Here is a 72089-nt window from a genome sequence, read left to right as displayed (position 1 = left end):
TGCCATGCATGAAGAGCTACACAACTTTGAGATAAATCAAGTGTGGACATTGGTTGAGAAGCCCGACAACAACCACAACATCATCGGTACCAAATGGGTGTTTCGCAACAAGCAATATGAATATGGACAAGTTGTTTGCAACAAAGCACATCAAGTCGCCCAAGGCTACACTCAAGTCGAAGGTATGGACTATGGTGAGACATATGCCCCTGTTGCTAGACTTGAGTCCATTCGCATCTTACTTGCTTATGCTAATCATCATGATATCACCTTGTACCAAATGGGCATCAAAAAGTGCTTTTCTAAATGGTGAAATTGTGGAGGAAGTTTATGTTAAGCAACCTCCCGGCTTTGTCAATCCTAAGAAACCTAATCATGTTTACAAACTTCACAAAGCTCTTTATGGTCTTAAACAAGCTCCTAGAGCATGGTATAAATGCTTGACCAAGTTCCTTATTGAAAAAGGATTTGAAATTAGAATATTATATTCTACTCTTTTTACTAAAAGGGTTAATGGAGAACTATTTATGTGCCAAATTTATGTTGATGATATAATATTTGGTTCAACTAACCCTCATTTTAGTGAGAAGTTTGGAAAGCTAATGTCGGAGAAGTTTGAGATGTCTATGATGAGTGAGCTCAAATTCTTTCTTGGTTTGCAAATCAAGAAAACTAAGGAAGGTACCTTTGTTTCTCAAATAAAGTACACCAAGGACTTATTCAAGAAGTTCAACATGCAAGAATGCAAAGGTATGACTACACCTATGCCTACTAGTGGACATCTTGATTTGACTAAAGATGGTGAAGCGGTTGATCAAAAGGTTTACTGCTCCATTATTGGCTCATTGTTATATCTATGTGCCTCTCGTCCCGATATTATGCTAAGTGTGTGCATGTGTGCACGATATCAAGCGGCTCCTAAAGAATGTCATCTTAAGGCTGTGAAAAAGATAGTGAGATACTTAATACACACACACACCAAATTTTGGCATTTGGTATCCTAAGAGGTCTTCTTTCGATCTTGTTGGTTACTCCAATTCGGACTATGCCGGAGACAAGGTTGATAGAATGTCCACTTCAGGTACTTGTCAATTTATTGGTAGATCTCTTGTGTCTTGGTCTTCCAACAAACAAAACTCGGTATCCTTATGCACCGCCAAAGCGGAATACATTGCCGCTGGTTCATGACGTCCTCAATTACTTTGGATGCCCCAAACTCTCAAGGACTATGGGATATATGTGAAACATGTTCCATTGCTTTGTGACAATGAAAGTGCTATCAAGATTTCTCACAATCCCGTGCAACATTCTCGAACTAAGCATATTGAAGTTTGTCATCATTTCATTCGAGATCACGTTGCCAAAGGGGACATTGATCTTAAGCATGTTCGCACCGATAAGCAATTGGCGGATATATTCACCAAACCGCTTGATGAGAAAGTCTTTTGCCGTTTGAGAGGTGAATTGAACATCATTGATGCTTCAAACTTGGAGTAGAAACTCCATTTGGATACATGCAAAGGCATGAGCCCTTGACTAATCCTTCATATTTCTTTCATGTTGCTATTTATATGTCTTGGATATATTTGCACCCTTGCATGCTATCTAACCCTTGTAGGTACTTGGATGAATCTAAATCCATGAGATTGCAACTCACTCATTTCTTGAGCAATTTCTACATCAGCAAGTATCTACACAACGGTGGTTGAAGTCAAGGAAGCACGAAACCCTTCAAAGATATCCTTTGACAAATTCTACATTAAGTTTTACGATTGTCATCTTGGATATACAAGTGCTCTTCCTTGGAAAGCTAACCCATGTAGGAAGATGAACTCAAATTACAAGTGGTGCTCCCATCTCTTGATGAGCTACATCAACCTTGAGCAACCCACACAAGTTCAACTACATGATCAAGATCAACACCACCACCCAAGGTATGTTATTCCATCTTAGAGAAGCTTTACTCCAAGACATGGATCAAAGAAACTCAACAAGATGTGAATACATCAAGATGCTTAAACGAAAAATGGTAACCCCATTTTGAGCTTAAACAATGAGTATGACCTATGATCAAGTGTCCTCGCTTGACTCCTAAGTCAGTATACTCTAACATAGGTGACTTTGTCGCCGACCAATTCTAGATGAAGTTCTCTTGTGTTTCTCTGTGCTCTTGCATTTGTCTCGTGCATATTTATTTCCCCTTTCAAAAAAAACTTCACCTAGATTTCCTTTCTGATTATTTGTGTTCTGCATTCCCTGCATCCAATTCATTGCAAATCTTTCAGCAAATTCCTTGCAAATCCTTGTGAGATTTTACCTGCCTAGTGAGCTGAGGTGACAAGTGTTTTCACTATGATGAACTCGGTCACACCGGTTTGTTTCCGTCGGTCCAACCGAATCCTTTCGGAGCCACCAAAGCACACAACTCGGTGCTACCGATTTCACTGCAGGGAAGATAGTGACATTGCTGCTTTGCTGCATTGTTTTTGCTCTAGCTCCACTCAGTGATTCTTGTCCTCTACCAGCATCACATTTGACTTGCTCCTTTGCTTTGTCACTCAAGGACCAACCCATTTGTAACAAAAATTCAGAAGAACCCTTCTTGGAAATTGATGTCAAAGGGGGAGAGAGAGATCATATCAAAGCTTAATCATTTCTATAGGGGGAGAGAATACTCAGGGGAGAGTGTAAGAAACCCCAGATGCTTGGTGTTCAAGAGGAGAGAAGTCACATGTCTTTAAGAGGGGAAAGACACATTCATAGTTGATTGTTTGTTTTAGCTGTGTTTCTTTTCTTTGCTCTGATTTTCTGTTCCCTATCTTCTCCCAGTATCCCATGCTAGATTCAGGAGGAGCAAGACATCTAAGCGAAGCAAATCCTTGAATTCATTGCACATCTTTACCTTTGGGGACATGTCTATATCCAACAGGGTACTCAGTACTCACTCTCTACATGTCATCCCAGTCTTGGTACTCTTGTGGTTTCTTTTGTTCGCTCTGGCTAGTAGGTGTATCTATGTTATCTAACCTTGTTTACTCAAGTTCATTCCTTCCTAAGCCAACTCAAGACCACAAGGTAATTATATGCATCATAGTCATCTGTATGAGGATTTCTTGCTAATGTACATATTGTTTGCAAGAAGAGCTCATGAGCATGAAGGTACATCTCCTATATTCACATCATTTGCTCTGATGCATATAGCCAAGATACATGTAGCACATTGCTTACTTTGTCATGCTTATGCATTCACATGCTCCTATATTCCATATTTACATGATTGCATACATGTAGGGGGAGCCTATGCATGTTACATGTCTTTCCAAAGCTCTGTATATTTATCTAAAGCTTTGATGTATGTTGTCATCAATTACCAAAAAGGGGGAGATTGAAAGCACAAGTGCTCCCTGGGTGATTTTGGTAATTAATGTCAACATATCTCTTGTTGGACTAATGCTTCTACCTAGTATGTTTCAGATAAGTTCAACAATGGAGTGGCATGGACTAGAGGATGTGGAACCCCTTCAAGATGCTGAGGACAAAGGATTGGCTCAAGATCAAAGCTCAGGACTCTACATTTTATTTTAGAGATCCAAGATCACATTGAGTCCATAGGAAAGCCAATACTATTAAGAGGGGATGAGGATTTGCTCAATGGCTTGCTTGCTCAAAGTGCTTAGTGATATGCTCCAAAGCCCTCAACCACTTTCTCATTTCCACATATCTCCCAAACCAAAAGTCAAACTTGGGCCCACCGGAACTTTCTATCCGACGCCACCGAGTTCTCTTAACATAGCCACTGCCAGAAACCGTAATCAATTCGGTCTCACCAATGGGATCTCGGTCTCACCGAGATGGGCTTGCAAACTCTCTGTTGCCTATTGCAATAATTTCTGTCCCACCGAGGTATGTAATCGGTCCCACTGAGTTTGCTTGGCCAACTCTCTGTTTTGCTTATTACCCAAATCGGTCCCACCAAGTTTGTGTAATTGGTAAAACCGAGTTAAGGCTTTACCCTAACCCTAGCACATCGGTCCCACCGAGTTGATCATGTCGGTCCCACCGAAAATCGTAACGTTCACATTTTGAACTAAATCGGTCTGACCCAGTTTCATGATTCGGTCCGACCGACTTTGGTGATTTGTGTGTAACGGTTAGATTTTCTATGGAGGCTATTTATACCCCTCCACCCACTCTTCATCATGGAGAGAGCCATCAGAACATGCCTACACTTCCAACATACATTTTCTGAGAGAGAACCACCTACACTTGTGTTGAGGTCAAGATATTCCACTCCAACCGCATAGATCTTGATCTCTAGCCTTTCCCAAGTTGCTTTCCACTCAAATCATCTTTCCACCAAAAACAAATCCTGTGAAAGAGAGTTGAGTGTTGGGGGGACTATCATTTGAAGCAGAGCAAGGAGTTCATCATCAACACACCATCTGTTTCCTCTTGGAGAGTGGTGTCTCCTAGACTGGCTAGGTGTCACTTGGGAGCCTCCGTCAAGATTGTGGAGTTGAACCAAGGAGTTTGTAAGGGCAAGGATATCGCCTACTTCGTGAAGATCTACCCGAGTGAGGCAAGTCCTTCGTGGGCGACGGCCATGGTGGGATAGACAAGGTTGCTTCTTCGTGGACCCTTCATGGGTGGAGCCCTCCGTGGACTCGCGCAACCGTTACCCTTCGTGGGTTGAAGTCTCCATCAATGTGGATGTACGATAGCAACACCTATCGGAACCACGCCAAAAATCTTCGTGTCTCCAATTGCGTTTGCACACTCCAATCCGATCCCCTTACATTCTTGCAACTTGCATGCTTTACTTTCCGCTGCTCATATACTCTTGTCATGCTTGCTTGATATGTATTGTGAATGTTTAAATTTGTGCCAAAACTCAACTTCAACTTAAGGAAGTTAAAAACTACAACTTTTCTTACTTAGAGTCTATTCACCCCCCCTCTAGACACCTCTTCTCGATCCTTTTCATGGTGCTATCCTACGGTGCCCTTCGTCTCGTGCAAAAGTGAGCGGTCCCCATTGTAGGGTGTTGCAATATGTTCATGATTCGCTTATGGTGGGTTGCGAGAGTGATAGAAGCTTAAACCTGAGTAGGTGGGTTGTTGCGTATGGGATAAAGAGGACTTGATACTTAATGCTATGGTTGGGTTTCACGACCTTAATGATCTTTAGTAGTTGCAGATGCTTGCTAGGGGTCCAATCATAAGTGCATATGATCCAAGTGGAGAAAGTATGTTAGCTCATGCCTCTCCCTCATATAGAATTACAAGAATGATTACCGGTACTTATTATCGATTACCTAGGGACAAATGACTTTCTTGTTGACAAAAGCTATCCAGTTTTATTACCTTGCAATTTATTCGTAGTTTTATTTTGCAAAATAGTTTCATACTTGTTTTCGATAAAGGAAACGTCAAGCGTAGAGTCGTATCAGTGGTCGATAGAACTTGAGGGAATATTTGTTCTACCTTTAGCTCCTCGTTGGGTTCGACACTCTTATTTATCAAAGAAGGCTACAAACGATCCCCTATACTCGTGAGTTATCAGGCTCCGTGTCGTCCCCTTCCCAGGCGTTGTCGCCGTCCATCGCCTTGGTGCTCTCAGCACGGTGTGGTCAATGTGGTCAAGGAAAGACTTCCATCAGAAGAGTACTATACGTGGAGAGGATGACAGCTGGGTCCACGGCCGCGGCAAGGAAGTGCAACCTTATTATGCGTAAAACAATGATTCCTCCACCTGATAGCAGGGACCCACCGGACGGGAAACTGTATTTCGTGAAAAAAAAGTTTCCCCCTGACTACTGGGACACACCAGCTACATCTTCGCACGCAAGGAAGTGCGTCCATATTACAGGAAAAAAATGATTCTCTCCCTGATAGTTGGGACCCACCAGCAATAACTTCACACGCAACTAAGTGCCTCCTTATTCTCCCTGACGGTCGGGACCCACCTAGTCGAAGCATACGTAGCATTGTCATCCTGGTCACGGACGTGCACATAAATAGTGGTCGATCGGTTTGTCTGTAGGCTGCAGCGATGAACCGTGGCCGAGTTAGGAAGGGCACGTGTCATAGTAGAGGCGCGGACATAGCATGTCACGCAGTCCCATCAATATCGTGTACATGTGCGTACAGCCAGGGTGCAAGAAAGTAAATACGGCCACATACTTACATAATGGCGGGGTCTCGAACGCCTACTCGCGCATATGTACGACCATGGCTCGTGTACATGGAGAGGCAGTGGAGAACAATGACGACGTCCTATTCATTAGCGGCCAACCGTCTGGGTTGGAATGGAGAAACTGCGTTGTTATGTTCATTGGGAGGCAACGGAATGCGTCTTGTTCATCGGGAGCCAACTGGCTTGGACGGAACAGCCGAAACAAGGCCTGGCGTACATCAAAACGGTGGAAACGGACTTCTGTTTGAGCTCCTACGGTCAAAACTGCATCCTGTTCACCGGGAGGGGTCTAGCATACCACAAAACAGAAACAGACTTCTCTTCGATCTCCTATGGTCGAAATGGGGTCCTGTTGATTGGGAGGGGTGTGGCGTACCACAAAACGGAGGAAAAGGACGTCTCTTCAACCTCCTACGGTCGAAATAGGGGTCCAGTTCATCGGGAGGGGTGGGGCATACCGCAAAACAGGACTCCACGGGCTACTGTTCATCCACCGTCTACTGCCTTGCTCCAGCATCCACATGCTACTGTTCATCCACCATCGACCTCCTCCAGCCTCCACCTGCGACTGTTCATCCACGACATCTCCCTCTTGTCTCCACCAGCTACTGTTCATCCACGGGCTCCTGTTCATCCAGCCTCCACCGCTCCTCCACCGGCTACTGTTTAACCACCCCTCCATGGGATAATATTCATCCAGCCCTCCACCGGCTACTGTTCAACCATCCATCCACGGGGTCCTGTTCATCCACCCCAACCGGCTCGATCGGGGTCCTGTTCATCCACCGGCAACAACCTCTACTACCACGGGGTCTTGTTCATCCAACCCCCACGGGGAACTTCTCATCCAACCGCCACCGGGAACTGCTCATCCAACCCCAAGCAATGCTCACTGTTCATCAAGATGCAGCAGGTTCGATCAGCTTCAGTTAGCAGCAGTAGCGAAGGAATCGCTCGATCAGGTTCAGTTAACAGCGAGATCGATCGATCGCTCGGGTTTAGTAATGCGTAGCCTGCAGTGCAATCGCTCGGGTTCAGTAGGCGAACTCCTCGCTTGGGTTCAGTAGGCGAACTCCTTGCTCGGGTTCAATTAGAGCCCAACACCTCACAACCATGCACGTAGGTGTACAAGAGAAACGCGCAATCCCTCCATGCATCCCTCGGCCCCGACCACCCAACATAACCGGGAACTCCCTGATATTTTCCTCGCCCTCGCTTCTACCATGGTTTTTTCTGTCATGGACGGCCCAAAGAATGTCATGCAACCGCGTCTCCGGCCTGCCAGGACGAAAAGCCCATTTTCGGTCATGATTTTCTATCATAGAAGTAGGAGCCTGCCACATCTATGATGATACGGGGTTTTGTCACAATTATCGTCATAGAAGTGTCATAAGCATGACAGAAAAAATTCATTCGGCCCAAAATCTCATGGATGAGTCTTTTTTTGGTAGTGCTCGCCCGAGGCAAACCCTGTTGGGAAAGCGTGCAGTGCTCACCACCATTTTTCCACCATCAATCCACCAAAGTAGGAGTAGGGTTTTACGCCTCACGGCGGCCCGAACCTGGGTAAAACTGCCCGCGTGATCTCTGCCTTGTTGTTCCATGCTTCTCCGCTCTTTGCGCAACGTTCCATCCCCCCGCCGAACCAGCAAGGGACTCCTAGTCCCATAGGTGTCCGTGGTTTCCCGCGACATTTTGGTCTATATACAGAACGTATTTTGGTGAACCCGTGTATTTTGCTGCAAAGTACATAATAAAACCAGGTTCCAAACATATGACCATGTACCATGGCTAATGTATTGTCTATTTCTTCACATTGTTTTGTCAGCTAAGGACAAAGAGACAAAGTTTATAATATGTTAAGCACAGTATGACATCATTCATATCACAAAACAACTGAGAACAGACAAACAGACAATTGTAGCGTTGTGTGGGCAAGTCGAGCATGCAACTAGATTACAGATCAAGGTCAAAGGAGCATCATTCCTCTCTTTTAAACCTTGTAAGGTGCAATGATACGCGAAGACAATTGTGTATAAAATTGAAAAGAATAATAGACATTAGCTACAAACCATGCAGTTCAATGCACAAGTTAGAGTAAGTAGTAGTTAAAAGGCATGAGGATTAAGGACTTACAACATCGGCTTTGACTGGTGTAGTCATGCCCTTCGTCTTGCTGGTGTGGCAGTCCTCGAAGATTTCCACAGCATTTGGTTCAGGTACTTTTTCGTCCTTGCGGGCTTTCGACTGCATTTGGAACAAGTCAATATAGATTTAATAATATGGCACAACGAAAAGAGAGAAACAGCAGCTAATGACAAGAGCCTCGCAGTGTGCAATATAGCTACGAGATCCCGCTGTTTTTTGGAATTTCACTTTCGTACGATTGGCCTTGTCCTTTGAACAGTTCACCTACAAGAAGATAGATTTGTGAGGCACATGCGTAAATAGGAGTTCAACATGTGAACTGATCACATATATATAACGTATTTGATACTTTGGATCAGACCAGTGTTCAACAAGGCCTCTCTAGTCTTCATCTCATATATTTTCCACTAGAGTGTTTGGGCAAGTTCACTATTAGCCTTGCCTTCAAAGTGAGTTTTCCTCAAGTTATACCGATACTGTCACATAGAAGACTTGAAAACAATGCCTGTCTGGTTGCATCATCTTGGCTATACAACTTGAACCTCATTTGTCGAAAATTATGGGAGTCTCATTACTAGCAACCTAGAAAGTATGGGACAGAGCAAGACGATATTAATAATTTCCATACATAACCATACTTACAGATAAATGGTCGAGGAAGGTGTTAAACTGGGTTTTGTATTTGTCATTCCTATACTGAATCCATGTTGGGAGGATACAAGCATGACACCTAATGGCAACGGATGCCTCCGATACTAACTTGGCTGACTATGTAGCATCACGTGGCCTTTTTAAACCTGCCTCAAAACAGATCTCCATTCTTCCTCTCCTAGATTTAGTTAACCTGTTGGCATTATCCCTGATGTCTATTTCCTCTTGCGCCTGGGTGCTAGTCCAACAATGAACATAGGAAGTGTTAGTGTACATCAAACTGTGAGACTACATATAAAAAACCATGCAACTGTAACTTGACTCGAGCAACTACCTTCTTGTTGTTGAATCTCACAAGGTTCATCTGATCTTGCCAACTCCTCTTGTGGCAAGAGTGCTTCGGTAGTAGTGTCAGGTGGCAAGGGAGCTTGGGAACTTACTGCTAGCTAAGTTGACAAACGAGTAACTCGTGCATATGTTCGTACTATGGAAGAAGGTGGTGCAACAACTAGGGCTGTCGTTGCTTGTTTGGTGCCAGCTTTTCGTTTGTGTTTGGATTGTTTTGCAGCTGGTCTAGCACGGGATACCATGTTTGTACAATTATCCGGTGGACTTGGACCTTCGATGGCACTATCAGTACCCGTAGAATCTTCATAATTCTTCCGCTTCCTTATCTGTGTATCCTGAGTACTAACCTCTACCATTCTGTGTTCCTTCCTCTTACTCATTGCCATGTAAAGTCAAGCCGACAAGAAAAAGGAATAAAAAATTAGTTCTTCAAAACAAATTGATGCGTGATACAGATGAACCGAACTTTGATGTTAGACAACCGCATGATGGGAGGATGCGGTATATATGAAGAACATGATGGCATGAGATAATCAGAACTATGCTATGTAAACTAAGTAGAAGGCATTTCAATAATTTAGAATTAATGCAATGGAAAGTAGACACCATATGAAATATGCTACAAATATCGCTTTGCCAAGTTAACAATGTCTCGCCATAACTGGCATTTAAAAAAATGTGAAGCAGTACAAGAAATAAATCATATGCAAGATGCAAACAACATCACACTACCAAGTGAAAGGTCTCTCGTCATTAGTGCCATTGTATATTCATAGCTATGATGTGTAAACTAAGGAGAAGGCAATTCAACAAATTAGAAGCAATGAAATCTAGACACCATATGTAAGATGCAACGAATATCACTCTACCAAGTTAAAACTATCTCGTCAATAGTGCCATTTCAACAAATTAGTAGTACAAGCTATAAAATAATGTGAGATGTAACCCATATCAGACTCCCAAGTTAAACGTGTCTTATGATAAGTGATTATTGCAGGTTAGACAATAGTAGTACTTTGATGTAAGAACATGATGTGATAGACAAATATTGTATGTTCTAGAAATAGGAACACATGTCTTATTCACAAGTATGATGTGTAAAGTAATCAGGTGGTTCAACAAAACTAGAAGCAATACAAGCTAGACGTCATACATAACATGCAACCACATATAAAAGTGCCATGTTAGAGGGAGCACCTATGATGGTGGACTAGGAGAGACATGCTCATCGTCAACACAGCTATGTTGAGTGTCTACGCATGTGTTGTCTTCCAAATCTTGTTGGGGCAATGGCGGAGTAGAATTTGTAGAGGCCCTCCATTTCAGTTGGTAGGAAGGAGCACCTTTATCCACTGCCTTGCTAATTTCCTTCTATTATATTGATTTTGCATTTTGTCAAGTAAAACCGACAAGAAAAAACGATAAAATTCACTCTTAAGAACTCATTCATGCATGATACTAACAATCACTGCCTTGATGTAAGGCAAACACATGATATGAGGGTGGAATATGTATGAAAAACATGACGGCATGGGATATTCACAATTATTTGTGTAAACTAAGCATAAGCCATTTCAACAAATTAGAAGCAATACAAGCTAGACACCACATGAAAGATGCAAGACAGTATCACACTGCCAAGCTAGAGAAAGCACATGAGATGTAGGTTTCGCCGGAAGACCGCCATCAGTCCCTGCCAATAATTTTTTCCTTACTCTTACTTAATTTTATTGACTTGTCAAGTCAAACCCACACGAAAAATGAATAAAAATTTGCATTTCAGAACTCATTGTTGCAGGATGCTGATGAGCACTACTTTAATGTAAGGCGACCGCATGATAGGACAATTGAATGTGTAAGAAAAAAGGACAACATTCAATATTCACAGCTATGATGCGTAAACTAACCAGAAAGTATTTCAACAAATTAGAAGCAACGAAAGCTAGACACCATATGAAAGATGCAATGAATATCACTCTACCAGGTCAAAATTGTCTCGTCATAAGTGTAATGTCAACAAATTAGAAGTAGTACAAGCTAGAAAAGAATTTGAGATGTACCCTATATCACCTACCAAGTTAAACGTGTCTTATGATAAGTGATTGTTGCAAGTTACACAACAGTAGTACTTTGATGTAAGAACATGTTGTGATAGGCAAATATTGTATGTTCTAGAAACAGGGGCACGTGTATTATTCACAAGTATAATGTGTAAAGTAAGTAGATGGAATTCAACAAAACTAGAAGCAATACAAGCTAGACATCATACATAACATGCAACCACATATAATGATGCCAAGTTAGAGGGAGCACCTGTGATGGTGAACTAGGGGAGACGTGCTCATCATCAACACAACTATGTTGAGTGTCTATGCATGTGTTTTCTTACAAATCTTGTCAGGGGGATGGTGGAGTAGAATCTGTAGAGGCCCTCCATTTCAGTTGGTTGGAAGGAGCACCTTTATCCACTGCCTTGCTAATTTCCTTCCCCTTTATTGATTTTTCATTGTCAAGTAAAACTGACAAGAAAAAGTAATAAAATTCACTCTTCATAACGCATTCATGCATGATACTAACAATCACTACATTGATGTAAGGCAAACACATGATACGAGGATGGAATATGTCCGTAAAATAGGACGACATGGTATATTGACAACTATTTGTGTAAACTAGGCAGAAGCCATTCCAACAAATTAGAAGCAATGCAAGCTAGACACCACATGAAAGATGCAACCAATATGACTCTACCAAGTTAAAGTGTACCATCATAAATGGAGTTTCAACAAATTAGAAGAAGTGCATGCTATAAATCATATGAAAGATGCAACCAACATCACACTCCATATACTAAAGGTGTCCCGTCATAATTGATTAATGTGGGATACAAAAAAATAGTAGTTTTATGTAAGAACATGCTTAATAGACAGATGGACTGTGTACCAAAAATAGAAAGGCATGTCACATTAACAGGTATGATGTATAAACTAAGAAGAACAACACATGCAATTTAACCACATTGGAAGAATTACAATCTGGACACCATATGCAACATGCAACCACATATTACGCTGCCAAGTTAGAGCAATCACCTGCGATGGTGGTGTAGGGGAAATGCGGTCGTCAACTACAGAGCTGCGTTGATTATCTTCATCTAGCCTTGTTGTTTCTTGAGAATCTTGTGGGGAGGCTGACACTGCATTCTCTAAAGGAGGATCTTTTCTCACATTAGTCCTTGGGCCTGACTGTCTCATCATAAGTGATTGATGACGGATACACCAGAGCATTAGTTTGTTATAACAACATGGTTAATAGACAGTTGTAGTAGTATATACCAAGAACAGGAAGGCATGTCATATTCAAAGGTATAATGTGTAAGCTAAGCGGATGCAATTTGAGAAATTGGAAGCAATACAAGCTAGACACCCGGCTGGAGTAGTGAGCATGATCATCGAGGACCTGAGAGCCTGGTGGGAGGCGGGCTGCTTTGGGCGGCTGGAGCAAGAGGACCAGAGGTTGAAGAAGCACTACGGCCGTTGGATGGACATCGTACGGTCCTGGAACTAGAATCGTTCATATTGACTAAGTTGACAAAGCCCTCCATCCCCGTCAACTTAGTAGGCCCACATGTCAGCCTCCCACTATTCTGGGTCCCATCTATCATCGGGAGTATTCATTTTTTTGTGCGTAATAAGGAGGCACTTCCTTGCGTGAGAAGATATAGCTGGTGGGTTCGACCTGTCAGCGGGGGAACGTCTTTTTCGCGAAATACAGAGGCCCTTCCGGTGGGTCCCAGATGTCAGGTGGAGGAATCATTATTTTGCGTGTAATAAGGAGGCATTTGCTTGTGTGTGGCCATGGACCCAGCTGTCAGCCTCTCCATGTATAGTCCATGTCCGATCGATGTCGTTCGTTGACCACATTGACTGTAACACCCCAGATGTAAATTACCACATTTGTAACTCCGACTCTTGACATTTTCGGCTTTATGTTATGATATTCCCTTCATGGTTGAGTTTTATCTTTCGTTTTGTATTTTGTTCATGTCATGCGTTTCATATCATGTCATCATGGGGATCGCATTTGCATTCGTGTTTGTGTCATGCATCCGAGCATTTTCCCCGTTGTTCGTTTCGCAATCCGACACTCCCCCATGCACCCGGCGCACCCCTCTTGTCTCTTTTGGTGAGCGGGATAAAAACGTTCTCGGAGTGGGACGAGATTTGTCAAGTGTCCTTGGTAGATCACCGGTAGACCACCTGTCAAATTTCGTTCTATTTGGAGGTCGTTTGATGCCCCAATGGTTAACCGGGTAACCGCAAAAGCCTCTTTGGTGTTGCAGCCCAACACCCCTTCAAAACAGCCCAATAACCCATCTAAACCACCTCCATGTTCTCCGCTGTTGGGTCACGATCGTGTGGGCGAAAACCACACCTCATTTGGACTCTCCTAGCTCCCTCTACCTATAAATGTGTGCACCGCTCCAAAATTCTCGCAGATGAAACCCTAGCCCCGCACCCCTCGTGCAGCCGGACAATTCCCCGCCACCGACGGACGTGTCCGCGCCCCCGCCCAACAAATCCGGGCGCGACACGTGGCGCCCGCCGTTCCCCACCGCCACCGGCCCGCTAGGCCCGTGCGAGGCCCTCCCGGCCCGCGCGCCGCCGCGCAGTCTCCACAACCAGCGCCGCTTTGCGCCCGAGCCCGCTCCCTCCGCCGCCGACGCCTCCTCGCCGGCGTTCCATGGCGCCATCGTCGCCGATCGTCACCGCCACCCAGCGCCGCCGCCTTGCCTCGCCCATGCCACCGGACCCCGCGCCAGCGCCCGTGTCGGCGTCTCCTCCCTCTGGCCACCCCGACCTTTGCCGCCAGCCGTCGTTCCCCCTCGCCTCCGCCCCAACTCCGGCGAGCTCCGGATCCACCTCGGTTCACGTGCCCCACAACGAACCCTAGATCTGGGATTTCGGAGGGTAAAATTCCACTAAGTCTTTGAACTCCCTAATATTTTATGCCTCCTATGATCTGCCGTATCTCCGCGCTAGTGGCTCCCAATCATGCATATGATATGTAAACATGTTCGTCTCGTTAAGCTCTTCATTTTAGTAGCACATTCATGCATGTTACTATCCATTATGATGCCTTTTTCATCATTGCAAGCGTGCTATAAAATGTTAACTGCTGATGTTTAGCAGAACATGGTGATTTGTCATTTTCGTTGCATTTGATGTTTGCATCCTATGAGCATGAGGTCTATATATGTCTTGAGCTCCATCATGTCATCTTTACAGAGGTGCAAGTCTTGTATTTTTGTGAGCTATGTGTTAACTAGCACAAGTATGAAAATTAGGCTTCATAATGTTGCCGTTTTCAGGCACTTAGGATTTTGCTATGTCCTTTTCCTGCTGTTATTGTGATGCCATGTAAACTTGTTCCTACCATGAGATCCATGCTTACTTTGAGATACTTCAGTAAGGATGTTTCGAACATGTGGTTATTATGTATCCATCCTTGCCACTGGTTGAATTTATGGAGTGCTCTAGCTTGTCGTGTTCTTGCTCTACTTTTGCTATATATTGTTCCTAGCAGATTGTTAACATGATAATCAATTTTCCATGTGTTTTGCTAGTTATCCATGCATCCTATGAACATGATCTTTCCATTTTTAGCTTCATGAACATGTCTTCTTACTGTTGGTGTGCTTATATTGTCTTGTAATGCTTTGTGATGAGTGGCATCAGCTTGCAAAGTTGCTATCATGAATCTGTTTTCTGCCATGTCCTGTATTTCACTGTCTGAATCTGTTTATAAAACTTGCTATGTTTACATAGGTGCCATCATATCGTCTATGCCTTTTTGGCTCATGATCAGTAAGGAAGTTTTGGTCTATGCATTTAGTACAAGCATGTCATGCCTTTGTTTGCTATGATATCATCCTGTAGCATATTGTTTGCTTGCTCTAAACTATGCTTCCTGATGATGTTTATGCCATGTTAGTATTTTCACTAAGTCTGTGAAGCTGATATCTTTTGCACTTTTGCCATGCTTGTTTGAACCTATTCTATTGTTATTTAGCCGAAGCTCGGTGTTCTTGTTTTGTCAAGCATCTCTTGTACATCACTTCCATATGCTTTGTTACTATGTTGGAGTGCAGTAGCTTAGTTTCTTATTGCATTCTAAGTGCTATCATGCTGTTAATTGCAGATTTGCGTCATTCTTGTGTTGCTTGTCATTTGCAAACTATGCATCCGTTTCCGATGATGTTTATATCGATTTCAACCGAAATCATCTCATCTTTCCAGCGGCATACCTGTTTTGCAAAGTTGATTATTTGTTCTTTCTTTTCCTTACGGAGCACACATAAGCATTGCATATCATATCTTGCATATCATGCCATGTATTGCATCATGTTGCTTGTGCATTGCACCGTGGTTGATTGTAGTTCCATTGCTTGTGTTCTTGCCTTGGGTAGAGCCGGGAGACGAGTATGTGAATGAGGAATCTATTGAGTACGCCAACGAGGATCAAGCTTTCTACAACTCTGAGAACATTGCAGGCAAGATAACCATACCCTCAAAATCACTTCTATCTTTGCTTACTAGTTGTTTGCTCTATCGCTATGTCGCACTACCTACCACCTATTTATCATGCCTCCCATATTGCCATGTCAAACCTCTAACCCACCTTCCTAGCAAACCGTTCTTTGGCTATGTTACCACTTTCGCTCAGCCCCTCTTATAGCATTGCTAGTTGCAGGTGAAGTTGAAGTTTGTTCCATGTTGGAACAAGGATATGTTGGGATATCATAATATCTCTTATTTTAATTAATGCATATATATATTTGGTAAAGGGTGGAAGGCTCGACCATTTGCCTGGTGTTTTGTTCCACTCTTGCCGCCCTAGTTTCCGTCATACCGGTGTTATGTTCCTTGATTTTGCGTTCCTTACACGGTTGGGTGATAATGGGAACCCCTTGACAGTTTGCCTTGAATAAAACTCCTCCAGCAAGGACCAACCTTGGTTTTAACATTTGCCACCTAAGCCTTTTCCCTTGGGTTACGCGGACTCAAGGGTCATCTTTATTTTAAACCCCCGGGCCAGTGCTCCTCTGAGTGTTGGTCCAAACTAGAGCACCGTGCGGGACCGTCCCTTGGCAACTTGGGTTATGTTGATACCTGCACGCTTAGCTTATCCGGTGTGCCCTGAGAACGAGATTTGTGCAGCTCCTATTGGGATTTGTCGGCACAGTCGGGTGGTCTTGTTGGTCTTGTTTTGCCGTTGTCGAAATGTCTTGTAACCGGGATTCCAAATCTGATCGGGTCTTCCTGGGAGAAGGAATATCCTTCGTTGACCGTGAGAGCTTGTGATGGGCTAAGTTGGGACACCCTGTAGGGTTTTGAACTTTCGAAGGTCGTGCCCGCGGTTATGGGCAGATGGGAATTTGTTAATTTCCGGTTGTAGAAAACCTGACACATAACTTAATTAAAATGAATCAACTGCGTGTGTAGCCGTGATGGTCTCTTTTCAGTGGAGTCCGGGAAGAGAACACAGTCTCGTGTTATGCTTGAACGTAAGTATCTTCAGGATCACTTCTTGATCACTTTTAGCGTCTCGACCATGCTTTGCTTTCTCTTCTCGCTCTCTTTAGCGTAAGTTAGCCACCATATATGCTTAGTGCTTTGCTGCAGCTCCACCTCACTACCCTTTCCTACCCTTAAGCTTAAATAGTATTGTTCGCGAGGGTGTGAGATTGCTGAGTCCCCGTGACTCACAGATACTTCCAAACAGATGCAGGTGCCGATGATGCCAGTGCAGGGGACGCTACCGAACTCAAGTGGGAGTTCGATAAGGATTCGGGCCGTTACTATGTTTCTTTTCCGGATGATCAATAGAGGAGCCCAGTTGGGGCAATCGGGGATCTAGCATTTGGGGTTGTCTTTCTTTATTTTGGTTCTGTAGTCGGACCTTGATTGTATTCTGGATGATGTATGATATATTTATGTATTGTGTGAAGTGGCGATTGTAAGCCGACTCTTTATCCCCAGTACATGGGATGTGTAAAGATTACCCCTCTTGCGACAGACCTACCATGCGGCTATGCCGCTAAGTCGTGCCCCGACACGTGGGAAATATAGCCGCAATGTGGGTGTTACAAGTTGGTTATCAGAGCCTTCCCCGACTTAGGAGCCCCCTGCTTGATCGAATCGCTAACGTTGTTGAGTCTAGAACAAAATGTTTTGAGTCTTTGGAATATATATATCGGAGAGTAGGATTCTTTTTTACTTCTCAGTCCCTTCGTCGCTCTGGTGAGGCCTCCTAACGTACAGTATTGACTCTTCTCTTCTCAAATTTCATGAAAAAAATAGTATCACGCGGGTATCTTGGAATTGTTCCGATGGTTTTGTGACGAGAACATTGTTCTTCATGCCTCCTGACATTTAGGGGTTGTGGCAGTGTCCCGGGGAGTTGAGCTCCGAGGTGTTGTCGTCACAATTTTATCGTTGCAGTTTTGGAATACCTGAGTTCGCCGACATCGAAAATCTCTTTTATGCAGTTGTTGGTGAGGTAACCTCGACGCCACCCAGTACTGGGGAGGGAGTTCGGGAGTATTGCCATAACTCGTATAACGGATGCTTTTCGAAGGTTGAGGTAAATGATTTCCGAAGGTTTCTTGGTGATGTGTTGAAGGATGGATACAGCTGGATGTAGGATTTGCTAGTTTTGGGTGAGATATTATGCTTCCCCTGTATCCCCAACACCTGATTGCATAACCAGAAAGTTTCGGGAGTTTTATAGGTGGGAATTCATGTAGCTCTAGCTTTCTTCCCGCAGATATTTGGTTTGTGATTGGGTAATCCTTACCAATTATTTGTTCATGTCCGTACCTTGTTGATTTATTCCTCTACCTTTATCTAAGTGGCTTCTCAATTTATGGAAGTGTGATGATTTACTTTGGAATTCATTCGTTCATTCTTGTTCGAATGTTAAGGCTATATGTTGCAATTTCGATCCATTGATTCAGCTTGAATATATATCTTTCAAGATGCTAATGGATGTGAACCTCTTTAGGATGTCTCCTCCAACGCGTCAGAATCTGAACCCTGCGCCACCACCTCCACCTCCGGAGGCATGGCAAGATGTCATGGCAGGCACCAACGCCAACACTCAAATGCTTTTGCAACTCTTGCGAGAGCGCAACCAAGGGCAAGGCAACCAAGGAAATCAAGGCCAAGGCAACAATCAACCTCAGTTTGCTACCCTCAATCAGTGCCTCGCAAACCAGCCGAAGTCCTTCAGCAACCGTGTCGAGGCCACAGACGCTGACGACTGGCTAGTGGATATCTGCAAACATTTTGAGTGTAGCAATGTCAGGCCTAAGGATTTTGTCAAGTTTGCTTCGTTTCAACTCAAGGATCAAGCTGCTGAGTGGTATCAACAATACAGAGATTCCAGAGGAGGTCGTGTGATTACCTGGGATGATTTCCGCCGAGACTTCAAAGCTCATCACATTCCACAAAGTGTTGCTGAGAGTAAGCATGAGGAGTTTTGCAATCTCAAGCAAGGCAGCATGTCTGTGTATCAATACAATATCCAGTTTCAGAAACTCGCTCGCTTCACTAAACAAGACGTCCCTGATGAAAAGATTATGATTTATCAATTCAGATGTGGCCTCAGAGAAGATCTGCAATTAGCTCTCGTGCTTCTTGAGCCGACTAAGTATGATGAATTCTACAACATGGAACTAACACAAGAAGCCGCTCAAATTAAGTGTGATGCTTCTAAGAAGAGAGTCAGGGATGCAGTTCAATCTTCTTCTTCTTCTTCTTCTTCTCAAGTTGCAGCTAAGCAACAGAAGTTCTGGTTGCCTCCTCCTCCTCTGTTCCGTCAGCCCTATCAGCAGATGAGTAAAGGTGGCAATGGATCTTCCCCCCCCCCCCACCCCGGCTATCAAAACAAAGCTCAGTCTCCTACTCCAAGGTCAAGTGCTCCTTATCACCGTCCGCTCTCAGAGGTTACTTGCAACAAGTGTCAGTAGAAAGGGCACTATGCAAACAAGTGCTTCAACCAAAGGCGCCTTCCGCCTCCTCCTCCTGTGAGATATGCCAGCAATGCAGTGGTCAAGCATAATCCCAAGCATGCTAAGGTCAATATGATGAATGCAGCTCAGGCTGAGGATTCTTCAGAAGTGATCATGGGTAACCTTCCAGTTAACTCCTTTCCTGCGAAAGTATTGTTTGATACTGGTGCATCGCTTTCTTTCGTTTCAAGACCTTTTGTTGCCAAGCATGAGTTTTTTACCAAAAAGATTCCTTTCCCGTTGAAGATTGTGTCCCCGGGCAAGCAGATGACATCTAATAATTGTGTCCCGGATGTGTCTATCGAGATGGGTGACTATAAATTTCTGTCTTCTCCAATGGTTCTTTGTGACTCGGATATTGATCTAATTCTCAGCATGTACTGGCTTTCTAAGCACAAGGCTCAGCTTGATTGTGCTGCCAGGCAGATTCAATTGACACACTCTTCCGAGGATGTGATCATCTATGTCGCTCGTGATGATACCATTTGACTGTTTTCTCTCAATGAGAAGGGCGAGTTGAATGCCATCTCTCATATTCCAGTCGTTTGTGAATATCAAGACGTCTTTCCAGAAGAGCTTCCGGGAATGCCTCCTCACCGGCCAGTTGGATTCGTTATCGATCTTGAGCCTGGCACGGAACCTGTTTGCAAATGTCTTTACAAGCTTGGACCAGAAGAGTTGAAGGAGTTGAAGAAACAACTCGATGAACAAGAGTGTATGGGTCTGATCAGACCGAGTTCTTCTCCATGGGGTTGTGGTGTTTTTTTTGTCAAGAAGAAGGATGGAATGGAACGACTCTGCGTCGACTATCGTCCATTGAACAAGAAGACAATAAATAACAAGTATCCACTTCCCAACATCAATGAGCTTTTTGAGCAACTTAAGGGTGCCCATGTATTCTCCAAGCTTGACCTCCGTATGGGTTATCATCAGATTCGCATTCGTGAACAAGATATCCCCAAGACAGCATTCAGAACAAGCTATGGTTCTTATGAATATACTGTCATGTCTTTCGGCCTTGTCAATGCTCCTCCAACGTTCTCTCGCATGATGAACTTCATCTTCAACCCTTACACAAATGATTTCTTCTTGGTGTATCTTGATGATATTTTGGTCTTTTCCAAGAATAAGGAGGATCATGCCATGCATTTGAGATTGGTACTCGACAAACTCAGAGAGCATCAATTCTATGCGAAGTTTTCCAAGTGCGAGTTCTTGCTTGATGAGGTTCTATACCTTGGTCATATCATCTCCACAAAAGGCATCACTGTTAATGCTGAGAAGGTATCTTCAATTGTGAATTGGGAACCTCCTCAGAATGTGAAGCAGCTCCGTAGTTTTCTTGGGCTTGCAAGCTATTGTCTAAGATTCGTTGAGAATTTCTCTAAAATTGCAAAGCCTCTTTCCAACCTCCTTTAGAAGCATGTTAAGTATGTCTGGACGCCTGAATGTGACATGGATTTCAACACCCTGAAAGAGAAGTTAGTCAGAGCTCCTGTCTTGACTCCTCCTGATGAATCCAAACCATTCGAAGTTTTCTGTGATGCCTCCTTGCAAGGTCTCGGTGCTGTGTTAATGCAAGAGAAGAAAGTTGTGGCCTATACCTCTCGTCAGTTGAAGCCCAACAAAAAGAAGTACCCCACTCATGACCTCGAGTTGGCGGCAGTTGTCCATGTTCTATTAATGTGGAGACATCTCTTGTTGGGAAGGAAAGTGGACATCTTCACTGATCATAAGAGCCTCAAGTACATCATCACTCAACCCAACCTCAACCTCAGGTAGACTGTTGGGTCAAAATGATTCAAGAATACAATCCGAGTATTGAATATACTCCAGGCAAGGCCAATGTCATTTGTCGTGGAATTGTCATGGCAGATGTCCTAGCAAAAGGACTTAGTCGTAGGGCCATCGCAACTAGGAAGCTTAAAGGGGTTAATCGGGACAAAGGACATGAGAGGTTTATACTAGTTCGGCCCCTTAAGATTAAGGTAAAAGCCTACGTCTAGTTGTGTTGGAATTGCTTGGGTTTTGAAGACCAAGGAGCGAATACGCATTTCCTGGCTTCGAGTTGTTGTTTCTTGTCCTAAGCCGCCGCCGGGTCGTCCCCTTATATACACGGGTTGACGCCTGGCGGCCTACAGAGTCCCGGCCGGCTCATAAAATGTGTCTGGCTCGGTGACTTCTTTTTGTATGCCTTTCTTTACAAGTCTTTCTCTACATATGTTGGTTCACAATATTGGGCCTTAAGCCGCCTCTGGGCTTAGGATTTCTACAAGTCTTAATAAACTATCACCTTGAATATTTACTGGGCTTCTTCTCGTAACCCGCCATTGGGGTTGACCCGGCCCCTCCTGGGCGGATCATACCTGGTAGCTATATCCCCAACATTAGGCCCCAGCTTGACTTGAACTTTGTTCTTTGTCAATCTTCAACACTTAGAGGAAATCCATCTTCCTCTCTCTGAAAAAACTCTATAACCCGCCATGACGTCATCTTCTGAAAACACAAAAGCCTGCTCTGACGTCATCTTCAACGGATCTTTATCTCTTAATGTCTTCCGAGAATCGAGGCATCTGTTTAGCTGGATAATCATTGTTTTGCTCTTCCTCAATTTTCGCGCCTACCTGTTCACATATCCCCTTATAAATAGGCTTGGCCAGTCTTTCACCTTTCTTCTTCTTCCTCCCATCTTCTCGCTACCTCTCTGCCTCTCGAGCTCTACCATCACCGTAGTCCCCGCCGTCGCCTCTCAACGTCGGCCGCTGCATCACCCTGTGCTCATCCCGAGAACCGTGGCAACCCTTCGCAGAAGCTTTGCCTTCGTAAGTTCCTACCTTTCCGCGCCCTTAGATCTGTTTTAGGCTTATGAGTTCATCGACGTTCTTCGCCGTTCATCATAGACCACCTTGCAGTTTCTTCTCCGTACCCTCTTTTGATCCATTAGGAAAGTAGAACTTATGTGGTAGTAGTTTTATGCCCATTTTAGATGTTAGTAGATCCTTTTCCCTTGCATAGATACCTTCTTAGAGCTGATGAACTCCTCCGCGCTCATTCTTTAGGTCTAGATTTATTTTTCTTTTCTGACCCATTTTGATCCAGAATACTAGTGATAGCTTTGGGAAATCTGTTTGTCTCAACACTTAGCCAATTCTATTTCTGGTTTCCTTCAAATGTCTTTAGTCATGGTGGCTTATTACACCGGCTCACTTTTCCCTTATATGCATTAGCCCTTCCTTAAGCCACCATTACTCATTTGCACCATCATCATTTAACTTTTAATTTCACCATTGAATTGAACCAGCATGTTACTTTCTTTTCAGTTTGTCCTTTGATCATCATGCCGTCAAAAGCAACGACTGTCTGCAACTGGGTCCCTTCCACAGTCACTGAAGATACCTTGAAGGAATTCTTCACTATAGGATTTTTGCCAGGGAAAATGTTATGTCTCATCATGCACTTGACCCGGATGAGGAACGGCCTAATCCCAAAGACGGTGAAGTTATTGTCTTCACTGACCACATGAATCGGGGTTTTTCACCACCCGGCTCAAAGTTCTTCAGAGACGTTCTTCATTTTTTCAAACTTCACCCTCAAGATCTTGGACCCAATTCCATATCCAATATCTGCAATTTCCAAGTTCTCTATGAGGTGTATCTTCAAGAAGAGCCGACTCTGGAAGTCTTCAGAGAGTACTTTTATCTGAACCGCTAGAATGAGTGTACCAATGGCCCTAGCTTGGAACTTGGTGGAATCTCAATTCAGCGCTGACAGGGCACCGTATTTCCCTTAATAGTCTTACCGAGTCATCCCAAAGATTGGAATTAGACCTGGTTCTATTGCCAAGATACGTCTCCAGCCAATGAAAAACCACTGCCGGGTTATCGCACGGAGCGTCTGGATTCCAAGTCTGTGCTCCCTGATAAGCTTACTGCTGAACGCAAGAAGCTCATTCCATCTATTAAAAGGATCAATGACTTACTGGGGAATGGCTTAACCGGAGTTGATTTGATCCGTTGCTGGATCTCGTGGCGGGTCATTCCTCTAAGCCGCCGATCCAAATTAATGTATGAATATGGCGGAGGCCCAGATGACTCTCTGCATTACAACTCTATACAACTAACTGAAGACGACATTGTTTCAATGTCAACCATCCTTGTGAACGGCAAGTATGAGGACTGCTACCTCTTGAGCACTTGCGTTGGTTTTCCCTTGAAGAGGAAAGGGTGGTGCAGCAAAGTAGCATAAGTATTTCCCTCAGTTTTTGAGAACCAATGTATCAATCCAGTAGGAGGCTACGCGCGAGTCCCTCACACCTACACAAAACAAATAAATCCTCGCAACCAACGCGATAAGGGGTTGTCAATCCCTACACGGTCACTTACGAGAGTGAGATCTGATAGATATGATAAGATAATATTTTTGGTATTTTTATGATAAAGATGCAAAGTAAAATAAAAGGCAATGAAAATAACTAAGTGTTGGAGGATTAATATGATGAAGATAGACCCGGGGGCCATATGTTTCACTAGTGGCTTCTCTCAAGAGCATAAGTATTATACGGTGGGTGAACAAATTACTATTGAGCAATTGACAAAATTGAGCATAGTTATGAGAATATCTAGGTATGATCATGTATATAGGCATCACGTCCAAGACAAGTAGACCAACTCCTGCCAGCATCTACTAATATTACTCCACACAATGACCGCTATCCAGCATGCATCTAGAGTATTAAGTTCAGGAGAACAGAGTAACTCTTTAAGCGAGATGAAATGATGTAGAGCTATAAACTAATGCAATATGATGAAAACCCCATCTTGTTATCCTCGATGGCAACAATACAATATGTGCCTTGCTGCCCCTACTGTCACTGGGAAAGGACACCGCAAGATTGAACCCAAAGCTAAGCACTTCTCCCATTGCAAGAAAGATCAATCTAGTAGGCCAAACCAAACTGATAATTTGAAGAGACTTTCAAAGTTAACCAATCATACATAAAAGAATTCAGAGAAGATTCAAATATTCTTCATAGATAAACTTGATCATAAACCCACAATTCATTGGTCTCAACAAACACACCGCAAAAGAAGATTACATTGAATAGATCTCCACAAGAGAGGGGGAGAACTTTGTATTGAGATCCAAAAAGAGAGAATAACCTTTCTAGCTAATAACTATGGACCTGTAGGTCTGAGGTAAACTACTCACACTTCATCGGAAGGGCTATGGTGTTGATGTAGAAGCCCTCCGTGATCGATGCCCCCTCCGGCGGAGCTCCGGAACAGGCCCCAAGATGGGATCTCGTGGATACAGAAAGTTACGGCGGTGGAATTAGGGTTTTGGCTCCGTATCTGATCGTTTGGGGGTACGTAGGTATATATAAGAGGAAGGAGTACGTCGGTGGAGCAACAGGGGGCCCACGAGGGTGGAGGGCGCGCCTGGGGGGGTAGGCGCACCCCCCTACCTCGTAGCCTCCCTGTTGGTTGCTTGACGTAGGGTCCAAGTCTCCTGGATCTTGTTCGTTCCAAAAATCACGTTCCCGAAGGTTTCATTCCGTTTGGAGTCCGTTTGATATTCCTTTTCTTCGAAACCCTAAAATAGGCAAAAAAAACAGCAATTCTGGGTTGGGTCTCCGGTTAATAGGTTAGTCCCAAAAATAATATAAAAGTGGATAATAAAGCCCAATAATGTCCAAAACAGTAGATAATATAGCATGGAGCAATCAAAAATTATAGATACGTTGGAGACGCATCAAGCATCCCCAAGCTTAATTCATGCTCGTCCTCGAGTAGGTAAATGATAAAAACAGAATTTTTGATGCGGAATGCTACTAGGCATAATTTCAATGTAATTCTTCTTAATTGTGGCATGAATATTCAGATCCGAAAGATTCAATACAAAAGTTTAATATTGACATAAAAATAATAATACTTCAAGCATACTAACTAAGCAATTATGTCTTCTCAAAATAACATGGCCAAAGAAAGTTATCCCTACAAAATCATATAGTCTGGCTATGCTCTATCTTCACCACACAAAGTATTTAAATCATGCACAACCCCGATGACAAGCCAAGCAATTGTTTCATACTTTTGACATTCTCAAACTTTTTCAATCTTCACGCAATATGCCGTGGATTTGTCACGGCAGATGTCCTTAGTGTCAGGACTTAGTTGCGAGGCCAACGCATCTATGTGGTAGCTTGAGAGGGGTTGAGCGGAATCGAGAAACGCAACGTAAGACAAGGATTTAGACAGCTTCGGGCCCCGGGAAACATCATCCGGTAACGACCCTACATGCTGTTTGAGGCTAGGTCTCATTATCATCATGAGGGAGTCGCCGTAAACTGGCTCTCCTCTTTGTGTCTAGCCCTCAAGATCGTTTCTTCTTCTTATTTAGGGAGCCCTGCCCCTCCTTATATAAGTTGAAGGGTCGGATTACATGTGGAGTCCTATTAGGATTAGGACTAGTCTATCTCTAATACAAACCGGATACAAGTCCAGGTCTTAACTCCTTGGAAGACAAATATTCCTCACGCCTTTCCTCTTAAACTAGGCCACCATAGTATGAACTGGCCTTCATGAACCGCCCGTTGGGCCATCGGGTGTTGTCACTCCTCTGACCTGCCTGCCGGGTTACCAATGAATTGTAAACCGCCAGGTCCAAACGGGTCGCCAGTGAATTGTTAAGTCTCAGTCGGGTCTCAAGTAAGACACCAAGTCCGGTCGGGTTATACTTCCGGCCGGTTTACATCGCGGAGTATATCCCCGACATTAGCCCCCAGTTTAATTTGGATTTATCCATGTTAAACTGATCCTGATCATCCTTAAGTCCTTGTTACTTCCTTCTTCTATAAAATCCGGGTCAATAGGCCAGCTTCATAATCCATTTGCTGACCTTGGTTTGTCACAGAGAAATATTGTGAAGAATAACTCCTTTGACTTCAGCTCTCAATGCTTAAAAAATATTGTCCTTTGAAATACTCAGTTGATCTTCAGTCGGTTTAAGAATGTAAAACTTTACCCGTTTACCATTGCCAAAATCCATTTTAAGAATATTGATCTTCAGTCGGTTGATCTTCAGTCAGTTGATCTTCAGTCGGTTTAAGAATGTAAAACTTTACCGGTTGATCAGAACTGTTTGTTAACATCAGTTTTGAAAATATACCTCTTATATGCCTATCACTTGTAGCCCCCCAGTCTTAAGAAGGTAGCATAGCAACAACCTAAGACTTGCTTCAATATGAATGTCACAAGCTTGAAGAAATCCAGTTTGTTCATCTCAATCACCAGTCAGAACTGAGTATTCCACATATGTAGCCCCCAAGTGCTGGGTTGTCATGCTCGCAGCAACCTAGGACTTGAAATTGCCTTATGCTCATAACAACTTCAACCAGTGTAGCCCCCAAGGGCCGGGTTATTATGCAATAATGAGCAGGGACTTTGTAAATATGATCATGTAAACTTGAGCAGCAATGTGTAGCCCCCAAGGGTCGGCTCAGTAAGATAATATTGAGCTGGGACTTTGATATATTCTTCAATGAAAATAACATCATATGATGTAACCCCCATCATGGGGCTTGAATTCACGTCCACAAGGTTAAGAGCCTTGTGCTTTACCAACTGAGTAGTGGACCTTTCAATGTAATGGATAAAAAGCTTTGTACCTTAAATTGTTGACAGAGGCAATTGGTAGCCCCCAAGGGTCGGCTCATTACGATGTGATGAGTCGGGTCTTCAATAAGGTGAACAAACAATGACTTTGCATTAGCCCCCAAGTGTCATGGTGCATGCTTGCAGCGACATGAGACTTGTGCATTTGATGTAATCCCAACTTGAATAATGTAGCCCCCAAGTGCCGGGTTGTAAGCCTGCAGCAACTCGGGACTATTCCTTCAATTGTAGAATAAATCATATCCATTAATAATATGATAGCCATTGCACTAAAGCGACTTTGAAAACCTTAATCATAACACTGGTTATTGATAACCATAATAAAATCCAGCCATGTTGGCTATTTTAAGATTTGAATAGTATAATCCGGTATGAAAACCTTAATCATTCAATATCATCATGAAAATCCAGCCAAGTTTGGCTATTAGAAATTTGCATACCTTATCGGTTGACAAGTAAATCCAAAGTTTAAATACTCGGCGGCTCTTGGCCGATGGCGACTTAATCCGCACTCATTGTAAGCCAGAATTTTTACAACCCGGCGGCTGATAGTCTTTGTGAAAATCCAGAATGGATATTCATTTTGAAGCATCAATTTTGATGATGATTGAACTTAACTATTTATGTAAGTCATAACTCTGAAAATCCTGCACAGAGTTTAAGCAAAATATACCCTGACGACTTAACGTCAAAAGCCAGGGCGGGTTATCAACCCAAAATACTCATACCTTTATTGAAAGATACATGTAGACTAATACCAGGGTGATGCCTTGATAATTATAATCTGGGGCCAGTATCAACCCGGAGTCATGAAATATCCTTATTTAGATTGCTCAACGCAAAATTTCCTGGTGACTTAAAGTCTGCCATCATGGCGGTTTATCAAACCCCAAATATGCTCAAGGATGAGTCATATAATCATGGCTATATGGCCTGTGATATTGAATTGCCCTGCCAGTTTATGATACCCATGCAGTAAGGGTATTGACCTAGATTGTAGAAGCCAAGACTTCCAACTGTTTGATGTTTTTCATATACTGGCGACTTATCGTCGAAAGCCAGGCCGGGTTAATAAACACCGGTGATTTATAATCATGCTTTATTCAACCTATTTCTGTATATAAAGTGTCCTGGCGGTTTACCGCCGGACGGGTCATAATGCCCAGCATATAACCCGGCTTTATAACCAAGGCTGCACTTAAGAATAATCAAATATGAAATATATCATACCTGTGACATTGAATCACATCGTTGGTTTGCCAACTTTTTGTAGTAAGGGTGATAACCCAAATCTTGAGTACTGATAACTCCTTCCATATTGTACCGGATTATGATAATAAATTGTACCGGGATATAATAAACACCGGATTTTCCTTATAACACTAGCGACTTGTTAGTCAAAACCAGACTGGGTTAATAAGCGCCGGATTATAAGTGATCATGTACAAACAACTTGCCGTTGAAAGTCAAGACGGGTTTAATGAACGCCGGTATATCCATACACATATGATACATGCTATGATGATGTAATGATGATGCAACGTATGATGCAATATATGATGATTTATATGTATGATCAAGAGGGTTTAAGCTATGGTTCGGATACAACCAGAGCCCCCATGTAGTCATAATTGTGGCATTGCGCCGATCAAAAGGTGTAACTATGGTTCGAATACGACCAAGCCCCCAAGTGATTTCCCTAGTGCCCTTATGCCTATCGAGAGGCGTAACTATGGTTCGAACCCATAGCCCCCAAGTGATTTCCCTGATGACCTTACGCCTATCAAGAGGTGTAGCTATGGTTCGGATACGACCAAGCCCCCAAGTGATTTCCCTAGTGCCCTTATGCCTATCAAGAGGTGTAGCTATGGTTCGGATATGACCAGAGCCCCCAAATGATTTCCCTGGTGGCCTTAAGCCTATCAAGAGGTGTGACTATGGTTCGAACATAGCCCCCAACTGATATTGTGAGCTGTGCTCAAGGGATACCCATGTTTGAGTTGTGTTGTGCAACAGACTCTCTTTGGCCCCTTGTGATAATATTGGCTTGATAGTCGGATTACCGAAGTAACCAGAGATGTGCTCTTATGATAATATTGGCTTGATAGCCGGATCAATATGTAATCAGAACTCCGCTTTATAAACAGAATCCCCCATGTGATCAATAATATGATAAGCCAATAAGGCAGGATAACCCATGTTTGAACCGTGCATCATGGCAACAGGTCCTCTTCGGCAACCTTTAACTTTTCTGAGAACTCGAACTTTTGCCAGAGATATTTCTTCTTGAACCGAATGTTAAACCGGATATTAAGAGCTTCAAAGCTTTATGGGAGACATCTTTCCCTTGAGCCGGATTTTGAACCGGAATCTTCATTTTCAGCCGGAATTTTTCTGACGACCATTAAACTCGAACTTGCAAGAAGTTAAATTTTTTTGAATCGGAACTTCTTAAACCGGATTTGAAAGCTTCAGAGCTTTGTGGGAGAACAGATTTCCCTTGAACCGGATTTTAAACCGGCATTCTTCACATTGAACCGGAATTTTTCAGATGGCCCTTGACTTCACTGAAAACTGGCAGCATTTGCTGAGTCATATCATTGTAGCCCCCGAGTCTCAAGGCGACTCAAGGAGCTGGCTTGAGATTCTCCGTATTTGACCACGATATAAAACGGAATAAGTTGTATATCATTGGTGTTTGACAGCATGATGTGAATGCACAGAAGGTTGAGGTGGCTGTGGCGGGTTATAAATGGTCCCGTATGAGCCGTGTCAGCAACTCGGCCAATGGTTCCTTCCGACTGGCTATTTGAAGTTTAACCAAACCGTAGTGGCGGCGACTTGTGCGTTTGCTCATTGAGCCAGCTAGTGCAAACGGTGGTTGATGATAATTTGCCTCCAATTCAAAAAGAAAACTGGGCTACTCGAGCAATGACTGGCTTTATACTCAATAAATAGCTCACGCAGACAAGTGTGACCTGGTGCGTTGATTTAGACCAGGTCGTGAGAGACGGACAACAAAGATGACCGCGGCTTCAGAGGCGGCACAGACACATGAATCGGCCACGGCGTTGTAAACTGGCGTGGACGGGCGAGTTAGCCACATCATATTGATGTAAACCGGTCTGCAGAATACTGGAACCAGAACTTCTCAATAAATAGCTCGCACATATATTCATCGATCTTGATGGCATGGTACGATACTAGCGCATTATAATGGTGGCGCGAGTTATACATCCATGACACAACCATAGCCTTTGGAGTGAATAATTGTCCTGCATAAACAATATTGTATACCAAGACAAAGATAAACTGATCGTTGACAAAAATAATATGTGCTAATAAAATATATTTTAGATGGAAATCACCTGAAATTGATGATCACTAGGTGAAACTGAAATCCCTCACGGGTGAATCGGCCGTGGGAGCAGACAGATGAATCGACCGTGACTTTTATAACCCGGCCGGAACTTTTTCAGCCGGAATTTCTGGAACCAGAACTTATTGATAATCCGATGGGAACTTTTGATAATCCGGAACTTTTGAACCGGAACCTCTTGGTAATTCGTCCGGAACTTTTGATCATCCGGAACTTTTGAACCAGAACCTCTTGATAACCCTCCTAGAACTTTTGATAATCCGGAACTTTTGAACAGGAACCACTTGATAATCCGGCGGGAACCTTTTCATGATCTAGGTCAGAACTCTTTATCGACTCGGACGGAACCTTTCGGCGATTCGGCTGGAACGCTTTGGCGATTCGGACATAACTTTTCGTCGAGGAGATCGGAACCTTTAGGTGACTCAGACGGAACCTTATGTCGACGTGCTCGGAACTTTTCAATAATCCGGCTAGAACCTTCCGACGAACCGGCGGAACCTTTCGATGAGCCTGACGGAACTTTTTCGGCGAACCAGCTGGAATTCTCCGACGAACCGGCCGGAACTTCTTCAATAAGTCGGACGGAGCTTCTTGATCCCTGGGATAGCGCCCTCCAAGAACTCAACACCACCGTGCGCAAGCCCCGCGGTGGGCCCAACTGTCGTGGATTTGTCACGGCAGATGTCCCTAGTGTCAAGACTTAGTCGCGAGGATAACGCATCTATGTGGTAGGTTGAGAGGGGTTGAGCAAAATCGAGAAACACAACGTAAGACAAGGATTTAGACAGCTTCGGGCCCCGGGAAACATCATCCGGTAACAACCCTACATGCTGTTTGAGGCTAGGTCTCATTATCATCATGAGGGAGTCGCCGTAAACCGGCTCTCCTCTTTGTGTCTAGCCCTCGAGATCGTTTCTTCTTCTTCTTTAGGGAGCCCTACCCTTCCTTATATAAGTTGAAGGGGCGGATCACATGTGGAGTCCTATTAGGATTAGGACTAGTCTATCTCTAATACAAACCGGATACAAGTCCAGGTCTTAACTCCTTGTAAGACAAATATTCCTCACGCCTTTCCTCTTAAACCGGCCCACCATAGTATGAACCGGCCTTCATGAACCGCCCGTTGGGCCATCGGGTGTTGTCACTCCTCTGACCCGCCTATCGGATTACCAATGAATCGTAAACCGCCAGGTCCAAACGGGTCGCCAGTGAATCGTTAAGTCTCAGTCGGGTCTCAAGTAAAACACCAAGTCCGGTCGGGTTATACTTCCGGCCGGTTTACATCACGGGGTATATCCCCGACACAATACATGAGCATGAGCCATGGACATATCACTATATGTGGAATAGACTGGTGGTTGTGGAGAAGACAAAAAGGGAGAAGATAGTCTCACATCAACTAGGCGTATCAACGGGCTATGGAGATGCCCATCAATAGATATCAATGTGAGTGAGTAGGGATTGCCATGCAACGGATGCACTAGAGCTATAAGTGTATGAAAGATCAACAAAAGAAACTAAGTGGGTGCGCATCCAACTCTCTTGCTCACGAAGACCTAGGGCATTTTGAGGAAGCCCATCATTGGAATATGCAAGCCAGGTTCTATAATGAAAAATTCCCACTAGTATATGAAAGTGATAACATAGGAGACTCTCTATTATGAAGATCATGGTGCTACTTTGAAGCACAAGTGTGGTAACATAGGAGCACAAGTGTGGTAACAAGTGTGATAACGTAGGAGACTCTCTATTGTGAAGATCATGGTGATAGCATTGTCCCTTCTCTCTTTTTCTCTCATATTTTTTTTATTTGGGCCTTTTCACTTTTTTTGGCCTCTTTTTTTATTTGGGCTTCTTTGGCCTCTCTTTTTTCATCCGGAGTCTCATCCTGACTTGTGGGGGAATCATAATCTCCATCATCCTTTCCTCACTTGGGACAGTGCTCTAATAATGATGATCATCACACTTTTATTTACTTACAACTCAACAATTACAACTCAATACTTAGAACAAGATATGACTCTATATGAATGCCTCCGGCGGTGTACCGGGATATGCAATGACTCATGAGTGACATGTATGAAAGAATTATGAACGGTGGCTTTGCCACAATTACAATTTCAACTACATGATCATGCAAAGCAATATGACAATGATGGAGCGTGTCATAGTAAACGGAATGGTGGAAAGTTGCATGGCAATATATCTTGGAATGGCTATGGAAATGCCATGATAGGTAGGTATGGTGGCTGTTTTGAGGAAGGTATATGGTGGGTGTATGATACCGGCGAAAGGTGCGCGGTATTAGAGAGGCTAGCAATAGTGGAAGGGTGAGAGTGCATATGATCCATGGACTCAACATTAGTCATAAAGAACTCATATACTTACTGCAAAAATCTACAAGTTATCAAAGCAAATTATTACGTGCATGCTCCTAAGGGGATAGATTGGTAGGAAAAGACCATCGCTCGTCCCCAACCGCCACTCATAAGGAAGACAATCAATAAATAAATCATGATCCGACTTCAACACATAACGGTTCACCGTACGTGCATGCTACGGGAATCACAAACTTTAACACAAGTATTTCTCAAATTCACAACTACTCAACTAGCATGACTCTAATATCACCATCTCCATATCTCAAAAAAATTATCAAGCATCAAACTTCTCTTAGTATTCAACACACTCATAAGAGAATTTTATTATTAATCTTTTATACCTAGCATATTTGGATTATTTAAGCAAATTACCATGCTACTTAAGACTCTCAAAATAATCTATGTGAAGCATGAGAGAACAATAGTTTCTATAAAACAAATCCACCACCGTGCTCTAAAAGATATAAGTGAAGCACTACAGCAAAACTATATAACTCAAAAGATATAAATGAAGCACATAGAGTATTCTAATAATTTCCGAATCATGGGTGTCTCTCTCAAAAGGTGTGTACAGCAAAGATGATTGTGGTAAACTGAAAAAGCAAAGACTCAAATCATACAAGATGCTCCAAGCAAAACACATATCATGTGGTGAATAAAAATATAGCTCCAAGTAAAGTTACCGACAGAAGTAGACGAAAGAGGGGATGCCTTCCGGGGCATCCCCAAGCTTTGGATTTTAGTTGTCCTTACATTACCTTGGGGATGCCATGGGCATCCCCATGCTTAGGCTATTTCCACTCCTTGTTCCATAATCCATCAAATCTTTACCCAAAACTTGAAAACTGCACAACACAAAACTTAAAGTACAAAATCTCGTGAGCTCCGTTAGCAAAAGAAAACAAAAGACCACTTCAAGGTACTGTAATGAACTCATTCTTTATTTATATTGGTGTTAAACCTACTGTATTCCAACTTCTCTATGGTTTATAAACTATTTTACTAGCCATAGATTCATCAAAATAAGCAAACAACACATGAAAAACAGAATCTGTCAACAACAGAACAGTCTGTAGTAATCTGTAGCTAGCACAATATATGTAACCCCAAAAATTCTAAAATAAACTTCTTACGTGATTAATTTATCTATTAATCATCTGAAAGAAGAATTAACTAAATATCACTTTCCAAACAAAAATGGCAGCAGTTCTCGTGAGCGCTAAAGTTTCTGTTTTTTACAGCAAGATTAACAAGACTTACCCCAAGTCTTCCCAACGGTTCTACTTGGCACAAACACTAATTAAACACAAAAAACACAACAAAAACAAAGGATAGATGGGAACATAATTACTATTTTCAACAATAAGAACATCATTAATTTTTCCCATAGATTTCTTAATAGTGTAATCCACAAGGTGCAAGTTTAGAGAGCAATCATCAAAATCATGGAAACCTAGCAAATCACATAAAGTCTTTGGAATTGTGGAAACACTAGCACCCAAATCACACAAAGCATAGCATTCATGATCTTTAATTTTAATTTTAATAGTTGGTTCCCACTCATCATAAAGTTTTCTAGGGATAGAAACTTCCAAGTCAAGTTTTTCTTCATAAGATTGCATCAAAGCATCAACGATATGTTTGGTAAAAGCTTTATTTTGGCTATAAGCATGAGGAGAATTTATCACGGATTGTAACAAGGAAATACAATCTATCAAAGATCAGCTATTATAATTAAATTCCTTGAAATCCAAAATAGTAGGTTCATTAACATCTAGAGTTTTGATCTCTTCAATCCCACTTTTATCAAATTTAGCATCAAGATCTAAATGCCTTCTAGGTAAAGGTGGATCATATTCAGTCCCATCATTATCAAGATTCATATTGCAAAACAAAGATTTAATAGGGGACACATCAATAACTTTTAGATCTTCATCTTTATTATCATGGAAACTAGAAGAACACGCTTTTATAAAGCAATCTTTCTTAGCACGCATCCTAGCGGTTCTTTCTTTGCACTCATCAATGGAAATTCTCATGGCTTTGAGAGACTCATTGATATAATGCTTAGGTGGAATAGATCTAAGTTTCAAAGAATCAACATCAAGAGAAATTCTATCAACGGTCCTAGCCAACTCATCAATATTAAGCATTTTTTCTTCAATCAAAGCATTGAAATTCTTTTGCGAAGTAATAAATTCTTTAATATTAGATTAAAAATCAGAGGGCATCTTATTATAATTTCCATATGCATTGTTGTAGGAATTACCAAAATTATTAGAGGATTTACTAGGATAAGGCCTAGGATTAAAGTTTCCACTATACGCATTGTTACCAAAATTATTCCTACCAACAAAATTCACATCCATAGATTCAGCATCGGTAAGAGGAGCAATCGGAGTCCTAATAAAATCATTGTTGTTGGTATTGGTAAAGTCACACAATTTAGTGTTATCTTGATCCATCGTGACAAGCAAGCAATCCAACACACAAGCAAACGAGAAACGGGCAAAAAAGAGGCAAATAGAGAAAGAGAGGGAGGATAGAGAGAGAGAGGGAGAATAAAATGGCAAGGGTGAAGTGGGGGAGAGGAAAACGAAAGGCAAATTGCAAATAATGTAATGCGGAAGATAAGGGTTTGTGATGGGTACTTGGTATGTTGACTTTTGCGTAGACCTCCCCGACAACGGCGCCAGAAACCCTTCTTGCTACCTCTTGAGCACTTGCGTTGGTTTTCCCTTGAAGAGGAAAGGGTGGTGTAGCAAAGTAGCGTAAGTATTTCCCTCGGTTTTTGAGAACCAAGGTATCAATCCAGTAGGAGGCTACGCGCAAGTCCCTCGCACCTACACAAAACAAATAAATCCTCGCAACCAACGTGATAATGGGTTGTCAATCCCTACACGGTCACTTACGAGAGTGAGATCTGATAGATATGATAACATAATATTTTTGGTATTTTTATGATAAAGATGCAAAGTAAAATAAAAGGCAATGAAAATAACTAAGTGTTGGAAGATTAATATGATTAAGATAGACCCAGGCGCCATAGGTTTCACTAGTGGCTTCTCTCAAGAGCATAAGTATTTTACGGTGGGTGAACAAATTACTGTGGAGCAATTGACAGAATTGAGCATAGTTATGAGAATATCTAGGTATGATCATGTATATAGGCATTACGTCCATGACAAGTAGACCGACTCCTGCCTGCTTCTACTAATATTACTGAAGGAAATATGCCCTAGAGGCAATAATAAAGTAATTATTTATTTCCTTATATCATGATAAATGTTTATTATTCATGCTAGAATTGTATTAACCGGAAACATAATACATGTGTGAATACATAGACAAACAGAGTGTCACTAGTATGCCTCTACTAGACTAGCTCGTTAATCAAAGATGGTTATGTTTCCTAACCATGGAGAAAGAGTTGTTATTTAATTAACGGGATCACATCATTAGGTGAATGATCTGATTGACATGACCCATTCCATTAGCTTAGCACCCGATCGTTTAATATGTTGCTATTGCTTTCTTCATGACTTATACATGTTCCTATGACTATGAGATTATGCAAATCCCGTTTGCCGGAGGAACACTTTGTGTGCTACCAAACGTCACAACATAACTGGGTGATTATAAAGGTGCTCTACAGGTGTCTCCAAAGGTACATGTTGGGTTGGCGTATTTCGAGATTAGGATTTGTCACTCCGATTGTCGGAGAGGTATCTCTGGGCCCTCTCGGTAATGCACATCACATAAGCCTTGCAAGCATTGCAACTAATGAGTTAGTTGTGAGATGATGCATTACGGAACGAGTAAAGAGACTTGTCGGTAACGAGATTGAACTAGGTATTGAGATAACGACGATCGAATCTCGGGAAAGTAACATACCGATGACAAAGGGAACAACGTATGTTGTTATGCGGTCTGACCGATAAAAGATCTTCGTAGAATATGTAGGAGCCAATATGAGCATCCAGGTTCCACTATTGGTTATTGACCGAAGACATGTCTCGGTCATGTCTACATTGTTCTCGAACCCGTAGGGTCCGCACGCTTAAGGTTTTGATGATAGTTATATTATGAGTTTATGCATTTTGATGTACCGAAGTTTGTTCGGAGTCCCGGATGTGATCACGGACATGACGAGGAGTCTCGAAATGGTCGAGGCATAAAGATTGATATATTGGAAGCCTATATTTGGATATCGGAAGTGTTTCGGGTGAAATCGGGATTTTACCGGAGTACTGGGAGGTTACCGGAACCCCCCGGGAGGTATATGGGCCTTAGTGGGCCTTAGTGGAAGAGAGGAGAGGTGGCCAGGGCTGGGCCGCGTGCCCCTCCCCCCCTAGTCCGAATAGGACAAGGAGAGGGGGCCGGCACCCCCTTCCTTCTCTCTCTCCTCTTTCCCCCCTCCCGAATCCTATTCCAACTAGGAAAGGGGGGGAATCCTACTCCCGGAGGGAGTAGGACTCCTCCTGGCGCGCCCTCTCCTGGCCGGCCGCACCCCCCCTTTGATCCTTTATATACGGAGGCAGGGAGCACCCCTAGACACACAAGTTGATCCACGTGATCATATTCTTAGCCGTGTGCGGTGCCACCTTCCACCATAGTCCTCGATAATATTGTAGCGGTGCTTAGGCGAAGCCCTGCGATGGTAGAACACCAAGATCATCACCACGCCGTCGTGCTGACGGAACTCTTCCCCGACACTTTGCTGGATCGGAGTCCGGGGATCGTCATCGAGCTGAACGTGTGCTAGAACTCGGAGGTGCCGTAGTTTCGGTGCTTGATCGGTCGGGCCGTGAAGACGTACGACTACATCAACCACGTTGTGCTAACGCTTCCGTTGTCGATCTACAAGGGTACGTAGATCACACTCTCCCCTCTTGTTGCTATGCATCACCACGATCTTGCGTGTGCGTAGGAAATTTTTTGAAATTACTACGTTCCCCAACAGTGGCATCCGAGCCTAGGTTTTATATGTTGATGTTATATGCACGAGTAGAACACAAGTGAGTTGTGGGCGATATAAGTCATGCTGCTTACCAGCATGTCATACTTTGGTTCGGCGGTATTGTTGGACGAAGCGGCCCGGACCGACATTACGCGTACGCTTACGCGAGACTGGTTCTCCCGACGTGCTTTGCACAAAGGTGGCTAGCGGGTGACATTTCTCCAACTTTAGTTGAACCGAGTGAGGCTACGCCCGGTCCTTGCGAAGGTTAAAACAACACCAACTTGACAAACTATCGTTGTGGTTTTGATGCGTAGGTAAGATTGGTTCTTGCTTAAGCCCGTAGCAGCCACGTAAAACATGCAAAAACAAAGTAGAGGACGTCTAACTTGTTTTTGCAGGGCATGTTGTGATGTGATATGGTCAAGACATGATGCTAAACTTTATTGTATGAGATGATCATGTTTTGTAACCGAGTTATCGGCAACTGGCAGGAGCCATATGGTTGTCACTTTATTGTATGCAATGCAATTGCGCTGTAATGCTTTACTTTATCACTAAGCGGTAGCGATAGTCGTGGAAGAATAAGATTGGCGAGACGACAACGATGCTGCGATGGAGATCAAGGTGTCGCGCCGGTGACGATGGTGATCACGACGGTGCTTCGAAGATGGAGATCACAAGCACAAGATGATGATGGCCATACCATATCACTTATATTGATTGCATGTGATGTTTATCTTTTATGCATCTTATCTTGCTTTGATTGACGGTAGCATTATAAGATGATCTCTCAATAATTATCAAGAAGTGTTCACCCTGAGTATGCACCGTTGCGAAAGTTCTTCGTGCTGAGACACCACATGATGATCGGGTGTGATAGGCTCTACGTTCAAATACAACGGGTGCAAAACAGTTGCACACACGGAATACTCAGGTTATACTTGACGAGCCAAGCATATACAGATATGGCCTCGGAACACGGAGACCAAAAGGTCGAGCGTGAATCATATAGTAGATATGATCAACATAGCGATGTTCACCAATGAAACTACTCCATCTCACGTGATGATTGGACATGGTTTAGTTGATTTGGATCATGTAATCACTTAGAGGACTAGAGGGATGTCTATCTAAGTGGTAGTTCTTTAAGTAATATGATTAATTGAACCTAAATTTATCATGAACTTAGTACCTGATAGTATCTTGCTTATTCATGTTTGATTGTAGATAGATGGCCCGTACTGTTGTTCCATTGAATTTTAATGCGTTCCTTGAGAAAGCAAAGTTGAAAGATGATGGTAGCAATTACACGGACTGGGTCCATAACTTGAGGATTATCCTCATTGCTGCATAGAAGAATTACGTCCTGGAAGCACCACTGGGTGCCAGGCCTGCTGCTGGAGCAACACCAGATGTTATGAACGTCTGGCAGAGCAAAGCTGATGACTACTCGATAGTTCAGTGTGCCATGCTTTACGGCTTAGAATCGGGACTTCAACGACGTTTTGAACGTCATGGAGCATATGCGATGTTCCAGGAGTTGAAGTTAATATTTCAAGCAAATGCCCGGATTGAGAGATATGAAGTCTCCAATAAGTTCTATAGCTGCAAGATGGAGGAGAACAGTTCTGTCAGTGAGCACATACTCAAAATGTCTAGGTATAATAATCACTTGATTCAATTGGGAGTTAATCTTCCAGATGATTGCGTCATTGACAGAATTCTCCAATCACTGCCACCAAGCTACAAGAGCTTTGTGATGAACTATAATATGAAAGGGATGAATAAGACTATCCCCGAGCTCTTCGCAATGCTGAAAGCTGCGGAGGTAGAAATCAAAAAGGAGCATCAAGTGTTGATGGTCAACAAGACCACTAGTTTCAAGAAAAAGGGCAAAGGGAAGAAGAAGGGGAACTTCAAAAAGAACAGCAAGCAAGTTGCTGCTCAAGAGAAGAAACCTAAACCTGGACCTAAGCCTGAAACTGAGTGCTTCTACTGCAAGCAGACTGGTCACTGGAAGCGGAAATGCCTCAAGTATTTGGCGGATAAGATGGATGGCAAGGTGAACAAAGGTATATGTGATATACATGTTATTGATGTGTACCTTACTAATGCTCGCAGTAGCACCTGGGTATTTGATACTGGTTCTGTTGCTAATATTTGCAACTCGAAACAGGGACTACGGATTAAGCGAAGATTGGCTAAGGACGAGGTAACGATGCGCGTGGGAAATGGTTCCAAAGTCGATGTGATCGCAGTCGGCACGCTACCTCTACATCTACCTTCGGGATTAATATTAGACCTAAATAATTGTTAATTGGTGACAGCGTTAGGCATGAACATTATATCTGGATCTTGTTTGATGCGAGACGGTTATTCATTTAAATCAGAGAATAATGGTTGTTCTATTTACACAAGTAATATCTTTTATGGTCATGCACCCTTAAAGAGTGGTCTATTCTTATTAAATCTCGATAGTAGTGACACACATATTCATAGTGTTGAAACCAAAAGATGCAGAGTTGATAATGATAGTGCAACTTATTTGTGGCACTACGGTTTAGGTCATATCGGTATAAAGCGCATGAAGAAACTCCATACTGATGGGCTTTTGGAACCACTTGATTATGAATCACTTGGTACTTGCGAATCGTGCCTTATGGGTAAGATGACAAAAACACCGCTCTCCGGTACTATGGAGAGAGCAACAGAATTGTTAGAAATCATACATACAGAGGTATGTGGTCCGATGAATGTTGAGGCTCGTGGCGGATATCATTATTTTCTCACCTTCACAGATGACTTAAGCAGATATGGGTATATCTACTTAATGAAACACAAGTCTGAAACGTTTGAAAAGTTCAAAGAATTTCAGAGTGAAGTTGAAAAACATCGTAACAAGAAAATAAAATTCCTACGATCTGATCGTGGAGGAGAATATTTGAGTTACGAGTTTGGTGTACATTCGAAACAATGTGGAATAGTTTTGCAACTCATGCCACCCGGAACACCACAGCATAATGGTGTGTCCGAACGTCGTAATCGTACTTTACTAGATATGGTACGATCTATGATGTCTCTTACTAATTTACCGCTATCATTTTGGGGATACGCTCTAGAGACGGCCGCATTCACGTTAAATAGGGCACCATCAAAATCCGTTGAGACGACGCCTTATGAACCGTGGTTTGGCAAGAAACCAAAGTTGTCGTTTCTGAAAGTTTGGGGCTGCGATGCTTATGTGAAAAAGCTTCAACCTGATAAGCTCGAACCCAAATCGGAGAAATGTGTCTTCATAGGATATCCAAAGGAAACTATTGGATACACCTTCTATCAGAGATCCGAAGGCAAGACTTTTGTTGCTAAATTGGGAAACTTTCTGGAGAAGGAGTTTCTCTCGAAAGAAGTGAGTGGGAGGAAAGTAGAACTTGACGAGGTAACTGTACCTACTCCCTTATTGGAAAGTAGTACATCACAGAAACCTATTTCTGTAACAACTACACCAATTAGCGAGGAAGCTAATGATGATGATCATGAAACTTCAGAACAAGATACTACTGAACCTTGTAGATCAACCAGAGTGAGATCCGCACCAGAGTCGTACGGTAACCCTGTTCTGGAAGTCATGCTACTAGATCATGATGAACCTACGAACTATGAAGAAGCGATGGTGAGCCCAGATTTCGCAAAATGGCTTGAAGCCATGAAATCTGAGATGGGATCCATGTATGAGAACAAAGTATGGACTTTGGTTGACTTGCCCAATGATCATCAAGCAATTGAGAATAAATGGATCTTCAAGAAGAAGACTGACGCTGACGGTAATATTACTATATACAAAGCTCGACTTGTCACAAAAGGTTTTCGGCAAGTTCAAGGGATTGACTACGATGAGACCTTCTCACCCGTAGCGATGCTTAAGTCTGTCCGAATCATGTTAGCAATTGCCGAATTTTATGATTACGAAATTTGGCAGATGGATGTCAAAACTGCATTCCTGAATGGATTTCTAGAAGAAGAGTTGTATATGATGCAACCAGAAGATTTTATCGATCCAAAGGGAGCTAACAAAGTGTGCAAGCTCCAGCGATCCATTTATGGACTGGTGCAAGCTTCTCAGAGTTGGAATAAACGCTTTGATAGTGTGATCAAAGCATTTGGTTTTATACAGACTTTTGGAGAAGCCTGTATTTACAAGAAAGTGAGTGGGAGCTCTGTAGCATTTCTGATATTATATGTGGATGACATATTACTAATTGGAAATGATATAGAATTTCTGGATAGCATAAAGGGATACTTGAATAAAAGTTTTTCAATGAAAGACCTCGGTGAAGCTACTTACATATTAGGCATTAAGATCTATAGAGATAGATCAAGACGCTTAATTGGACTTTCACAAAGCACATACCTTGACAAAGTTTTGAAGAAGTTCAAAATGGATCAAGGAAAGAAAGGGTTCTTGCCTGTGTTACAAGGTGTGAAGTTGAGTCAGACTCAATGCCCGACCACTGCAGAAGATAGAGAGAAAATGAAAGATGTTCCCTATGCTTCAGCCATAGGCTCTATCATGTATGCAATGCTATGTACCAGACCTGATGTGTGCCTTGCTATAAGTCTAGCAGGGAGGTACCAAAGTAATCCAGGAGTGTATCACTGGACAGCGGTCAAGAACATCCTGAAATACCTGAAAAGGACTAAGGATATGTTTCTCGTTTATGGAGGTGACAAAGAGCTAATCGTAAGTAGTTATGTCGATGCGAGCTTTGACACTGATCCGGACGATTCTAAATCGCAAACTGGATAAGTATTTACATTAAACGGTGGAGCTGTCAGTTGGTGCAGTTCTAAACAATGCGTCGTGGCGGGATCTACGTGTGAAGCGGAATACATAGCTGCTTCGGAAGCAGCGAATGAAGGAGTCTGGATGAAGGAGTTCATATCCGATCTAGGTGTCATACCTAGTGCATCGGGTCCAATGAAAATCTTTTGTGACAATACTGGTGCAATTGCCTTGGCAAAGGAATCCAGATTTCACAAGAGAACCAAGCACATCAAGAGACGTTTCAATTCCATCCGGGATCTAGTCCAGGTGGGAGACATAGAGATTTGCAAGATACATACGGATCTGAATGTAGCAGACCCGTTGACTAAGCCTCTTCCACGAGCAAAACATGATCAACACCAAGGCTCCATGGGTGTTTGAATCATTACTTTGTAATCTAGATTATTGACTCTAGTGCAAGTGGGAGACTGAAGGAAATATGTCCTAGAGGCAATAATAAAGTTATTATTTATTTCCTTATATCACGATAAATGTTTATTATTCATGCTAGAATTGTATTAACCGGAAACATAATACATGTGTGAATACATAGACAAACAGAGTGTCACTAGTATGCCTCTACTAGACTAGCTCATTAATCAAAGATGGTTATGTTTCCTAACCATGGACAAAGAGTTGTTATTTAATTAACGGGATCACATCATTACGTGAATGATCTGATTGACATGACCCATTCCATTAGCTTAGCACCCGATCGTTTAGTATGTTGCTATTGCTTTCTTCATGACTTATACATGTTCCTATGACTATGAGATTATGCAACTCCCGTTTGTCGGAGGAACACTTTGTGTGCTACCAAACGTCACAACGTAACTGGGTGATTATAAAGGTGCTCTACAGGTGTCTCCAAAGGCACATGTTGGGTTGGCGTATTTCGAGATTAGGATTTGTCACTCCGATTGTAGGAGAGGTATCTCTGGGCCCTCTCGGTAATGCACATCACATAAGCCTTGCAAGCATTGCAACTAATGAGTTAGTTGTGAGATGATGCATTACGGAACGAGTAAAGAGACTTGACGGTAACGAGATTGAACTAGGTATTGAGATACCGACGATCGAATCTCGGGCAAGTAACATACCGATGACAAAGGGAACAATGTATGTTGTTATGCGGTCTGACCGATAAAAGATCATCGTAGAATATGTAGGAGCCAATATGAGCATCCAGGTTCCGCTATTTGTTATTGATCGGAGACATGTCTCGGTCATGTCTACATTGTTCTCGAACCCGTAGGGTCCGCACGCTTAAGGTTTTGATGACAGTTCTATTATGAGTTTATCCATTTTGATGTACCTAAGTTTGTTCGGAGTCCCGGATGTGATCACGGACATGAAGAAGAGTCTCAAAATGGTCGAGACATAAAGATTGATATATTGGAAGCCTATATTTGGATATCGGAAATGTTCCGGGTGAAATCGGGATTTTACCGGAGTACCGGGAGGTTACCGGAACCCCCCCGGGAGGTATATGAGCCTTAGTGGGCCTTAGTGGAAGAGAGGAGAGGTGGCCAGGGCTGGGCCGCGCGCCCCTCCCCCTAGTCCGAAGAGGACAAGGAGAGGGGGCCGGTGCCCCCCTTCCTTCTCTCTCTCCTCTTTCCCCCCTCCTGAATCCTATTCCAACTAGGAAAGGGGGGGGGGAATCCTACTCCCGGAGGGAGTAGGACTCCTCCTGGCGCGCCCTCTCCTGGCCGGCCGCACCACCCCCTTTGATCCTTTATATACGGAGGCAGGGAGCACCCCTAGACACACAAGTTGATCCACGTGATCATATTCTTAGCCGTGTGCGGTGCCACCTTCCACCATAGTCCTCGATAATATTGTAGCGGTGCTTAGGCGAAGCCCTGCGACGGTAGAACATCAAGATCGTCACCACGTCGTCGTGCTGACGGAACTCTTCCCCGACACTTTGCTGGATCGGAGTCCGGGGATCATCATCGAGCTGAACGTGTGCTAGAACTCGGAGGTGCTGTAGTTTCGGTGCTTGATCGGTCGGGCCGTGAAGACGTACGACTACATCAACCACGTTGTGCTAACGCTTTCGTTGTCGATCTCCCCTCTCATTGCTATGCATCACCATGATCTTGCGTGTGCGTAGGAATTTTTTTGAAATTACTACGTTCCCCAACAATTACTCCACACATCAACTGCTATCCAGCATGCATCTAGAGTATTAAGTTCAAGAGAACAGAGTAACGCTTTAAGCAAGATAACATGATGTAGAGGGATAAACTCATGCAATATGATGAAAACCCCATCTTGTTACCCTCGATGGCAACAATACAATACGTGCCTTGCTGCCCCTACTGTCACTGGGAAAGGACACCGCAAGATTGAACCCAAAGCTAAGCACTTCTCCCATTGCAAGAAAGATCAATCTAGTAGGCCAAACCAAACTGATAATTCAAATAGACTTGCAAAGATAACCAATCATACATAAAAGAATTCAGAGAAGATTCAAATATTGTTCATAGATAAACTTGATCATAAACCCACAATTCATCGGTCTCAACAAACACACCGCAAAAGAAGATTACATCGAATAGATCTCCATAAGAGAGGGGGAGAACTTTGTATTGAGATCCAAAAAGAGAGAAGAAGCCATCTAGCTAATAACTATGGACCCGTAGGTCTGAGGTAAACTACTCACACTTCATCGGAAGGGCTATGGTGTTGATGTAGAAGCCCTCCGTGATCGATGCCCCCTCCGGCGGAGCTCCGGAAGAGGCCCAAGATGGGATCTCGTGGATACATAAAGTTACGGCGGTGGAACTAGGGTTTTGTCTCCGTATCTGATCGGTTGGGGGTACGTAGGTATATATAGGAGGAAGGAGTACATCGGTGGAGCAACATGGGTCCCATGAGGGTGGAGGGCGCGCCTGGGGGGGGGGGGTAGGCGCGCCCCCCTACCTCGTGGCCTTCCTGTTGGTTGCTTGACATAGGGTCCAAGTCTCCTGGATCTTGTTCGTTCCAAAAATCACGTTCCCGAAGGTTTCATTCCGTTTGGACTCTGTTTGATATTCCTTTTCTTCGAAACCCTAAAATAGGCAAAAAAAACAGCAATTCTGGGCTGGGCATCCGGTTAATAGGTTAATCCCAAAAATAATATAAAAGTGGATAATAAAGCCCAATAATGTCCAAAACAGTAGATAATATAGCATGGAGCAATCAAAAATTATAGATACGTTGGAGACGTATCAAGGACTGCAGTAAGGTTGGGTTAAACCCCTTCTGTAAACTTAACCCGGCACCAGATGTGAGAAACCCCTGACCTCTTTCTCTTTTTGTGTTTTCCTCAGTAGTTTTAAATACTTGCATGACCTTTTATCATGTTTATTTGTTTACAGGCCAAATCTGACTTCTGGAAAGCCGGGTATGACCATGAAGCTGCTAAGATGGCTAGAGCCGCCGCCATAGCCGCCAGGAAGACGACCCGGAGGTCCAAGAAGAAAAGGAGCACTGCTTCGGACCTGTTAAACTTGACGATGATACTGACTCAGAGGTAGCCCTTGACTCCCTTGGCCAGTTTTTTAATAACCTTATTGACACTGACTATTGCCAGGACGACACGGGGGACAGTCAGGCCGTAGAAGAAGAGGTAACAATTTCCTCCGACTCAGCCCATTTGCCAAGACAGAAACTTCGACTGGTAACCCGGAAAGTAAGGTTTTCGCACCCTTTGGCTTATTTGGACCCTCATTTTCTTATGAAAAAGCAGCAACATGAGAGCTGTCGTCAGGCCTGGAATAATGACGATGATGAACCGCCTTCCATTTTACAACAAACTCCTCGAAAGCGCCAGAATGAGGTTTCTTTCATCTTCATCTGTTGCTTTCACTAATGAATCTATTCCCTTGCCTCACTGACTTTATTTTATCTTTTACAGGAGGTTTCTCGCTCTTCTGGCGACTCATCTCAGACTCAGTTTCCCACTTTCAAAACTGCTCCTGGGTAAGGAACAATCAGCTTTCCTCTGTATCTTTAAAAACTGTATTCTTATACTAACTGTCTCATAAAACTTTTCTTAGCGGCCAAGCCAAATCCAAGAAGGCCAAGGTGATTAAGCCGTCAGAAGACCCGAAGGTTCCTGCACCTGAGTCGGCCATGCCAACTCCCTCTGAAACTGAAGCACCTGAAGACCCGGCTATTCATACTCAATTGGATCCTCCTGAGTTATCAGCTGATGAGATCACCCTTAATCCGGCTATCACTGAACCATCCAGTTTAGCTAACCCGCCAACAACTTCTGACACTGACGTGTTGATTACTGGTAGCCGATTTGTTGAACCGGGGACCCCCACTGTGTTAGCCCAGCACACTGCTAAACAACAAGCCTTGGAGAAGCAGAAAATGCGTTTTGATATCTCTCACTACACTCATCTGAATGCTAGTGACATACTGTCCGGATATCTCAGTCATGTTCATTCTAGCCGTGAGTCGGAAATTGAGATGGTCAAGCAATTGCAGCTAAAATATGAGGTATGTTCTCCGGTTCACTTATACTCTGCCATCCCCCAAGTCTTCAGATGATGAACCTGAATGATCTATAGACTTTATGATATAGGTTGATACTTTCTCTCTAAGTCTTTTCGAAAGTCCAACAAAGTACTGTAAACTTCACCTGTAGTCCCCAAGGGCCGACTCAATTTATCATAAATGAACCAGAACTTAACTTCATAATAGTCCCAATAAGTATTGCAATCCGGCTTAATCTTGAGAAACTTTCTAAATATCATGCATTAGCCCCCAAGTGCTAAATGTTGTTACTTTGTAAAGCACTTGGGACATAAAACATATAAGAGTCATAAAAAGCTTTGGCAGACATTAGCCCCCATGTGTCAAGTGGTATTGCGGTGCATAGTACTTGAGACTTGAACCCTTACATCTTTTACTTTAAGCCTTGACACACCTATGTATGTTTTGTAGAACGCCCTATCTGAATTGAGCTCCCAATTAACTGATGCAAAGACCCGGCTGACAGATCAAGAATCAGAAATCAAGATTGCTGACTCTAAACTCCAATTGAGTCTTTCTGAGACAGAAAAATTGAAGACCAGCTTGATTGCAAAGAAGAAATCCTGGGCCGAAGAAAAGACGCTGCTAATACAACGTGCTTAAAACAGCTGAAACGGCTCTTGAGGAGGTTACCACGGAGCTCACCGGCTTAAAGAACCGGGTGTCTCAAATGGTATCCACCATCTTTGGTAAGTCATCTGTATTAATCACTTATACCTTCTTTTGACCCGGAATATAAGCCGCCTGCTGAGCCTTTGTTTAAAAAACACTCGCAGGTCCACGAAGCAAAAATCTGAGCCAAGACAGTGTGACCAAATTGAAGGCGGTTTATACCTTGGTGGAGCAATTGTATACTGGCGCTCAACGAGCACTTGCCACCATATCCCCTGCTAACGAAGGACCCAATCGGTTGAGCGATGTCTTGAAGAAGTTGTCAATCCTACCCGCCAGGTTTCAAGAGGTCAAACGATCCTGTGCCAGAGCCGGAGCCCTCACTGCCTTGAGCCGCTCCAAAGCCTGGGTGCCAGATCTAGACCCAGCGGATGTTGCTAAGGGGTACCCTACCGTGAAGTAAGACGGGACTCTATTAGAGCAAGATGACTTCATTGCCTGCGTGAGGGAGTTCGACCTCAAGCTACCATTCTTGGAGATGAGACCAACATTGATAAATATCAGCCGGGTTTTGATATGGAGAATAAGAAGATGGTGACTCCCTCTTATAAGGTGACAGATCTTATCCCGTCAGTTCGTCAACATACTTTTGCTACGGAAGTTAATCCGGCCGACCTGATTGATGATGAAGCAGAGTTCACTACCCTGAACGGCTTTGACTGGTCCAATCCCAGCTGCCAATCAGTAGAAGGAGATGAACCGGCGAGGGGACAGTCATAACCATCTTGTGGGCTCTTAAAGCCTTGTAATAGATTTAGCTTGAAACTGTATGTGTTGCTTATGCCATCACACACAAAATGTTGCATACTACTCTTTGCTAGCCTTTGATTACATCTGCAATGTTTTAACTTTGCTCCTGCAAAAGGTGAAAGAGCTGGCCTGTGTTTCTGGACTACCGGTTTTCATCATCCGGATGATGAGGTTGTGACGCCCCCGATTTGACCATACACTAATCATACACGCAAACGTGTACGATCAAGATCAAGGACTCACGGGAAGATATCACAACACAACTCTACAAATAAAATAAGTCATACAAGCATCAAATTACAAGCCAGGGGCCTCGTAGGCTCGAATACAAGAGCTCGATCATAGACGAGTCAGCGGAAGCAACAGTATCTGAGTACAGACATAAGTTAAACAAGTTGCCTTAAGAAGGCTAACACAAACTGGGATACAGATCGAAAGAGGCGCAGGCCTCCTGCCTGGGATCCTCCTAAACTACTCCTGGTCGCCGTCAGCGGGCTGCACGTAGTAGTAGGCACCTCCCGAGTAGTAGTAGTCGTCATCAACGGTGGCGTCTGGCTCCTGGACTCCAGCATCTGGTTGCGACAACCAGAAAGAAAGGGAAGGGGGGAAAAGGGGGAGAAAGCAACCGTGAGTACTCATCCAAAGTACTCGCAAGCAAGAAGCTACACTACGTATGCATGGGTATCAAATGGAATAAGGGTATCATATGTGGACTGAACTGCAGAATGCCAGAATAAGAGGGGGATAACTAATCCTGTCGAAGACTACGCTTCTGGCCACCTCCATCTTGCAGCATGTAGGAGAGAGTAGATGGTAAGTTCACCAAGTAGCATCAAGTAGCATCGTATAGCATAATCCTAACCGATGATCCTCCCCTCGTCGCCCTGTGAGAGAGCGATCACCGGTTGTATCTGGCGCTTGCAAGGGTGTGTTTTATTAAGTATCCGATTCTAGTTGTCATAAGGTCAAGGTACAACTCCAAGTCGTCCTGTTACCGAAGATCACGGCTATTCGAATAGATTAACTTCCCTGCAGGGGTGCACCACATAACCCAACACGCTCGATCCCATTTGGCCGGACACACTTTCCTGGGTCATGCCTGGCCTCGGAAGATCAACACGTCGCAGCCCTACCTAGGCACAACAGAGAGGTCAGCACGCCGGTCTAAATCCTATGGCGCAGGGGTCTGGGCACATCGCCCATTGCACACCTGCACGTTGCGTACGCGGCCGGAAGCAGAACTAGCCCCCTTAATACAAGAGCAGGCTTACGGTCCAATCCGGCGCGGGCCACTCAGGCGCTGACGTCATGAAGGCTTCGGCTGATACCACGACGTCGAGTTCCCATAACTGTCCCCGCGTAGATGGTTAGTGTGTATAGGCCAATAGCCAGACTCAGATCAAATACCAAGATCTCGTTAAACATGTTAAGTATCTGCGAACACCGACCAGGGCCAGGCCCACCTCTCTCCTAGGTGGTCTCAACCTGCCCTGTCGCTCCGCCACAAAGTAACAGTCGGGGGCCGTCGGGAACCCAGGCCCACCTCTACCGGGATGGAGCCACCTGCCCCTTCAGCCCCCAACTCCGAACAGTACCACAGGTAATGTAACTGTGTAAATTATATAGTATATGCCCGTGATCACCTCCCAAAGTGATCACGGCCCAGTAGTATAGCATGGCAGACGGACAAGAGTGTAGGGCCACTGATGGAACACTAGCATCCTATACTAAGCAGTAGGATAGCAGGTAATGGTAACAACAATAGTAGCAAGGACAGGCTATGCATCAGGATAGGAATAACGGAAAGCAGTAACATGCTACACTACTCTAATGCAAGCAGTATAGAGAAGAGTAGGCGATATCTGGTGATCAAAGGGGGGGCTTGCCTGGTTGCTCTGGCAAGAGAGAGGGCTCGTCAACACCGTAGTCGTACTGGGTAGCAGCGGCGTCGGTCTCGGTGTCTAGCGAGAGAAGAGGGAGAAGAAACAATAAATATAATGCAAACAAATGCATGACGACGCATGACATGGCAAAGCGTGATGCTAGTTGTGCCCTAACGCGGTACAAGGTGGTACCGGTGAAGGGGGGAAACATCCGGGAAAGGATTCCTGGTGTTTTGCGTTTTCGAACAGATGGGTCGGGTGGGAAAGTTGCGTGTTCGCTATGCTAGGGATGCGTGACGGACGAACAGACTGCGTATCTAGATTCGTCACGTCGTTCTGAGCAACTTTCATGTTGAAAATAATTTAATCTGAGTTACGGATTAAAAGATATGATTTTCTAAAGATTTTATTAATTTCTGGAATTTAATTAGTTATTTAATTTAATCCGAAAATGGTTTTATGACATCAGCATTAGGTCATGCTGATGTCAGCAGTCAACAGGGTTGACTGGTTAACCTGACCAGTGGGTCCCACTAGTCAGAGACACATTTTAATTAAACAATTTAATTACCCTAATTAGTATTAATCAGGGTGTGGGCCCCACTGTCATACTAATTAATTAGCTAATTAACTAACCAGGTTAATTAGATAACTAATGTTTAATTAGCTTAATTATTAGATTAGATTAATTAATTAAAATTAATTAAGTTAATTATTTCTTTAATTAATTAATTAATTATTTTTATTTTTATTTTATTTTTAATTACGTTCTGGGCTAGGCCCACCTGTCATTGGCCGTAGGGGGCCTAGCGGGTTCGGGCGCTAGTGGATCGGGCGATGGCGCTGGGACATGCGGGTGCGGGGTAACGGGCGCCGGGGCATGCTGGCGCCCGAGCGGAGGCCGAGTTCAGGCGGCGGCCAGCGAGGGGCCGCGGCGGAGGCAGAGTCCGGCATGGGGCGCATGGACTGGCTGCGGAGGCGGGCAACGGCAGGGGATCGTGGTGGTCGCCGTCAGACGGCGCATGAGTGAGGCAGCGGGCGGGATGGCGGGGCCGTTGTCCACGGCGGGCGAGGCAGGGGCGAGGCGAAGGGCGAGGGTGCGCGTGCGTGAGCGGGACGCCGATGAGAGCAAGGGAGCGGCGGGACGGCGCGGGGCACGAAGCGCGGGCGTGTGCGGTCCACGGCAACTGCGGGCGGGGCGCAGCAGGGCCGCGGTGAGTGCGGCCGCGGCGGTGAGCACGAGCGTGGGCGTGCGCACGAGAGGGAGCCTGCGGGCGCACGCGCGGTGGAGCGGGCGACGCAGCGCTGTAGAGGGCGGCGTGGGGAGGTCGGACGCGACGCGGGGACAGGGGAAGGAGAGAAGGGGCGTGGCTCACGGTGGAAGTAGGGTTCGGGGTAGTGGGCTAGAGGTGGCTTGGGGTGGTCCGGTGACGCCGGGGCGGAGATGACGCAGTCCGGCGGGGCGGCGGCATCCATGCGGCGTCGGGCGTCGAGGGCGCAGTCGCGATTGGCACAACGAGCAGCGCCGTCGAGGGAGAGCGGACGGGGCGCGAGGACGAGGGAGACGGCGAGGTGGCTGTGGCGGAGGCGTTCCGCGCGGCGTCGAGGCGGCTGGGAAGGTCGACGGGGTCGGGGCGCCGTGGGAAGGTTTGTCCCCTCGATCCCAATCTGGATCGGGGAAGGGGAGAAAGACGTGGGGATCGTGGGGAGGGGAGTGGGTGAGTGGGGGTGGGCTAGGGTTTGATCGGGGGGAGGGGGGATTATGGGGAGTGGGGGAATGCCTGGTTGGGCCGGCCGGCAGCTGGGCCGGAGCCCAGTGGGGGGTTCTTTTCTATTTTTATTTTTTTTGTTTGTTAGTTTTGTTTTTCCCTTTGTATTTTCTTTTTCTTTATTCATTTTCCTATTCTGTTTTATTTAATTCAGGGCATTTAAGCATTATATAAAACTTTGTCTTCTTCACCATAATTATCTATGTAATATTTAGTACAACCCGGACATTTTTAATTTTAATATTTGAAAACTTTTATTGTTTACCAAATTTTGAATTTGAATTTTGGACCGGTTTTGATCTAACGATAGATTAGCAACAGTAACGGAGGTGATGTGGCATCATTAGCAGAGTATCACTGTAGCCTAATTATCCGGGTGTCACAATTCTCCTCCACTACAAGAAATCTCGTCCCGAGATTTAAGAGGGGAGTAAGCGGAAAGACTAGGTTACGAAATTCTAACGATCCTTCTTGGTCTTCTTTACTCTTCTCGAAGAGGTAGACCCACTACGTTGATGTCTTTTTTCTCTGCTGCAGGTCATCATGATGAAGTCAACGTCCTTTCTTCAAGATCTTCGCCGTACTACGAAAGGTTAAGAGGGAAAACTCTATAAGGACGGATTTTAATAGGATTGAGCATCAGACGGTTAACTCGAGGGAAGAAGCATAAGTATCTCTCGAATTGAAACTTAAGAAGATATCGAGAGCAAAGTAAGAAGGTACCATGAGAAGTTTCAAACGGATAGGCAATGGTTCAACGTCTGAAACAGGGCGTGAAAAGGGGTTCAGAGCAACGAGAGTAAGTATTGCGTCTGATACCACAATAGGTCACTAGGAAGGTGGCTCGTGAATTACATACGAGATCACGCGCGAGGAACAACTTTGGAAACCGGGGGTGTACAGGAGAGTCGGGTTTCGATCCTGTGGAACTGTGGGTTATGGGCCCACCATGTGGGATAAAAGTAGGAGGAGCAGTGACATCTTGCATGGTCATGATAGAAAGGCATGTCAGAGGGTAGCCTGTTGATTATGTCGGCAACGACGTCGATACCATGGGCGAGGGACGAAGAGAACCATTTTCCTGCTCGTTGAACGAGGCGGACCAATAGGCAAGTTCTTGTCCATCGGTGTTACCGAAATGTCATCAACAAAAGTAACAGGGTCTTTCTATCAGAGTGGTACAACGAGGTGTTTACATAAGCAGGGATATATTACTGCTTATACAATATAGATCACAAGAAGATTTAAACAAACCAATGGAAAGGAAAAGTGATTATCAGGTTTAAACAGAACAATGGAAAGGAAAATGTGTTTAAACACATATTTCAAGGGTATATTCTTCCCAAGGACGAGCAAAGCATGATTTCCTTGACATGATATAATGTAGAAAACCCTTTAGGTAAGGAGGGGGGATTTCATGACATTACCCATATAGTGGTGTTTGGGTAATTGAACAGGAAACATTTAGCATTGGGCTTCAAATGTTCTTGTCGAAAATCGGAGTACCACAGACACGCTTCAAGATAGCATTGACATGGTCTTCAAGCAAAGGTCGGACTCTAGATACACGAAGGGATTCATCATTAAGCCAAGGAGAGGATGAGGAGGTGGCTGATGGACTCAGCGATAATACATCGAGGTATCCAAAAAGATGGATTTCCACAGTTATGGAACAAGGAGATAAGATTTGTCGGATCAAATACTATAATGATGTTTGCTCAAGGAAAAACATACACAATTTAACATTAGTGGAAAAAGGGTGCCCAAGGTAGGGCCTTAGTTAGCATGATCAAATGTTGGAATCGTGATTCAGTGATCAATAGTCTAAGAATGAACGTTCGACCATTAACTTCAAAGCAATAGGGTTGCTAGAAGGGCAGAATCCAATCATCACCGTCCACCTGTTGGTATCCCGGTTAGACCCAACACGGGGACCAAGAAAGAAAGGTGATGGTGATAAGTATTACCTGTATCAAGAATTCTTAGGAGGTGGTGAAATTCTCACGACATTCTTGACATAAAAGATGGTAATACTCCAAGGTATCGAAGAATAATTGCTGGATAGTACGGGTCTCCAAGTATAACACCAAACACGAACAAGTTTGTGTTGGAGGGAAAGCAATAATGTTGTCGGTGATAACACAAATCATCGAGGGACAAGGATGGTTACTTGTCGTCATCCACTTGGTTGATATTCTGGAAGGAATCAAAACGTTGTTTGACGACCACGACAAATTTTGTCGAGAGGCTCCACGAAGATGTAATCGATCGACGATGACATCAAGTCAAAGGAATGATGAAGCGAAAGGTTATTGGAACCATGGGTATGACACAAACTCGAAATCAAGTTTGTTGTTCAGGGAAAAAGGATATGACGAGGAAGACCGATGTAAGATTAGCTCACCATCGAAATTTGTGCTCTGGGAAAAGGACCATGTAGCACAGTTATTTTTAGCACAATAATGATATAGCCGGTCAGGCTAGGAATGACTTGAAGGATTATTAAACTTGTAAGCAACGAAAATTACTTAGAGTTATTGAATCGAAGTGTGGACTCGGTTCAGTTATCGGTGTCCTTGAGTGTTTAATAACTTAGAGCCCATGAAAAAATTGTAATCAGTGAGAATGTAGTACTTGATGGAGAACTCATGGGAAGTTATGCAGTTCCAAGATAATCTCGAGATACCAGAGGGTAATACTCGAAGACAGATCAAAGTTGAGGTCGGGCTGGGGTATTGCTTTGTAGAAGACAAGTACTTCAACTTGTCCGAGAAATGGGATCCAAGAAGAACATATGGTCAGAACCATGATTGCCAAGGACCAAACATAGATATAGGACGAACTTATAACAAGGGGATTAATATCATTTACAAGAAGCTTCGATGATAAGTTTCACATCGGGTCCATGGGCATGAACGCAAAGGCTCAAGGTCGACTCCCACTTCTCCAATGCATAACCTTTCATTTACTTCTTGCGTTCGATGAAGTTGTAGTGATGAAATTTTATCTGGCAAAATACCAGAAGAGTATGACTCGTGAAAACTTTCGAGTTCACACATATTAAGGAAGGCATAGGTTCAACCCGTCAGGGTATCGTGGAAACATATACCACAAGCTTCAATAGTAAATACCACAAGCTCGAAAGCAGAGCATGGTTGGTCAATCAGAGGATAGGATTTACCAATGGAGAAAGAACTTCCAAAGGGATTGAATATGAAGGACGCTATTGGATAAAATCCAACAAAGGATCCGGTGGTCCTCAAAGGACCTGATGTGAGCATCGGTACTCAACCATAGGAAGAAACAATGCAAGGAGATCAGACTATAGAAACAACTGACTAATTCGAAGCTCAAATGCAAAAGAATTATGATTTCCGACCAAGGGATCAGAAGCAAACACTTTGATTAAGGATGGATAAGTTACGTATGCTTAGGGTACAATCGATGGCAATCCGATTGGTCGAGAACCAGCTCATGTTTAAAATGATGTCTGAGCCGGAAGGATAAATCCTGAGGATTGCAAGCATTCACAACCATATTGGATCAAAGACCCAAAATGACAATGACAAGGGATGCCAATAATGATTACGAGACTTATGGGATTAACCATAATGCAAGCAAGCAAGAATTTCAAGGGTAATAAGCTGCTAAGGATTTTCGGAAGATCGAATATTATTTCGAAGACCTTAGTGAAACACATAAACAACTGGGGATGAGCGGATACTCGGTAGGTGCGAGAATTTATCCATAGGGACATTCAGGCGGCAAAGAACTGCAAGGCGGTAGGCACAAAGTATTCTCGGAACAATAGAGAAAATTTCGGGGTATCTTGCAATAACAAGATCAGCTAGGAATAAAAGTAAGGACGACTGGTGTATCTATTTATCCATAGGGATAATTCGGTGGTAGGGAATTGCAAAGGCGGCGGGCACAAAGTCTCAAGAGAACATTGGAGAGTATCTTCGGAATCTTCTGGTGCAGCATGCGATCATCTGTGATAAGGGGCTCTCCGGGAGAAAGTAGTTACGAGAACCTAGAGTCAGGTTTAGTAAAACCATTTAACCCGAATAGAAGCAAGATCAGAGTCCCAGAGTATAGATCGAGGAGTAAAAGATTCTAATACCACCCAGATGGCGACGTGGGCCCGTAAGGCACACATCCATGTTAGTAAAAGTGTTTGTAATGTCTAGACTCGACTTCGGACAAGGAGTGTGGAAGGGGAATTCCTACAGGCAGTCGGCTCTGATACCAACTTGTGACGCCCCCGATTTGACCGTACACTAATCATACACTCAAACATGTACGATCAAGATCAGGGACTCACGGGAAGATATCACAACACAACTCTACAAATAAAATAAATCATACAAGCATCATATTACAAGCCAGGGGCCTCGTAGGCTCGAATACAAGAGCTCGATCATAGACGAGTCAGCGGAAGCAACAATATCTGAGTACAGACATAAGTTAAACAAGTTGCCTTAAGAAGGCTAACACAAACTGGGATACAGATCGAAAGAGGCGCAGGCCTCCTGCCTGGGATCCTCCTAAACTACTCCTGGTTGCCGTCAGGGGCAGCACGTAGTAGTAGGCACCTCCCGAGTAGTAGTAGTCGTCATCAACGGTGGCGTCTGGCTCCTGGACTCCAGCATCTGGTTGCGACAACCAGAAAGAAAGGAAAGGGGGGAAAAGGGGGAGAAAGCAACCGTGAGTACTCATCCAAAGTACTCGCAAGCAAGAAGCTACACTACATATGCATGAGTATCAAATGGAATAAGGGTATCATATGTGGACTGAACTGCAGAATGCCAGAATAAGAGGGGGATAACTAATCCTGTCGAAGACTACGCTTCTGGCCACCTCCATCTTGCAGCATGTAGGAGAGAGTAGATGGTACGTTCACCAAGTAGCATCAAGTAGCATCGTATAGCATAATCCTAACCGATGATCCTCCCCTCGTCGCCCTGTGAGAGAGCGATCACCGGTTGTATCTGGCACTTGGAAGGGTGTGTTTTATTAAGTATCCGGTTCTAGTTGTCATAAGGTCAAGGTACAACTCCAAGTCGTCCTGTTACCGAAGATCACGGCTATTCGAATAGATTAACTTCCCTGCAGGGGTGCACCACATAACCCAACACACTCGATCCCTTTGGGCCAGACACACTTTCCTGGGTCATGCCCGGCCTCGGAAGATCAACACATCGTAGCCCTACCTAGGCACAACAGAGAGGTCAGCACGCCGGTCTAAATCCTATGGCGTAGGGGTCTGGGCCCATTGCCCATTGCACACCTGCACGTTGCATACGCGGCCGGAAGCAGAACTAGCCCCCTTAATACAAGAGCAGGCTTACGGTCCAATCCGGCGCGCGCCACTCAGTCGCTGACGTCACGAAGGCTTCGGCTGATACCACGACGTCGAGTGCCCATAACTGTCCCCGCGTAGATGGTTAGTGCGTATAGGCGAATAGCCAGACTCAGATCAAATACCAAGATCTCGTTAAACGTGTTAAGTATCTGCGAACACCAACCAGGGCCAGGCCCACCTCTCTCCTAGGTGGTCTCAACCTGCCCGGTCGCTCCGCCACAAAGTAACAGTCGGGGGCCGTCGGAAACCCAGGCCCACCTCTACCGGGATGGAGCCACCTGCCCCTTCAGCCTCCAACTCCGAACAGTACCACAGGTAATGTAACTCTGTAAAGTATATAGTATATGCCCGTGATCACCTCCCGAAGTGATCACGGCCCAGTAGTATAGCATGGCAGACGGACAAGAGTGTAGGGCCACTGATGGAACACTAGCATCCTATACTAAGCAGTAGGATAGCAGGTAATGGTAACAACAGTAGTAGCAAGGACAGGCTATGCATCAGGATAGGAATAATGGAAAGCAGTAACATGCTACACTACTCTAATGCAAGCTGTACAGAGAAGAGTAGGCGATATCTAGTGATCAAAGGGGGGGCTTGCCTGGTTGCTCTGGCAAGAGAGAGGGGCCGTCAACACCGTAGTCGTACTAGGCAGCAGCGTCGGTCTCGGAAACAATAAATATAATGCAAACAAATGCATGACGACGCATGACATGGCAAAGCGTGATGCTAGTTGTGCCCTAACACGGTACGAGGTGGTACCGGTGAAGGGGGGAAACATCCGGGAAAGGATTCCCGGTGTTTCGCGTTTTCGGACAGATGGGTCGGAGGGGGAAAGTTGCGTGTTCGCTATGCTAGGGATGCATGACGGACGAACGGACTGCGTATCCAGATTCGTCACGTCGTTCTGAGCAACTTTCATGTTGAAAATAATTTAATCCAAGTTACGGATTAAAAGATATGATTTTCTAAAGATTTTATTAATTTCTGGAATTTAATTAGTTATTTAATTTAATTCAAAAATGGTTTTATGACATCAGCATTAGGTCATGCTGACGTCAGCAGTCAACAGGGTTGACTGGTCAACCTGACTAGTGGGTCCCACTAGTCAGAGACACATTTTAATTAAATAATTTAATTACCCTAATTAGTATTAATCAGGGTGTGGGCCCCACTGTCATACTAATTAATTAGCTAATTAACTAACCAGATTAATTAGATAACTAATGTTTAATTAGCTTAATTATTAGATTAGATTAATTAATTAAAATTAATTAAGTTAATTATTTCTTTAATTAGTTATTTAATTAATTATTTTTATTTTTATTTTATTTTTAATTACGTTCTGGGCTAGGCCCACCTGTCATTGGCCGTAGGGGGCCTAGCGGGTTCGGGCGCTAGCGGATCGGGCGACGGCGCTGGGACATGCGGGTGCGGGGTAACGAGCGTCGGGGCGTGCTGGCGCCCGAGCGGAGGCCGAGTTCAGGCGGCGGCCAGCGAGGGGCCGCGGTGGAGGCAGAGTCCGGAGTGGGGCGCGTGGACTGGCTGCGGAGGCGGGCAACGGCAGGGGATCGTGGTGGTCGCCGTCGGACGGCGCATGAGTGAGGCGGCGAGCGGGATGGCGGGGCCGTTGTCCACTGCGGGCGAGGCAGGGGCGAGGCGAAGGGCGAGGGCGCGCGTGCGTGAGCGAGACGCCGATGAGAGCAAGGGAGCGGCGGGACGGCGCGGGGCACGCGGCGCGGGCGTGCGCGGTCCACGGCAACCGCGGGCGGGGCGCAGCAGGGCCGCGGTGAGCACGAGCGTGGGCGTGCGCACGAGAGGGAGCCTGCGGGCGCACGCGCGGTGGAGCGGGCAACGCAGCGCTGCAGAGGGCGGCGCGGGGAGGTCGGACGCGACGTGGGGACAGGGGAAGGAGAGAAGGGGCATGGCTCACGGTGGAAGTAGGGTTCGGGGCAGTGGGCTCGAGGTGGCTTGGGGTGGCCCGGCGACGGCGGGGCGGAGATGACGCAGTCCGGCGGGGCGGCGGCGTCCATGCGTCGTCGGGCGTCGAGGGCGCGGTCGCGATTGGCGCAGCGAGCGGCGCCGTCGAGGGAGAGGGGACGGGGCGCGAGGACGAGGGATACGGCGAGGTGGCTGTGGCGGAGGCGTTCAGCGTGGCGTCGATGCGGCTGGGAAGGTCGACGGAGTCGGGGCGCCGTGGGGAGGTTCGTCCCCTTGATCCCAATCTGGATCGGGGAAGGGGAGAGAGACGTGGGGATCGTGGGGAGGGGAGTGGGTGAGTGGGGGTGGGCTAGGGTTTGATCGGGGGGAGGGGGGGGTATGGGGGGGGGGGGAATGCCTGGTTGGGCCGGCCGGCAGCTGGGCCGGAGCCCAGTGGGGGGTTCTTTTCTATTTTTATTTTTTTGTTTGTTAGTTTTGTTTTTCCCTTTGTATTTTCTTTTTCTTTATTCATTCTCCTATTCTATTTTATTTAATTTAGGGCATTTAAGCATTATATAAAACTGTGTCTTGTTCACCATAATTATCTATGTAATATTTAGTACAACCCGGACATTTTTAATTTTCATATTTGAAAACTTTTATTATTTACCAAATTTTGAATTTGAATTTTGGACCGGTTTTGATCTAACGATAGATTAGCAACAGTAACGGAGGTGATGTGGCATCATTAGCAGAGTATCACTGTAGCCTAATTATCCGGGCGTCACAGAGGTTGATGACCCAATCTTTTCGAGAAGTCAATGCTTCCATTTACCTGATGACTATCATGCCTTGGCGGCTTATTGCCAAATAACCAAGCCAGCTTAAATAAAAACCATACCAATAGTTTAGATTTGAGACAATAAAAACCGGTAAGACAAAATAGCAGATTTCAAACAACATAAATTTGGGGGTTTCTGATTCGAATACGATTAGTAAACCGGACCAAAGGGGTTAAGCTAAGATTCAAATACGATCATATAGCCCCGAATGGCTTTGGCGTTGCGTCGATCAAGAGGGTACCGATAGCTATGTTCTCTTTGGTTCGAATACAACCTATGTTTGAACAGGAAGCCCCCAAATGACCTTGAGAGGTTTTTAATGACCCTGATTCAAATACGATCCAACTCGGACCCAAAAAGGGGTTAAGCTATGATTCAGATACGATCAAGAAGCCCTCTAGTGAGTTTGGCTTTGAGCCGATCAAGAGGGTTATGACAGCTATGTTCTCTTTGGTTCGAATACGACCTATGTTTGAACAGGAAGCCCCCAAGTGATCATGAGGTTTACAGCTAGATTCGAATACGATCATAAGCCGGACCAGAAAGGTTAAGCTAGATTCAGATATGATCAACTCCTTAATAGTCATTTAAACAATGAAAATAGTAAAGATATATGATCTTTGAAGAGGAAAAGACAGAGGTCCTGCTTTATTACTTATCATAATATATACAACGTCAAAGTATGTACATGACGAGAGTCGGTAGCTCAGGTGTAGTGTGGTCGAAGCTGAGCAATGTTCCACGGCCGGCGGGTGTCCTCCTCTGATTTACGTGAGTCTTTGTGCTCTCGAACATCAATGAGGTAATATGACCCGTTGTTTAAATTCTTGCTGACCACAAAAGGTCCTTCCCAAGGCGGGGATAGTTTGTGTGCATCAGACAGATCCTGGATGAGCCGGAGCACCAGGTCACCTTCTTGAAAGGTCCTAGACTTAACCCGGCGGCTGTGATAACGGCACAGGTCCTGTTGATAAATTGTTGATCGAGCCGCCGTTAAATCTCTCTCCTCATCTAACAAGTCAAGTGCATCCTGTCGGGCTTGCTCATTATCAGCTTCAACGTAAGCCGCCACGTGAGGCGAGTCATGACGGATGTCACTAGGCAGCACTGCTTCCGCTCCATAAACCATGAAGAAAGGTGTATAACCTCTATACCTGTTAGGAGTGGTGTTGATGCTCCACAGCACTGAGGGTAATTCCTCTACCCAACAACCCGACGTCCGTTGTAAGGGAACCATAAGCCGGGGCTTGAGACCTTTTAAGATTTCCTGATTTGCTCTCTCAACCTGACCATTAGATTGAGGGTGAGCTACGGAAGAAACATCAAGCCAGATATGCTCACGTTGACAAAACTCCTCCATAGCACCTTGGGACAAATTAGTGCCATTGTCAGTGATAATGCTGGGTGGAAAACCAAAGCAAAAAATCACCTTTTTCATGAACTGAACCGCCGTGGCTGCATAACACTTACTCACTGGCTCTGCCTCAACCCATTTTGTGAACTTGTCAACTAAAAGATGTGTATTTTTATCCTTGGACCTTTTGAAAGGTCCAACCATGTCAAGCCCCCAAACTGCAAATGGCCAAGTGATTGGAATCATCCGCAATTCTTGAACCGGCACATGCACTCATCGTGCAAATTTTTGACATCCATCACCCTTACTGACCAGATCCTCTGCATCAGCCTGAGCTGTTAACCAGTAAAAACCATGACGAAAAGCTTTGGCCATAAGAGACTTTGACCCGGCGTGATGACCACAATCCCCTTCATGGATCTCACAAAGTATTTCTCGACCTTGTTCAGGAGAAAGACAACACTGAAACGCTCCAGTGACACTGCGATGATACAACTCTCCGTCAGAAATCGTCATTGACTTGGACCACCAGGTTATCTGTCGGGCCAGGGTCTCGTCCTCTGGCAACTCGCCCCGGGCCATGTAAGCCAGGAACGGGACTGTCCAATCTGGAATAACATGAATGGCCGCCACTTACTGTGCCTCCGGGTCAAGAATGGCCAAATCTTCCTCTGTAGGCAATTTAACAGACGGGTTATGTAAAACATCCAAAAAGGTGTTAGGTGGTACCGGCTTACGTTGAGATCCCAACCGGCTTAAGGCATCGGCCGCTTTGTTTTTTCTGCGGTCAATGTGTTCCACTTGATAACCCTTAAAATGCCCCGCAGCAGCGTCGACCTCGCGACAATAAGCCGCCATGAGAGGATCCTTGGAATCCCACTTGCCTGACACCTGTTGAGCCACCAAATCTGAATCGCCAAGGCACCGGACCCGGCTCGGACTTATCTCTTTAGCCATTCGAATACCATGGAGCAAGGCTTCATATTCTGCTGCGTTGTTAGTACAAGGAAACATCAATCGCAACACATAGCAAAACTTGTCCCCTCGAGGAGAAGTTAAAACAACACCAGCCCCCGAGCCTTCCAACTGTCTGGACCCATCAAAATGAATCGTCCAATATGTGTTGTCTGGTTTCTCCTCTGGCATCTGCAACTCTGTCCAGTTGTTAATGAAGTCAACCAGCGCTTGAGACTTGATCACAGTACATGGCATATACTTCAAACCATGAGACCCAAGTTCAATAGCCCACTTGGCGACTCATCCTGTGGCTTCTCTATTTTGAATGATGTCTCCTATAGGAGCAGAGCTAACCACAGTGATTGGGTGACCCTGAAATTAATGTTTGAGCTTCCGACTTGCCATGAACACCCCGTAAATGAGCTTTTGCCAATGTGGATATCTTTGTTTAGATTCAATGAGCACCTCACTGGCGTAGTAAACCAATCTTTGGACCGGATGTTCTTTGCCACTTCCTTGCGCTCCACAACAATGGCCACACTGACAGCACGTGAATTAGCAGCTACATATAACAACAACGGCTCTTTCTCAACCGGAGCAGCAAGGATCGACGGCTCAGCGAGATGTTTCTTCAGATCCTCAAAAGCAGAGTTAGCATTGTCACTCCAAACAAAGTCATCCGCCTTTTTCATCATTTGATACAAAGTCATTGCCTTCTCCCCTAACCGGCTTACGAACCGGCTTAAGGCAGCGACGCGACCCGCTAAACGCTGTACTTCATTGATGCACACCGGTTTGGCTAGAGATGTAATTGCCTTAATTTTTCCTGGATTAGCTTCAATACCTCTATTAGACACCAAAAAACACAAAAGTTTGCTAGCTGGGACTCCAAAAACACATTTGGCTGGGTTAAGCATCATCTTGTAGACCCGGAGGTTCTCAAAGGTCTCTTTCAGATCAGTTACCAAGGTTTTCTTCTCTTTGGATTTCACCACTATGAAGAAGAGAAGAAGATCGCGATGGCATCCCTTGAGTTCCAAGATTACGTCCTCATTTGGTGGGAACAAGTCATTGACCGTCGAGAGGCAAGAGGTGAACCACCCATCACTACTTGGGCGCAAATGAAGGATGTCATGAGAGCACACTTCGTGCCTACATACTACCACCGCGATGTCTTCAAGAAACTCCAACTCCTCAAGCAAGGAACCAAGAGCGTTGAAGAATACTACATGAAAATGGAGATTTCCAAGATAGGAGCCAATGTCACGGAAGATGATGAGCAAACTATGGCACGTTTCTTGAAAGGACTCAACCACCCTATCAAGAAGATCGCCGACTTCCAACCATACTCGAACCTCATCGAGCTAGTGCATCAAGCTATCAAAGCAGAACATCAAGTGCAAGATGACTTCAAGTATGCCAAGTTCTCATCCAAGTCCTATGGTTTCTCCAACACCCAAGCTTCAACGACTCCAACACCGTCTACCTCAAGCAAACCTTCTACAAGCAACATCGAAAAGTCGAGTTACAAGAAAACTTCGACAACTACAAGTCATCATCCTACTACAAGCAACTTCAAGCCGGGAGCTTCATCATCATCTACCCCAACAGATGAGACCGTCAAGACAAGTTCCTTCAAATGCTTCACATGCGGAGGCCGAGGCCACAAGTCCTTTGAGTTTACCAACAAGCGAACCATGATCCTCAACGACGATGGTACATACGACTCCATAAGTGAAGGAGAAATGGAAGCCCTTGAGCAAGTGGCAATGCACCGGCAAGTGAATGAAGATGAAGAAGAACAAGTCTTTTGTGACGAAGATTCAAGTCCCGCTCTCGTTGTCTCCAAGGTCTTGACTCCTCACCATCAACAAGAATAAGACCAAAGATGCCATATCTTTCATACCAAGGCCGGCATCAATGGAAGGTCTGTCAAGGTCATCATCGATGGAGGGAGTTGTCATAACTTAGAAAGTGAAGAACTTTGCTCCAAGCTCCAATTGCCCAAGATGAAGCACCCACACCGCTACAAAGTTCAATGGCTAAGCGACTCCAGCACCATCCAAGTTGAGCATAGAGTGCAAGTCTCCTTCAAAATCGGAGCTTACGAAGACACTTTGGAGTGTGATGTCGTTCCAATGACCGTTTGCCACCTTCCTATCGGACGACCATGGAAATTTGATAGAGGTGTCATCCACAACGGCCAAACGAACCACTACATATTCAAGTTGAAAGGAAAGGAGTACGTACTTCACCCTATGTCTCCAAGCCAAGTGGTCGCCGACAAGCAAACCACCCATCATGGAGAGAATAGTGAGAGAGTGAACCACCAAAAAGAGAGTGAGCGCCACAAGCCCAAATCGAGTGCCTCCATGATGAGCGAAAAAAGAACCTATTTCTATTTGCCACCAAATGTGAGATAAGAGAATTGTGTGAGAACCCATCTAGTGTGATGCACTATATCCCTTTGTGCAAGGACGAGGCACCAAAAGCTAACACCTCTCACAATCTACCTCTAGTGTTATCTTCTCTTTTGCAAGAATTCCAAGATGTTTTCCCCGACGAGCTACCTCCGGTTCTACCTCCACTACGAGGCATCGAGCACCGCATCGACCTCATCCCCAAAGCACCACTTCCGAACAAAGCCCCCTACCGCGTCAAACCCAACGAAACCAAAAAATACAAAGGCAAGTAAAAGATCTCATAGACCATGGACATGTGCGCGAAAGTTTGAGTCCTTGTTCCGTACCGATCATTCTTGTGCCAAAAATAGACAGTAGCTTTCGCATGTGTTCCGATTGTAGATCCATCAATGCTATCACCGTTCGCTATAGGTACCCCATTCCACGCCTTGATGATATGCTAGATGAACTTAGCGGTGCCACTATTTTTTCCAAAATCGATCTTAAAAGTGGTTACTATCAAATACGCATACAAGAGGGTGATGAATGGAAAACCGCTGTCAAAACAAGGTTTGGTTCGTATGAGTGGTTAGTCATGCCTATGGGTTTATCAGAAGCACTGGGTACTTTCATGCGTCTTATGCATTATGTGTTTCCCCCTTACATTGGTGAGTTTGTTGTCGTCTACTTCGACGATATCCTTGTTTTTAGCAAATCTCTCAAAGACCATGTCACCAATGTTCGAACCGTTTTGCAAACTCTTCAAAAAGAGCGTCTCTATGCTAACATGGAAAAATGCCTTTTTGGCATTGATAAGCTCGTTTTCTTGGGTTTTGTTGTATCCTCTAAGGGTGTTCATGTTGATGACTCTAAGATCAATGCTATTAAAACTTGGCCAGAACCAACCAACTTGCAACAAGTGCATAGTTTTCTTAGTTTAGCCAGTTTTTACCATAGATTTGTGAAATATTTTAGCACTATTGCTTCACCTTTGCATGCTTTGACTAAGAAGAATGCGCCCTTTGTTTGGTGACCGTCCCAAGATACCGCATTCAATGAGCTTAAGAAATTGCTTACCCATGCTCCCGTGCTTGCATTACCCAACTTTGACAAACCCTTTGAGATTCATTGCGATGCTAGTGGTAATGGCATAGGAGGTGTGTTAACATAAGAGAAGCACCCCATAGCTTACTTTAGTGAAAAACTCTCCGGAGCACAACTCAATTATCCCATCTATGACAAAGAGCTATATGCTTTAGTGCGAGTTTTGCGTGAATGGGAACATTACCTTCGCCCTCATGAGTTTGTCATCCACACCGACCATGAAACACTTAAGTACCTTAAGGGTCAAACTAAGTTGAACAAGCGTCATGCTAAGTGGAGTGAATTCATTGAGTCATTTCCTTATATCATCAAGTACATCAAAGGTAAGGAAAATGTTGTGGCGGATGCTCTTTCCCGCATATGCTTGCTTGTTACTCAACTTGAATTGGATGTCATTGGCTTTGAGCACATAGAAGACTTGTATACGCATGATCCTACTTTTGCTATTCATTATGCCAAGTGTTTGACACATACCTCTTGGGATCGCTATTATATCAAAGATGGTTATCTTATGAGAGCTAACAAATTATGCATCCCCGAGTCTTCTCTTTGTTTGTTGCTTTTGCAAGAATCTCGTGGAGGAGGACTAATGGAACATTTTGGACGCGACAAGACTTTTGCTGCACTCTCCAAAAACTATTTTTGGACCAAGATGTTCTGCGACGTCAACTGCTTCGCAAACCGATGTTCGACATGTCGCAAAGCTAAGTCCAAAGCTCAATCTCATGTTCTATATACTCCTCTTCCAATCCCATACTAACCATGGGAAGATATCAGCATGGATTTTGTGCTTGGTTTGCCTAGAACTAGAAATGGAAAGGATTCGGTATTTGTTGTTGTGGACCGATTCTCCAAAATGGCACATTTCATTCCTTGCAACAAGATAGACGATGCTTCACATGTTGCCAATCTCTTTTGTAGGGAAGTACTTCGCTTACATGGAGTGCCAAAGACGATTGTCTCGGACCGCGATGTCAAGTTCCTGAGTTACTTTTGGAAGACCCTACGCGCCAAGCTCGGAACCAAGCTACTATTCTCCACGGCATACCATCCACAAACCGACGGCCAAACGGAGGTGACAAACAATACACTCTCTGCTCTACTTCGCATGCTAATCAAGAAGAACATCAAGGAGTGGGAGGAGTGCCTACCTATCACCGAGTTCGCCTACAACCGCGCAAGACACTCAACTACCGGCAAGTCCCCTTTCGAGGTCGTCTACGGATTCAACCCATTGTCTCCATTGGACATTCTCCCTCTACAACTACAAGAGCGCATCAATATGGACGCAAGTGCATGTGTGAACCATCTCAAGAAGGTGCATGAAGATACAAGGCACACCATCAAGCGCCAAGTACAACGACTTGCGACCAAGCTCAACGTCAACACGCACTCCATGGTATTCAACATTGGAGATCTTGTGTGGCTACACCTTCGCAAGGACCGCTTCCCCAATAAACGCAAGTCCAAACTTCTACCATGAGTGGATGGGCCCTTCAAGGTGCTTGCACGCTACAACAACAATGCTTACAAGATCGACCTCCCGCACGACAAGTACAACTTGAGCGACGTCTTCAATGTCAAGGATCTCTCGCCCTACCATGGTGATGAAGATTTCGATCTGGGTCGGATCTTTCCTAAGGGAGGGGAGATAATGCGGAGCATCCCAAGGTCATCCCCATGGACCTACCAATGTCTCCAATGACACCACTTGGACCAATGACAAGAGCACGAGCCAAGGCTATCGAAGATAAGGTGAACTCGCTCCTCTCCGAACTACCACTTTATATGCATGCGACATGGCTACTACCTCAAGCGGAAACCCTATGTGTGATCAGGTACTTGGAGGAGAGCCACGGATCAGCTACACCAAACGGACAAGACGGTGAGGACACCAAGCTCAATGGACAAGAAGAAGGACTGCTCGAAACTCCCAGTCACCGGATGACCGGCGAACATCGGATGTCCGACAAACTCTAGGCTCCGGACGACCGACGCTACCACACCTGAGCCAAAATGCTGGATTTCCGAAGATCACCAGACGACCGACACCCCGGACATCCGACCAAAGCACATCCGAGTCGAATCTACGAACGCCAGACGAGCACTGGACGTCCGGACCCTCGCGAGCCTCCGGACGACCGGTAACTACCGGATGTCCGACGCCTGTGTGCTGATTTCGTGTTGGGCCGAAGCACATGTACCCCTTCGACCTCTAAGACTATATATAGACCCCCACCTACTCTTTTCTAGGGTTAGAGTTGTGATAGCTCATATTAGAGATAGAGCCTCGCTCATCCACATCGAATCTACTCCACGAGAGAGACCGCGGCCCCTCTATGGAGAAGATCCCCTTGGATTCAAGACGCCCTTTTGGGTGACCCCATCAAGACCTCCTTTGGAGAAGAACCGGTCACCGTGTATCGTCCCTTGTTGACCGTGGATCGTGTGAACTCTTTTGTGTTCGAGAATCTAGCATATATGTGATCATTGTTGTTGGTTTTAGTGTTTCCCCTCGTGTTCTTCATGTTCATCGCGGGATCCGCTCCTTTCGTGAAAGATCGGCCATCTAGGGTTCCAGCCTACATCACCTAGCACCAAAGAAAACACACTCGGAATAGAGGTTAAGTTATTAGAAATCATAGTGGCCTCACATGCCGTGTCAACTACCTCACTCTCTAAGTGTTGTGGCTCACTCACTCCCGGTATGATGCTCTCATTCATATGGTCGGTGGAGCCACTCAAATGGCTCTCAACCTCACATAGGATGTGTGGCATGCTCTCAAGTGTGGGGATAGTGGTGGTCACACTCATCCTCTCATAGGAAATGCACTCAATGTCACATATGGTGGAGTAACTCATATCACTCATGTGGTGGTGGCTCTCCTCACATGGGGATTGGGGCATCTCAACATATGTGTGTGTCGGAGAGATGTTGGTGCAAATGTCTCCATGCTCAATCATGTCGTAGCCGTAGCCATGGATGAAGGCCAAAGATGGCACATGATCACTCTCCTCAAAACCAAAGAGAGATGCCCGGCGACTGTTTCCTGAGACCGAAAACGTCCGACGTTAGACCGGCTATATTGCCGCTATAGTTAAACATTGGGGCGTCAAACGAACTCCGAATGCGATGAAACTTGACAGGAGGTCTATCTACACTATAATAAGACCACACGCCAACTTTCATCCCATTCCGAGAACATTTTCCGTCCAGTTATAAAATAATATTTTGGACATGCCGCGGGCGCGTGCGAGTGTGGTTGGGCTCAGAACGGACAACAGACGGAACTGGGGGAACCTGGACGGATGCAAGTTTTGAAACACATGATGATGCAATGCACATGATGACCTGATAAAATGCAACACGCAAGCGAATGACATGGCAACAACATCGAATAACTGGAAGACACCTGGCGCATCGGTCTCGGGGTGTCACAACATTCCACCACTACGACAGGATCTCGTCCCGAGATCTAGAATGGCACCGGAGGGAAAAACGGAAGAGAAAGAGAAGAGGTAAAACTAAGTTGCTTCTTTGACAAAACGAGTGAGACCAAAGAACCTTGAAAAGGTTAAGCCATTTAGAGAAAAGAATACAACGGAGATGACGAAGTTGAAAACACTCTGTTCGAAAAGAGGAACAATGAAGAACAACTTCGGTCAGCACTCCGGTTGAAAAGTGATACAAGACTTGATAAGGCGAAAAGAACTTGAGCAAAAGGGCACAACACTCCGGTTAAATGTATAAGCAAGAAAAAAACAAGGTCCTGACAAGAACAAGAAGAAAGGTTGAAGATAGCAACATCACAATGCCTCCGGAACAAAAGAAAGAATGGAATGGAATGAACAAAGTGAAACAATATCTTGAGAGAGCACGCTTACAGCAAATGCTAGAATAGAATTGTTGGAAACCCAACAAGGAAAAGAATAATCTTGATAGGGTCTTATGGAATACATCTCAGATTATGAGGTGACAACCTGCCACTCCCGGGAAGAAAAATTGAATTGATATGGACAAAGAGACGAGAAAGTTATATCACCGGGGGGATAAAAGAAGAACTTGGGTCATTTATGAGCACCATAAACCTGACACAAGATAACTCCAACAAAGAGGTTGATGGATTTAATATATCGCATTCTTAACAACAAGTGAATCATGAAGCATGACTCGAAATATCAAGAATGACATAATACCACCTCCAATGATACGGAAGGAAGAATAGCACTCCGGATTGCAAGATGAAGAATGCTTGAGCTCCTTAGAAAAGAATCTCAATGAACACTTCGAGAAGGAATATAAATCCTTGATGAACCATCATGTAGAACCTTCATGAAGAACTCCGGTTAAAAGAATGATCACAAAGAAGTGAAGGATGAAAAGAATAAGGTTGAAGCCTTGCAATGATTAGATGAAGCTTGCGATGAGATAAAAGAGAGATCTTGAAACTCCGAGAAAAGAAAAGCTGAACACAATTGGAATCAAGAAGTTGATGCACCTCCGGAATAAGGAATTAATCGCTTGGATGAACAAGAATAAGAATTATGTTATGCGTATCCTTCACCAATTTAAATTGATGACAATCAACATATTGGTCATACTACTTATTCTCGTAGAAAGGATTAAGATAGATAGCGCCAACTTGGGAAGGTCTCCAACGAACCACCGGTAGGATTGGAAAGAACGAATGAATTGACACGATAAATGAAGGAAGAAGAATCTTGGAAGAACCACCGTAACAATTGAAAAAGAACGAATAAAAGATAACGAATCACCGGGAAGAATTTGCAAATGAACGAAGATGCTTGAGAGAAACAAGATACATGAGAACGAAGGGATCATGAACTGATTAGAGGTCACTTGAACGAAGCACCGGTAAGATTGGAGAACGAGAGCTGAAAGCTGAGAATGAGTAAATTCCGAGATGATGGGCTTCGGAGAAACAAACTGAAAAGACTCTTAAATTGCTCCGGATAGGTGAGAAGGATTCTCACAATCAAACAAATTATGAGATGATGGCCGAGAATGGGGCAAGATATGGAGGAAAACTCTTCTTCAGTCTTCAAATCCGAGAATGACGATGATAAACACCACCATGAATTGTTGAGGCACTCCAGAATAAAGAAGAATATAAAAGTTGAATCAACAATGAAATGAATTTGAAAGATCTTGGAGAAAGACATTTGACTGATGATAAATCATTCTTACGTCAAACTTCGAAAAGAAATTTGAGGATAGCTCCGGGAAAATAAGAAGAGTTAGGTAAGATCCTGGAAAATGACCTGTGGGTTAGGGCCCACTCAAGAGAAACACCGTTGAAATGATTTAAAAGGGAGAATGCACCGGTTGAATTAAAATGGCTTGAATGAGATACCCATCTCGAAAGAGCTTGAACGAATGCAGAGTGCAGACACGAATCTTCGAGATATCTTCAGCACTCCAGAACAATTGAATAGTGAGAAGTGGATGATTAAGAGGTGCACCGATATGAGAAGGCATTGAAACGAGGAAAAAAGATATGTTCAACACCAAGGCTTGATTTGAATCCATCGGAGAAGAAAAGAATAGAGAATGAAGAACTAGAGACTCTGTTAAGATCTTCATGAGAATCACCGGATAAGAAATTGACGGGAAAGGAATGGAGAGATTTCCATCGATAACATGGATACTTGATTAAGAAATCTAAGTCCTTGAAGAAACAAGGGTGGGTGTGTGGGAAAACAAAGGCATCTTGGAACGAATGAAACAAACACTGTTGAGAAGAACTGATAATTGATCTTGCGAATGTTGAAGTGATCGGATCCACTTGAAGAGAAGCACGCCGGTTAAAAAGGATTGACAAAACAATCTTGATGATCAAGAAGGATTAGTATTCACATAAAAATATGAGAACACTGCT

Source organism: Triticum urartu, chromosome 5 (assembly GCF_003073215.2).
Source record: "Triticum urartu cultivar G1812 chromosome 5, Tu2.1, whole genome shotgun sequence".
NCBI classification, from domain to species: Eukaryota; Viridiplantae; Streptophyta; class Magnoliopsida; order Poales; family Poaceae; genus Triticum; species Triticum urartu.
The sequence above is the reverse complement of the archived record's forward strand: the minus strand, read 5'-3'. Positions refer to the sequence as shown.